The 72,089-nt window shown below is 38.3% G+C and overlaps 2 protein-coding genes and 1 long non-coding RNA gene across 3 annotated transcripts; 2 read left to right on the forward strand and 1 right to left on the reverse strand.

Annotated features, from left to right (window-relative positions):
• Positions 1-17,094: 17,094 nt before the first annotated feature.
• CTSO (cathepsin O) lies at positions 17,095-34,297 on the forward strand. Its single transcript, XM_045464728.1, has 8 exons — positions 17,095-17,323; positions 19,904-20,012; positions 20,604-20,743; positions 23,184-23,351; positions 24,828-24,949; positions 31,112-31,275; positions 32,114-32,206; positions 34,252-34,297. The coding sequence occupies exons 1-8, from the start codon at positions 17,198-17,200 to the stop codon at positions 34,284-34,286; spliced, it is 957 nt and encodes a 318-aa protein (XP_045320684.1). The 5' UTR covers positions 17,095-17,197; the 3' UTR covers positions 34,287-34,297.
• A 4,590-nt stretch (positions 34,298-38,887) lies between these two features.
• On the reverse strand, positions 38,888-57,292 carry TDO2 (tryptophan 2,3-dioxygenase). The gene is made up of 12 exons (XM_045464735.1): positions 57,163-57,292; positions 56,839-56,944; positions 54,866-54,956; positions 52,812-52,882; positions 51,128-51,255; positions 49,685-49,871; positions 48,326-48,433; positions 45,264-45,375; positions 43,694-43,751; positions 42,122-42,201; positions 41,128-41,218; positions 38,888-39,423 (listed from the first exon to the last, which is right to left on the reverse strand). The coding sequence occupies exons 1-12, from the start codon at positions 57,195-57,197 to the stop codon at positions 39,270-39,272; spliced, it is 1,221 nt and encodes a 406-aa protein (XP_045320691.1). The 5' UTR covers positions 57,198-57,292; the 3' UTR covers positions 38,888-39,269.
• On the forward strand, positions 40,921-45,197 carry LOC123591035. The gene is made up of 2 exons (XR_006709085.1): positions 40,921-41,108; positions 45,051-45,197. It is a non-coding gene; the product is annotated as an uncharacterized LOC123591035 (long non-coding RNA).
• Positions 57,293-72,089: the final 14,797 nt, after the last annotated feature.

The following is a 72,089-nucleotide window of genomic DNA, read 5'->3' on the forward strand; positions in this document are numbered from 1 at the left end:
AGGTAAGGAAACCTGGCGTCTAGTGTTAACTTGCAAACACCACTCTAAGAAGATCACAATTGCCAAGGAAGTCAGGGTGCCGTGATTTAAACTGCTTAGTAAGGATGACTCAAGTGCATCCCCAGCCTCGAAGCAGCGCAAATACTTATTCAGTCATCTCTTTCAGGCACTGATGTGGAAGTTTCCCTGGCTGAGTTTTATAGCACCCTCTCTTCCCCTTTGTTTGAGTTACTATTTCGGCCATGATTTCCCAAGCAACAGCTTTTCTTCTGGGTTTAGCTCTGGCCTCTGCCTCAGATATTCACGCTTATCGAATCCTTCATTTTTACTCCCTCAGTCTCCACCAACCTCTCACCAGAAGCATTTGGCGCTTAGAACCTGGCAACCGGGACTCCTGACAGGGTCTCTGCCTTGCAACTATCCGACTTCATGTTGAGAATGTTTATGCTCAAAATATGAAAGTTATAAATCGGTGGAAAGACAGTAAGATGTTAGACTACTTAATCAATACCGCTTAAAGAAAAATTGTGATTGCATTTTAGACATGCATGCATTCATATTTACATATTCATGTATTCATAATTAGATATTCAGTTTTATTTAACACAAAGTTCAGATATAAGCTGTGGGGCTTCCTAAGTACCAAAGAAGCCGGGAAATTTGGTAGAATAAAACAGTTTTGGCTTTTATCCTTGCCTCTGTCATCAACACGTATAGTTCCCTTTTACATGATGCATCGCCCTGTTTTTGAGCTTAGTAACCTCATTCAAATAATGACAGCATGAGTCTTAAAACTTTCATATGGGGCGCCTGGGTGGCTCAGTCGGTTAAGCCTCCGACTGCAGCTCAGGTCACGATCTCGCCGGTCTGTGAGTTCGAGCCCCGCGTCGGGCTCTGGGCTGATGGCTCAGAGCCTGGAGCCTGCTTCCGATTCTGTGTCTCCCTCTCTCTCTGCCCCTCCCCCGTTCATGCTCTGTCTCTGTCTCAAAAATAAATAAACGTGGGGCGCCTGGGTGGCTTGGTCGGTTGAGCGTCTGACTTCGGCTCAGGTCATGATCTCACGGTCCATGAGTTCAAGCCCCGCGTCCGGCTCTGGGCTGATGGCTCAGAGCCTGGAGCCTGTTTCGGATTCTGTGTCTCCCTCTCTCTCTGACCCTCCCCCGTTCATGCTCTGTCTCTCTCTGTCTCAAAAATAAAATAAAAACGTTAAAAAAAATTTTTTTTAAATAAATAAATAAACGTTAAAAATATTTTTTTTAAAAACTTTCATATAATCCAACTCAACTTGTACTAAATGTTTGAGACAAGGCCATAATATTATCTTTGTCAGTTAAAGACACATGCATCTTTTATCCAAAACGAATCCCAATGTTGCACACATACAGTCCCTCCAACTTCAAAGTTTAGAGATTCCATATAAACTTAACAAGTACCTTTAAATGATGCAACTTCTTCTTTTTTTTTTTTTTTTTTTTAGGTTTATTGATTTTGAGAGAGATAGAGAGCGCAAGTTGGGGAGGGGCAGAGAGAAGGGGGAGATGGAAGAGGCAAAGCGGGCTCTGTGCTGACAGCAAACAGCCTGAGCGGCAGGACTCAAACTCATGAACCGTGAGATCGTGACCTGATCTGAAGTCAGACGCTTAACCAACTGAGCCACCCAGGTGCCCCATACAACTTGTGATTTAGAGAGCACTTAACATTTGAAGTTTTACTTTGCCATTTATTGAATTATATTTTCCAAAGAGCATCTGATATAAAAGTCTTATTCTCATGAACTACATTTTCATACTGTGGTTTTTTTTTTTTCACTGACATGGAGTCAGTTATTCCAGAGAATATTTATGGATCATCTAGCATATATTGAGCATTGTACACTCTACAAAAATATAAGAATCAACAGTATAGACAGGCTTCTGTCATCAAGGAGATTTTAGACACGACCTGCCAGGAAGACAGAAAAAAAGAGGAAAACAACTTAAAATATATATAGATAGATAGATAGATAGATATTTGGATGGTTCAATGTTTTATGAAGCAAATAAGCAGAGAAATGGAACAGAAAATGACTCCCAGGATGCGTGCCACTTGAATTGTGGGGCTGAAATCTAAAAGAACAAAGAAATAAGCAATGTGAATCTCCAGCCATGTGGACATCTGGGAGAAGAGATGTCTGGGCTTGGAGGAAAATAACAGAAAGCCTCTCGTGTGCAAACAGAGCCTGTGGTGTCCAAGAGACAGGGGAAAGAAAAATCAGGACACTGGTGTCCAGTGAGCAAGGGAGAACATGGCCCCTGGTGGGCTCCGTATGGCGGGCAGGGTCATGTCACTGAGGAAGCTTTGACATAGATGGTAGTGGTTTCCAAGGAATAGCATATGCAAGCCAACAAAGAGAAACACTTTGCTTCTGAAGAAACAGCAAAGACCTGGTGTTTCGGGACGTTATTGATAGTAATCGCTCTCATTCACTAACTATGCAAACTTGACCGAAGGATCAAACCACTCATATGGATCTCATTTTTCTTATCTGTAAAATAGGGGAATCTATAATGTCAAGGTGCCACTATAGACATTAATAAATTAAATCAAACAAAAATCTAATGATCTAACATTGACTGTCAACTAACACTGTTATATTAAGCCTCTTTACTTTATGTTAATCATACTTGGAATCTGTTTGTCCTTCAGCCTAAAACCCTAATATGCATAGTTTCGTGGATGGGCAAGGTAGTATCCTAGCAACCAAAAAATAAGCATTTTCTTTGTACTAAGCTAATTACTTTAATTTTGCTCACACACAAATGGAAGGGAAAATGCTAGAGCTCTGATAGAAACAAAAGTTCTTTCAGAAGATAACCAATAGAATTTATGTATTCATTCAGTCAACACGTTTGTTAAATCCCCCACTAAATGCCAAGCACCTTAAGGATCATTGAGAACTTGAAGTCAGTGCCCCATGTAAAGTAGGGCTTTCATATTAATTAGACTATTTATTAAATTAATTATTTATTCAAATTAGTAAATTAATGTGCAATGATACTCTTCCTTTAATTGAAAGTAGATCGGAGACACCCAAATACATTTGCTTATTTATTTATAAAAAGATTTATTATAAGGAATTTACTCATGTGATTCAAGAGATTAGCAAGTCCCAAGATCTGCAGGGTGAGTCAGCAAGCTGGAAAACAGGGATAGTACATAAGTACAAAGTCTGAAGGCCCAAGAAGTAGAAAAGCTTGATGGTGAAGTTCCTGTTTGAAGGCTGGCAGGCTCAGGACCCAGGAAGGGCTGATGTTTCAGTTCCAGTCTAAAGCCTACCTTGAAGGCAATCACGCAGGAGGAATTCTCCATTACTCCAGACGATTAGCTATTTTATTATATTCCTTTTTGTTCACCTTCAACTGATTGGATGAGGCCCACCCACATTGTGGAATAGAGCCTACTTTACGCAGTCTACTGATTTAAATGTCAATCTCATCCGAAAACACCCTCACGGAAAGACCCAGAGCAATGTTTGATCCAATATCTGAGAATTCTGTGTCCCACTCAAGTTGACACATAAATGAATCACCATAGTGTCCAATTCTTGAGGTTGATGGAAAAATGAATATGAGTGATAACGATGCGGTAGAAAAGGAAAGAATTGCAAAATTTAAGATATTAGGAAGGTGGAGGGAAAGAGGAAGAGTGGGGTGTACAGCAAGCATATTCTATTCACTCGGATTATCCGATGCTTCTTCGTGAAGTTTGGAAAAGCAGTAGGTACGATGACTGAGGATGCAAAGTTAAAGCACCCTTCCCCCACCAAGTACCCCCACCGTGGTACTGCCACCGCTGAGTTTGTTTTTTTTTTTTTTTTTTTTCATATTTCTGGCTGTAAATGTGTAGTATTTGCATGACTATGTGGCTGGGGGTTGGGGTACGGAGAAAAATATAGGTTTAAAAAATGGGGAAACTGACAAGGCAAAACCGGTATGCCCTCCTCCTTTGCCAGCTCCTGCTTCTTACAGGCAGTGCTGCAGTTTCAAGGTAACTCACAAACACATGGTTGTGAGCAAAATATTAATGACAACCTTGAGAAGTCATACAGTTCAATCCTCTGCCTTCAAGTTCACACTTAAGTCTCCCAGAAATAGAATTCTGTCTTTTTATTTTTCCCTCTCACCAAAACGGAACATTCCTGTGGTCAATTCATTATCAGAGCTATTTGATTTCCTTTAAAATGTCGTCACCCAAGATATTAGGACATAATAAGGAGTCTCTTAGAGTAGTAAGTACGCTGATAACGCAGTTATTGTTGCTACTAATAATGCGGTAGACCAGTTCCCTGCTCCACTGTCAATAGACAGCGATTGTGTGACAGGAGATTGACTAACTGGCCTCTTTGGAACTCAATTCCTTCAATAGTAAAATGAAAGTTTGGGTTAGAGAATCATTAGAGTCTTCTAGTTTTAATTTTGGATCTATGATTTCTAAAGCTCCATTTTTTTCCCCCCTCTGTACGGGCTACATCCTGTCTTAAAAGGTACCATGCTGCCCTCATGTGGTCAGAAGTGAAATAATACACAGTCACTGAAACGTTTTGTTTTGTTTTGTTTTGCTCTGTTCTAATTAATGGCAAGGGAAATCCGATACTTGAAGTTAAAATTCATAAATGGTCAGTAACAATCACCTATCCACTAAAAGTGGGTCCACCTATCCATAGGTGATCAGGTTGAATCACCTATCCACTAAAAGTGTTAAGGTTTTACCCATTCACAGTGGTGCAACATTTTCATGTAGATAGGTGGAAAATAACACAAATACTAATATTAGTTAACATTGATGACCACTATCTCAATTTTAGGCGCTATACATATTTTACATCTCTTATTCCATTTGATTCTTCAAAGGCTCTTTTTTTAATGTGTTGTTTTCCAGATGCGGGAAGTAAAACATAATTGGATCAAGTATCAGGACAACACAATAAATAAATAGGAAGACCAGTATCAATCCAAGTTGTCTGATGCTATAGCCAAGACTTTTTCACTCCTATATTCTCATCCAACCATTTTATTTTTATGAGAGTTCATTTTTAACATTCCTTTGTTTCAGGAGACATTCCTAAGGAATTGGACAAAAAGTCCTTGAAAATGTGATGAGATAATGCATATGAAAACCAATGCCTGATAGGAAAATAAGAGCTCCAAGAATATGAACTTATTTGAATTCTGCATCCTGTTGCTAATAATGTAATGTTTCTTTTCTTTATTTTTTTTTATTTTTTTTTTAATTTTTTTTTTCAACGTTTATTTATTTTGGGGACAGAGAGAGACAGAGCATGAACGGGGGAGGGGCAGCGAGAGAGGGAGACACAGAATCGGAAACAGGCTCCAGGCTCTGAGCCATCAGCCCAGAGCCTGACGCGGGGCTCGAACTCCCGGACCGCGAGATCGTGACCTGGCTGAAGTCTGACGCTTAACCGACTGCGCCACCCAGGCGCCCCTCTTTTCTTAATAATTAATACTCACTATCAAGTGTGACGTGAATCAATAAAGAGATGATCTTACACCAACCGTTGAGGACTCATTTTCTCAACAGTTCAAATGTTATCAGGGTAAGGGCAAAAAGATTTGTTAAAATTTTTGCAATGAAAGGGGATTTGGTTTCAGGTTTATAGCTGTATTGACTGACTTCATAAGGCAGATCAGCAGTGGCTGTGTTTCACGTTGCAGAAAAGAAAAAGGAACCACTTTTAGTTTTAAAAGCAGATGGTGCTAACTCAAAGGATTGGCATAAGTCCTTAGAAGTGTGATAGTAGGACCCAGGGTACCTGGCTCACCCCTGGCTCTGCAGGCTACCTGTGGTTCTTCTTCTCATTAAACATGGTCTTATCTGCAAATTAAAGGGACTAGGCTCTAGGATTTGCATATGCTCTGCTAGCTTCTAAATTCCACTGTCTTAGTGATTCTAAAAAGTCTTAAGTCACCTTCATCCATAGCCTACTTTGTTTAACAATGTCACAATCACTTCTCATCTTTCTGGGCTAGGTTTCAGGAAGCCCACTAGGAAAAGTTTGTGTTTGGTTAGGCTTTAACTTATTCAGCTACTTCTCAAGCACTTCCTTGAGACTTGAGGTTAATGGTCTTATCTGTGCCTCTAATGACTTCTAGTACATGCCATCATCTCCTTTTAATGCATCACCCAGAGATGCTAGTGATTCAGTTTCATGTGACATTCTCTCTCCCCAAATTCCATGCAGAAATCATGCTTTGCTATCATGTTACCTCTATTTTCTAGAACCCTATTTCTTTAAATACCTCTAAATAAAGACATAGAAAAATTCTCCAAATTTGCTGAGTCAAGGAGAACATCTAAGAGGAGATTATGGCTGTCTTCATAAAACTTAAACAAGTTACAACCATTAAGAATTACCTTATTTCTCTGATAATAATAGCTGGATCTTACACTAAATGACTACGAATATAGTGTTGACATCAGTAAAGAAGATCAGTAAGATGCCAAAAAGACAAGAAAAGGCTACAATCTTCATAGATGAAATTATTTTTGTTTAAGGCCTTAACAATGAAGAGAATCAAGTCTACAAATGTACAATTTGGTTCTAAGTTTCCAAAAGGACAATATTACAGCCAAATAATTACAGCTACTGTGAATCAACTTCTCTGACCCAAGCACTCTTTATCTACTACCTCTCATCCTCATAACAAGACCAGAACTAGAAATTATTTTCCATGTATATATAACATAATCAAGGCTCAAGAAGGATAAATAATTTCTTAAGGTCACACAGGCAATACACAAACAAATATAAGAACCCATGGTTGTCCAAATCCAAGACTGTGTTTTATCCACTATATTATGTTACACCCACCTTGGCATTAGCTAAGGCCTTCTTCACCCAAGGATTACCCTGAATACTTTGTAATGTGCAAATACGGCATTAAAAATGGTGATGATCAGGAACGAGGCAAAGATGTTCCTTCTCAGCACTGCTTTTCAACATCATACTTGAAGTCCTAGCTAATACAATAAGACAAGAAAAAGAAATAAAACTATACAGATTGGGAGGGAAAAATAAACTGTCTTTGTTCAGAGATGACAGATTTGTCCATGTAGAAAATCTAAAGAATCAACCAACAAAAAACCTGGAACTAATAAGTGATCACAGCAAGGTTGCAAAATATAATGTTAATGTACTAAAGTCAATCTCTTTCCTATATACCAGCAATGACCAAGTGGAATTTGAAATTAAAAACGCAATATCATTTATATCAGCACACCCCAAAAATAAAACACTTGGTAATAAATCTAACTGTATATATATATATATACATATATATATATGTATATATATATATATATATAATCTATATGAGGAAAGCTACCAAACTCTGATGAAAGATATCAAAGAACTAAATACTAAATAAAAGAAAAGGTATTCCATGTTCATGGATGGGAAGACTTAACATTGTCAAGATGTTAGTTCTTTATAATTTAACCTGTGAATTCAGTACAATCCCAATCAAAATCCCAGCAAATAATTTTGTGGATATCAACTGTTTCCAAAGTTTGTAAGGAGAGGCAAAAAACTCAGAAAAGCCACTTTGATATTAAAGCAGAATAGCAAAGTAACAAGACTGGCACTAACCACCTTGAAGGCTTCAATAAAAGCTACAGTAATCAATATAGTGTAATATTGGTGAAATAGCTCAACAGAATGGAACAGAAACCCCAGAAATAGACCCACATAAATATAATCCACTGATATTTGGCAAAGAAGCAAAGATAATATAATCGGTCTGTGCAACCAATGGTGTTAGAACAATTAAACATCCACACACAAGAAAGTGAATCTAGACATTGATCTTATCCCTTTCACGAAAATTAATTCAAGGTACATCACAGTCCTAAACATGAGAAACAAAACTTTAAAACTCCTAGAAGGTAACACTGGAGAAAACCTAGATGACCTTGAGTATGGTGATGACTTTTAAGATACAATGCTGGGGCACCTTGGGGCTCAGTAGGTTAAGTGTCCAACTTTGGCTCAGGCCATGATCTTGCAGTCCATGAGTGCAAGCCCCGTGTCTGGCTCTGTGCTTACAGCTCGGAGTCTGGAGCCTGCTTCGGATTCTGTGTGTCCCTCTCTCTCTGCCCCTCCCCCACATAAGCTCTGTCTCTCTCGCTCTCAAAAATTAATAAACATGAAAAAATTTAAAAAAGATAAATAAATACAATGCCAAAGGCACAATCTATTAAAGAAATAAATCATAAAGTAGATTTTGTTAAAATTAAAAAGTTCTGCTCTCTGAAAGACAATACCAGGAGAATGAGAAGATAAGACACAAACTAGAAGAAAATATCTGCAAAGGACACATCTGACAAAGGACTGTTATTCCACGTATGCAAACAAACTCTTAAAACACAGCAATAAGAAAATGGGCAACCCCATTAAAAAATGGGCCAAACACCTTACCAGGCACTTCACCAAAGAAAGTGGTATACAGTTATATACAGATGGCAAGTAAGCGTATAAGAAAATGTTCAGTATCACATGTCATTAATGAATTGCAGATTAAAACAACAATGAATTACCATTACACACGTATTCAAATGGCTAAAATCCAAAACACTGACATCATCAAATGTGGTGTGCTGTGACATGATGTCCAAGGATGTGGAGCGAGACGAACTTTCTTTCACTAATGATAGTAATGCAAAATGGTGCAGCCATTTTGAAAGACAGTTTGACAATTTCTTCTAAGACTAAATATACTCTCAATATATATATATATATAGCAATTGTACTCCTTAATATGTACCCAAGTGGACTTGAAAGCTTACATTCACACAAAACTTATGCACGAATGTTTATAGAAGCTTTATAAATTGACAAAACTTGGGGGCAGGTACCTTCAGCAGGTAAGTGAATAAACAAATTGTGGTATGTCCAAACAATGAAATGTTATTCAGCCTTAAAAAAATGAGTTATTAAACCTTGAAAAGATATGGAAGGGACTTAAATGTGTATCACTAAGAGAAATTTAACCAATTTGGAAAGGCTACATATACTATAAGATTCCAAATATATGACATTCTGGAAAAGGCAGAACTATGGAGACAGTAAAAAGATTGTTAGTTGCAAGGGTCAGGAGATGGAGGGATGAATAGGAGCAAAGAAGATTTTTAGGGCAGTAGAATTATCTTGTGTGATTCTATCATGGCAGGTATGTGTCATTACACATTTGTCATAACCCACAGAATATTCAACAGCAAGAGTGAACTCCAGTGGGGAATAAGGATATGTCAATGTAGGTCATTGATTGGAATAAATGTACCGCAATGACAGGGGGTGCTGATAGTGGGGGACGTTGCTTCTGTGTGGGGACAGGAAGTATATGGGAACTCCCTGTACTTTTTGCTCAATTTTGTCCCAAACCTAAAACTGCTGTAAAAAACATAGTTTATTAATTTATTTAAAAAATAGCGATCAGTTGGTTAGGGCGACTGACTTCAGCGCAGGTCATGATCTCACATATCGTGAGTTCAAGCCCCGCGTCGGGCTCTGTGCTGACAGCTCAGAGCCTGGGACCTGCTTCGGATTCTGTGCCTCCCTCTCTATCTACCCCGCCTCTGCTCACACTCTGTGTCTCTGTGTCTCTCAATAATAAATAGACGTTGAAAAAAATTTTTTTAATAAATAAATAAATAAAAATAAAAAATAGCGGTCAATTAAAAATGATTGAAGCCATACCATGCTTCGAAGCAACAAAACTAAATCATTCTGCAACTAACAGTGTCTGCAGTTTGGATACAAGTAGCTGTCTGTTTCATATGTGGCCTGAATGACAGAGTTTTCTATAATTATTTACCATAAGGCTAGATTTACAGTCAGGATGAGTCACCCTCATTTACACAATTTTCACCTAAAGACTGGTTTTCTTTATGCTTGTCTCCTTCCTGTGAGTCTTTGTTTTTCCTTACATCTCATCTTTGGATTTTTGCATAGGCAATAGAAGCCAAAAGGTATGCATTTCTCATAGGATCCATCTTGCTTAAGGGAAATTGAGAGCTAATAAACAGAATGTACATTAGTATTAGTGACGCCCTCAGAATAAAGGATACCAGAATTACTTTCTTAGCTCATGATAATGACAAATTTCCGCTACTTAACATTATTACATGAGAACAAAAGGGAGTTTTAGGCTCCTGCAAAATATTGTCATGCAAAATGTATTTTTTTTTTTACTTGTGAATTCCAGATTTTTCCCGAAATACTTACGTCTATGGAACAGTCAGCCTATGCAGAGGGAGGTGACACTATTTTGCTGTGGGTGGTGAATCACGGTTCTAAGATAACCCATTAGCTCTGTCTCCACAGTGCCTGTATCGCAGCACAGGCAAGCATTCCTCTGTTCACATTTATTCAAATGTCAGCAGAATAGAAATGAATTGAGGTTTCTATAGAAACTGCTTGTGGTTTCAGGTGTTTCTCGGGGCATTTTGTTCTATTAACTGTTTGGAGAAAGAAGGTATGCATTATGGCTTCTCATTAATGGCGTTCCCACATTCTCCTTTGTTTTACCACATTTTTGGCAGCCCCTGTGGCAGCCTTTCCCCTCCAGCTGAGAAACTAGAATGAGCTACTTCTAAAGCCTGACAAATCCTGCCCGTTAGCGGTGGCTGTTCAGACAGCATTTCTTCTTTTTTGGCCAGAGAGGAAATGTGAAAGTCTCGTATCTGGAAATTTATGCAACACATTTTCTTACTCAGGAGTTACATAGATGACTGTATGAACCCAATCAACAGCTACAACAATAAAAGAGGCAGGTGTGTGTACGTGAGATTTCGTGGCATGAGTAAAATTTTCGCTGTAAAATCCAAGACTGAAGACAAGCAAATATTTCAATCCAATACTGGCTAATTAACTGCCTGGAGGAATGATATCCCTTTCCATAGCATAGGGAGAAAAGTTAAAAAGAAAAAAAAAAACAACCATTCAATTCAGAAGCAGTCCAATAACTCAACTGCATTATGGGATGTCATGTTTTTCTATATGTTATATTAGAACATAAGAAGTGCTCAGAGGGCACTACAAAAGGTATAATTAATAAAGAAAAGCCAACACAAAATAAAAGGAAGAAGAAGAAACAACCATAAAATACGCCTTGGAGAAACTCGGAGCAGCCTGGTGTAGCCAAAATCCACAGCAGGAGCTCTGAAATCTGACAGCTCAATTTACATCTTACTGTGGCCACTCACCACTTAGGATCTTGACTACATTGTTTAATTGGTCTACAAGTCAGTTTCCTCATTTGTGAAGTGAGGATATTAATTCCTACCTTGCACGGCTAATGTAAGTATTAGAGGTAAGGACAAACTTCCTTATCAGTGTATTCATTACCCGAAACCCTGCAGCTATGAGGTCTGCAGGGATGCAAAATTCCTCATATCATGAAAACATCCACTAAAGAACTAATCTGTTACAAAACTAATATCCATTCAAATATGTTCCCCAAAGTAATACTAATATCTTTCTCAGCTTATGTTTCAAATTAGTTGACCATCTTTAGCTGATCGTTTGAAGTTATAATATTTCACGCGATTATAGTGATAACAAATTAATAATGCATATCTGAGAAGGTGCAGGATGTCGCGAAGTACGTAAATATGATGATGAACAGGAGAGGCTGCATAGCATAGACTAGTGCCCGATGGCAGACTCAATTGCTAGATGCAGTTACTAGATGCATAACCTTGAGCAAGTACCTTAACCTTTCTGTGCCTCGGTTTCCCCATCTATAAAATAGAAATGATAATACTATCTACTGCAGATATATGTCATGAGGAACAAATAAAGGTAAAGTGCTTAGCACATGCTTGGTAAATCATAATAAACCCCTAAGTGTTTATTCAGTCAAAATAAAAGCCAACAAAATAACTCCCAAAGAAAGCCATGTAAAAATGAAGTGGAATGATTAAAAACTGGAGAAAACCCAGAAGGTTCTTGACAGGTTAGAAGCAACAATAAATAATGGTTTGAACAGCATAGAAGTTGAGAAGCATTTGTAAAAATGGATAGACTCCCAGATTGTTTTCATAGACAAAGATGACCATGTTTGACACTGGGCTGCTAAAATGAAAGATGAGGTCATGGTAGCTGGTCTTCCAGACAGCACCAACTGAGGAGGGAGCATAAGGCAAGCTGACAGGCCACATACACCCCTCACTCTCCCCACCCCCAGGTGGGATATGTGTGATATTCTTCGGGCACCGCTGGCTGCCCAAGAACAATGGAAAGGGGAAAAACAAATGGTTAACTGATAGAGATCCTAGTCCTGTAGGACCTAAGTCTCCACCACCCCTCCATAGTGATGTGGGAAACAAAGGCAGAAGGAAATGGCAGAGAGAACTAGCTTTCCTTATAACCTGCAGCCCACTGACAAATACTTGAGGCTGGCAGAATAAAACATTTCTCCAGAACTCCATACTGTCTTAATGCTCATGGTTTCCTGGAAGGAAAACAACCTTAACTTGACAACAGCTAGGCCTCCAGTCTCCTTGAGTCTTCTTTAGCATGTGAAAATCTCACTGGAAACTTCCCCTGGACTTTACCTCCTCCCAACTCCATTGTATAAAACCAGTCTCTCATGTTCCTGGGGCAGCTCTTCCTGCCCGCGGGTCCTGTCCCCGTGCTTTGATAAAATCACCTTTTTGCACCAAAGATGTCTTCAAGAATTCTTTCTTGGTCGTTGGCTCTGGACCCCACGAACCCCACTATCACCACAAAAACCTCATCACCGATGAGCCCCACCTCCCGGTATCCACACCTGGTGTAACCCCCCACTCCCACAACGCAGCAGGCTTTGTCTGTGTAACCAGGAACAGAGGGAAGGCATGCCCCTCCCAAGATTGTTATAGAACACCCTGCTGCTTCCATCGTAGTCATTCCCTTGCCAGTTCTCTAGCTCTCTAACCACTCAGCTGGAGGAAGACAGTCATCATGCTACAAAGCAGCCCTCTGAAAAGCCCAGGTGGTAAGGATCTGAAGACTTTGCCCAAAAGCCTGAGAAGAACTAAGAACTCCTGCCAACAGCCATGCGAGCTTGCAATCAAATCCTCCTTCAGATGACTATAGCCCTTCTGACTGCTTGCCCGTATCCTTCTGAGCCAGAAGATGTATCCAAGTTGTTTCCAGATTCCAGCCCCACAGATACTACGGGGGATAATAAATATTCGTGTTTTTAGGCCGTTAGGTTTGGGGACTCTTGTGATGCAGCAATAGATAACTAAATCACAGGTCAAGGAAGCTCCGTGCCATTTTGCAAATTCAATAAAAAGGTTGACACCTCTCCTACAGATGCAATTTATAGTGTTTAGAAAAAACATTAGCAGATACTTGGGACCTTCACTTTTCAAGATAAAAGATAAGCCCTCCCCACTTTTTTTTTTTTATTATTATGTGATAGGTCATTTTGATTCCCCTTTTAACTAGCCTACAATCACCTGTACAGTCTTCTGTAGATATCTTCCAAATATCTGAATGTCTCAGTTCACCCTTTTCTATCTTTGGTCAACGTCTCCTCCTCAGCGAGGCCGGTCCCAAACACCTTACTTAAAATTACAACCCCACTTCGTCCCATTCCTGACTTTCCTTATCCCACATCATTTTTCCCTAATTCTTCTACTAATGTTACTGTGTATCTCTCCCCACCGGGCGCCAGCTCTACGGGGCAGGGATTTTTGTCTTTTTAGTCATGTACGGTTCTGACGTATCCTCATTTCCTAGAACAATGCCTGGCACTTAAAAGGTGCTCAATAAATGTGGATGTGAGCTTTGGAAGCTAATTTCGTTCAAACAGCTCTTTTATTGTACCGACTGGCCTGTGTTAAGGATCACTGCTATACTTAAATTTTCTGACTCAGTAGGTTGTTAATAAACAGTAGCAATGATCTAAAAGCAAACCTCCATTTAAAAATAAAAATTGTTAGCTTGAGTGACTCACAAGAAAGGACAGAAGAGCCAGAGGCTGAGATGGGCATTGATCTGTGGACTTACTACCTAAATTAAATCCTTATCATTACACATTCTAATAGAAATACGTGTCATCATATGTGCCTATAAAACGATTTCATGTCTTTCCTCTTCACACTCAAAACAGATGTACGTAATTTTTTATTACCAATTTTGCAGGAAAGAATAGTATTATTCACTTTACCTAGACAAAAACTAAATACATAAATCAGATGGTGGTTCTAAAAAGTTTAAGAGGGCTCTGACATAATTCTGAAGACTTCTGGAAGCCTTGCCTAGAAAAGAGTCTCATATAAAGGCCCATCAGAGCTGCTTTTATGGATGTGTGGCCTGTGCAGTCACACAGGACCTCATACTTAGAAGGGCCCATTACTCGGCTTAGTGCTCTGCTGATGCTGTCTTGGAATGCTTAATCATTTATGAATAAGGGCCTTTCATTTTCATTTTTCCCTGGACACTGCAAATCGCATATGGCTGGTCCTGAGGCCCAGAGAAGACAGTATTACTCAGTTATCACTCACTGCCCACGGACGTAAACAGAGGTGGAATGACAAGAAGAGCATAAAGTTCCAAGCGAGACACCCCCAACCTCCCCCCTCCTCACCCGCCGTGAGAACTGGAGAAATAGCAATAGCGGTTTAGTGCTTGCTACTCAAAGTGCGGCCTGTGCCATCAGCACCAGCAGCAGCAGCAACAGGCCCTAAGAGCTTGTTAGAAAAGCACTCCAAACCTACTGGCCCAGAATTTATATTTCTTGTGCACTTTAAACTTGAGAAACAGGGGCGCCTGGGTGCCGCAGTCGGTTAAGCGTTCGACTTCAGCCAGGTCACGATTTCTCGGTCCGTGAGTTCGAGCCCCGCGTCAGGCTCTGGGCTGATGGCTCAGAGCCTGGAGCTTGTTTCCGATTCTGTGTCTCCCTCTCTCTCTGCCCCTCCCCCGTTCATGCTCTGTCTCTCTCTGTCCCAAAAATAAATAAACATTGAAAAAAAAAATTTAAACTTGAGAAACAGAGCTGGGCTGTTCCAAGAGTAATCCAGGACACCTGCGACAACGGACGTTTGAAAGGGATCCTTTGGGGCGCCTGGGTGGCTCAGTGGGTAAAGGGGCTGACTCTTGGTTTGGGCTCAGGTCTCACAGGCTTGTGAGACTGGGCACGACACTGGCAGTGTGGAGCTTGCTTGGCATTCTCCCGCTCTCCTTCTCTTTCTCTCCCTCTGTCTCTGCCCCTCCACCACTTGGCTCTCTCTCTCATAATAAGTAAATAAACTGAAAGAAAGAAAAAGAGAAAGAAAGAAAGAAAGAAAGAAAGAAAGAAAGAAAGAAAGAAAGAAAGAGAAAGAGGAAGGAAGGAAGGAAGGAAGGAAGGAAGGAAGGAAGGAAAGAAGGAAGAAAGGAGGGAGGGAAGGAAGGAGGGATCCTTCAACGGGATCCTGCAAGGGTTCTTCCACCAGAAAAATCCTTTTCCCCTTCTACCAAAAAATTCCTTTCCTGAGATGCTGCCAGATTGGGATGCTAACTGATTTGTACATTACTTGTGTTCCTTCCGAAGTCCATTCTCCAGGATTGGGTTAATATGAAATGATGTTGATGAGGGTGCGTGGGGCAGGCTGAGGGCAAAATACAAACTAGCATACTAACACCCTCCCCCCCCCCCCACCTCGCCCCCAACATGGGATATGTGCGATACTCTTCAGGCACTCCTGGCTGCCCAAGGACAAAGAGGAAAGCAAACAAATGGCTGATAGAGATCACAGTCATTCAGGACGGGAGTCTCCATCAGTTTACAATGGTCTTGGTAAATTAAAAGATAAAGGTACTCTTATCAATAGCCTAATCTCCAAAAACCTATAGACTCCGTTTCCTGGAGCCCCAAACATCACCCCTCAATAATGATACGGGGAACAAAGGCAAGAAGGAAAAGGCAGGTAAAATTAAATTTCCTCATAACCTGCAGCCCATTGACAAACACTTGAGGCAAATACAGAGTGTGAATGACATTTCTCTAGGAACCCCCCACCGTGCTAGTGGTAATGCCTTACTGGAGGGAAAACAACCTTTGCTTGACAATAGCAAGGCCTCAGGTATCTTAGGAGTCCTCTTCAGCATATCAAAGTCCCTCTGGAGGTCTCCCTTTTGACTTTATCTCCCCAACTTCATTGTGTAAAACCAGTCACTTTTCACAACCCCAGTGCAGCTCTTTCCGCCCTCGGGTCCTGTCCCGTGCTTTAATATAATCACCTTTTTGCACCATACACATCTTCAAGAATTCTTTCTTGGCTGTGGGCTCTGGACCACCCCACAATCACCCCAAAACCTCATCAATGTGGCTTGAAAAAAATAAGAAGCATGAAGAATGGGCTTTTGGGAACTAAGCTGAGAAAGTGGAAAACAATTACAATAGAAGTGGGGGTGGGGGGAAGCTACCTTACCATAGAATAAATAGCTAAGACCAAACAATTAAAATACGCAAGGCATCTTACAAAATGTTTTAGGGGGATTACTATATTTAAATTTCACCACAAACTGCAGAAAGGCGTACTACCTCTACCTTTCTTTGCAAATGGAGAAACAGGCTTGAGAGTTTTGAAATGGCCGTAATCTCCAGATAAAGAAATTGTGCATTTTCACAACTGTAAATTTTTGTTAACGTATTCACAAACATCTGCTCCACGAATGAGTGCCTTTGTGTAGATTCGCTAACGTTTTAGAATTAGGTCCTGAACGTTAGAGACCCTCGTAGAAGGAATCACAGGCATCAAACCAAGTTAACTTCAAATACTGCCTGAATCAGTCTGAGATAAAAGGAAGAAAAATGAAGAACTTCATTCCGGAAGCGAAGGTGACACAGTCGTCCACATTGTCGCATACGGCACATGGACACTCAGGCTTTGCTGTCACGGCTGGGAGACGACACCAGAAAGCACGTGGCCAAGTGCCTAACGCTTCCGAAAAAAAAACCCAGCGAGCACCGCAACGGTTTGCGGCTAACCGGATTCCCACCTACAGAGCAATGGGGACGAAAGCGGCGTCGGCGTCTCCAGCCCCCGGCGCCCCGCTCCGCCGCTCCCGCCCTGCAAACCCGGGAGGGGGAGGAGCCGAGGAATCGAAAGAGAAAGCAGGCGGCGGGAGCTGGCGGCCGCATGCCTCCGGGAGCGGGGCGCGGGGATGGAGCTGCGGGCGCTCTGGCTGCTTTGCTGCTGCTTCTGCTGCTGCGGCCGCGCTGCGGACCCCCGCGCCACCTTCACGGCGACGGAGCCGCGGAGCCGCGAGCGACAGGCAGCCGCCTTCCGGGTACCGAGCGCGCGCCGCCCTGTGTCTGTTTCCTGGTCGCCCCTTCAGGTCCCGGGTCGGGGCTGGGGCAGGGGACCAGTGAGAGCCGCCACTCCTGGTGGTCATCCGGCCCGCAGCTCAGTGATGGGTTTGGGGTTTCTGACAAGTTCGCAAGTCAACCTCTCCCTCCGTTCCCCATGTGCCAGCTCTCCCTTGCCTGGGCTGACCAAAAGATTTGATTTTCCGGGGAAGATTCGTCGCGGTAGATTTATATGATACGCCCAAAGAAATCAATGGATATGTTCAAAGTATTCTCGATTGGAAGAAGCACCCCTTTTAGCAGTCCCCTGGACTGCCCTCACTGCCTTCCAAAGCCGTTCCTTTACAGTGAAAAGAACCAGCTAAAGGCGGAAGAAACCCGTCAGTTTTCCTTCCGCAGGGGGGCGCTGGTGACCTCCTGTAACACAATGTTCTAAACAAAGAACCTGCATTTAGAGAGGTCACAGAATCCTTCCCATTTATGATTTGCGTGAACGGGGCCTCCTTCAATTGGTGTAGCGACCTTAAAAATTCTTCTTCACTTGGTGGAAATAGATTTTGAAAAGGAGGAAGCATTTAATTTCCTTTTCACATTATTTTCGGAAGTCTTCATAATAATGCTTAGATTTTTACCCCAGCATTCAAACTCTAGAATGGACCGAATTAGCTGAATATAAATAGGTTTTTACTGAGATCAAGAGATTCGGATTTAGAACTTGCCTCAGTATGTTCTCTGTATCTGATACCATTTAACAATTTTTTTAATCATGAAAGATGTCATTTCATTGTAAAAGAAAATTGATTTGTTCTAAATAAAAGTAAGTACGAATTTAGTAATACGGCTTTTTGGAATTATATATATATATATATATATACATATATTTTTTTTTTTTTTTCTGATATACTGTTGGGATTTCTCCTGGAATTCTATAGCTGTACTCTTTTCTGCTCCTCCTTGCTCCCCTAGAAAATTCCATTGTTTAGGAAGCCCTAACCTTGCCTGATTCTGTCCATTCTTGTGTTTTGCCGAAACGAAGATGTGTTTTATTGCTCTTGAGTTACATTCTAGCTTTTAAAACCAGAAGCACCGGTACAATTGTTTGAGAACAAACTTCCTGTCCTATATTCTACCCCTGCCCTGAACTTGGTTGTGTACTGTGGTGACCCACACCCTTTAGGGAGAATGTAGTTCATCTCATCTATACTGATAATGGCATTCCTTGGCTGAATAAATAAACGCACTGCCTTACTCCTCAAGAAAATCATTTTGGAGGATTGTAGGCACAAGGAGGCCAGAGTAATAAATATATTTTTTAACTTATATAATTTATAAGGATATGTATTTACTTATATAGTTATTCATGTTGGTCCTGTCAAGAGGCCATACCCAGGAGACGATTGTCTACAAAATGCAACTCTTCTCAGAGGCACCTGGGAGGTTCAGTCCATTGGGCGTCCTACTCTCCATTTCAGCTCAGGTCATGATCTCAAGATCCTGATTCATGGGGCTCCATGCTGGGCGTTAATTATTTCATTAATAATCCTTCCAGGACAGCTCAGTAAGGAGAAAATAAGATTACGATTAGTTTCAGTAATAATTTGCTTAAAAATAAACAGCCTAAAGCTATTAAGAGCATGAATGCAAAATGTCCTTTGTGTATTTATTCAACAACAAATAGTAATTAAACATCTATTGTGTGCCAGCCAAGTGCTCAGTGCAGGAAATGCGGTGATGAGTAAGACAGGCAGTTCTTGCCCTCATTTTGCTTATAGGTTTAAGACACAGGCACACAATAAACACATAAATCCATAAACAAATACATAAGAGCTAGAGTTGGAAACTTATCAAATGGTAGTCCCCTGAAGTTTTATTGCTCCTGCATGGTTGGTTAGCGTTAGGAAATGGAAGCATTTTCTCATAGGTTAAGATAAGTTACAACATTCAGAGCCGAGGAATCTGTAAATAATGGCCACATTTTCCCTCCCGATCGACAAGCCAATGTATCTTCCTGGGACATTTCCAGGATTGCCTCTTTTTCATAAAGACTTGTTACCCTTAATGAGATAGACATCTCTATACAGCTCAAAAAGAATCAGATTTATTTATTATTTACTTATCTCTTTTGTCATGCTTTGTTACTTAGTGCTGGGAAATACAAAGATAAAGACACACTTTCCAAATTCAAAATTTAATTAATCTAATGAGTTTCAGTTGGTGATAATTTTCACGAGCATCTAGTGTTTATTTGCAATTCATTTTATTTTTTCCAGTGTGTTAAACAAACATATTTAGTGCTTTTAACATGCTTAGGGAAGAGGAATTATAAATGGATAAGAGATACCTTTCCCGGCCTCAAAACTGTACCTGAAATCAGATGGTAGTTTTCATACAAATGTCTATAAATCTGATCTGGGCCTCTTATGCAGTCTTTCATTGTGATCTTCAGGAAAGAAATCAAGCTTTGACTTTTAATACCTGAAAAATATGCCCAATTTAGTTACACATAAATTGCTCTGCAAAGTTAACATAGGTCATGTAAATTAACTTTTTTCTTCTTTTAGGAAAGTCTTCATAGACATCGATACTTGAATTCTGTATTCCCTGGTGAAAACTCCAGTGCCGTCTATGGAATAAATCAATTTTCTCATTTGTTTCCTGAAGAGTTTAAAGGTATGGTGTGATTGTGCCATTGGTTGTTTGGTTTCCGGATTTTTATTTGTTCCCGTAATTTTTGACGAATTGTGTAATTGTGAATCTGGTGACGTGAGTCATAGTTAACATTTATTACATACTGAACGTCAAGCACGTGCCAGGTGCGGACAGAAAAATTAATTCATGGTCCTTCTCTTGTAATTATTGCCTAAGATCTAAATGTTTAATTGTAGACGTTTCCATGTGGCTGTAAGGGCCAATGTTTCATCCTTTGTGCAGTTTTTTAGTGCTATTTCTATTCAAGACATCCACAGTTCTGTGGGTTAGGATAAAACCAGTGATGTCAAGAAGACTCATTTTTATTATTGACCAAGTTCTAAAAGACAAGTCATTTTCTGTGGCAACTCCTAGTACTATTGTAGGAATTCCTATCTTGGTAGCTTTCAGTGAGTGCATTTCACGTTATGAGAAAGCATAAAGGAAAATCTCAAATGGCAGGTTCTACCAGAAAGCTACTGTTTCTGTTTGAAAAGTTCCTGCAAAAAGAATCCCAGGGGGCCTCCCTATAATATAATGTTGGCTGCCTTTTCCTCCCATGTTTCAATTCAGCTATTTACTTAAGAAGCAAACCTTCCAGATTGCCCAGATACCGAGCAGAAGTGCAAACATCCATACCCAATGTGTCTTTACCATTAAGATTCGACTGGCGGGACAAGCGTGTTGTAACACAAGTGAGAAACCAGCAGACCGTGAGTTTCAGGAGTTGTTGTTGTTGTTGTTGTTGCTGCTGCTGCTTTTCTCTTTTTAAATACTCTTAGTGTGGGAAGTCACCTTCGAGGTCCAGTTCAGTCAAACTTGTGATAGAAGCCATCATTTCTCTGGGTAAAATCACAGAGATGATCTCCAGTCATCCAGAAATGACAACTAAGGGAGAATCTCTGGTGAAATGAGAGACAGAGGCCAAAGCCTGACTTGAAGATAAGCCTGTCCCTCTGAACCCCCACCATTGGCATAGGCAATGTCAGCTGACCAGGGAAAGTCGATCCCCTAACCACAGGGATACAGTCTCAGTTTATCTGCAGTGGAAACCTCACCAGGTCTTTTAGCTTCCTGGTGTGTAGTGTCTTAGAGCAGTCACTATCTAGTTAGGGTGATCCTTTTTTATTTCTCAGGTTATACATCCATTGTTATAAATTCTACCACCAAATCATTTACTTGCTTTATTATTGAATCCAGAGTGAAGTATTAATTAGTCAGAAACTGAATCCTTCCAGGAAGTGTCTGTATTGTATTAAAGGAATACAATTGAATTAATCTTTTTTTTTTTTAAACTTAAACAGAAGAGGGGAGTGCTTTCTTTCTTTTTTTTTTTAATGTTTACTTATTTTTGAGAGAGAGAGAAGAGTGGGGGAGGTGCAGAGAGGAAGGCACAGTATTCAAAGCAGGCTCCAGGCTCTGAGCTGTCAGCACAGAGCCCGATGTGGGGCTTGAACCCACAAAGTGTGGGATCATAACCTGGGACGAAGTTGGCCGCCCAGCCGACTGAGCCACCCAGGCACCCCAGAATTAGTAATATTTAAGCAAAGTAATATACTGTACAGGTGTCTGAGTGGCTCCGTCGATTAAGCATCCAGCTCAGGTCATGATCTCATGGTTTGTGGGTCTGAGCCCCACGTCGGGCTCTGTGTTGACAGCTCAGAATCTGGAGCCTGCTTTGGATTCTGTGTCTCCCATTCTCTCTGACCCTCCCCACTCATGCTTTGTCTCTCTCCCTCTCTCTCTCTCCCTTTCTCCCTCTCTCTCTCCCTCTCTCTCAAAAACAAACATTAAAATATTTTTTTCTAATTAAAAAAAAAGAAAACAAAGAAATATACTGGAGAGATATTTTTGAACAGAAACTGCCCTCCTGGGGCAGCTATGGAAAGGTAAACTAAAGCTAGCTCTTGGTATGGTGCCCTGCAATCTGTATTTGCTTTTCTCAAGGTGTGGAAACCCACAAGTAGAGTTTGTCACTGCATATTTTCCTATGCCATAGGCGCTGGAGATATAGATATAGTAAGACACCTAAAGCAATAAAGTTGCTCGACAAAGACGACCAATTGTTCTTCTTCCTTTCTTTGCCCACCTGTGCAGCCCATGTCCTATGATTATGGCAGCAGTGCCCAATTTCAAATCTTACTCTTACCTGTGCCTTTTCTATGGGTCCTTCTTCCTTGTGCATGATCCTTGATTTCATTTCCTCCATCTTTCCCCTTTTTTTCAGGACCAACACTTTTATTCTTTTGTTCCAGTTTGTTCAATAAGATCCAGTTAATAGATCCAGAATCAGGAAGAGTGTCAGGCAATATTTGAGTAAGGAATGACCAGTATGGGTTTTTATCATTATGACATTTTATGGGCATACGTGATATGCCCATGCTGGCTCCTTGACAGCCTAAAAAAGTAAATCATTCAGTTCCCATGTCCATCAAGTCATAAGTACAACGTATATGACATATCCTCACCCCATGTCACCTCATTGGAGATGGTGGATGTCATAGCAGCAGAGTGTCCGGGGAGAAACAAGAAGGAAGTTGGTACACTTCCTAAAAGCAGAAGTCCCGTTCAGTGCACTGGTTAGTCTTTTTTTTTTTTTTTTTAATTTTTTTTTCAACGTTTATTTATTTTTGGGACAGAGAGAGACACAGCATGAACGGGGGAGGGGCAGAGAGAGAGGGAGACACAGAATCGGAAACAGGCTCCAGGCTCTGAGCCATCAGCCCAGAGCCCGATGCGGGGCTCGAACTCACGGACCGCGAGATCGTGACCTGGCTGAAGTCGGACGCTTAACCGACTGCGCCACCCAGGCGCCCCGAGGGTTAGTCTTTTAAAAGACCATCAGTTCGTCCAAGTGCTTTCTCAGTTTCTAAAATTTGCTTTTTTCTTGCATTGTCTACTGTGCAATAGCAATACTACCAATTTATCTTTTCTTATGATTACATTTTGATGCTTGAAAGAGAATTTTGGTTTTCCTTTCTTTTGGCAGTTGGAAAATCTACAGGATGGGCAGTATTTTGCAGCCCCCCCCCCTCTCCCCCAGAGTCTTCTCATGTTAATTGACTTGTTACCTTGTGATATGTAGAGATGTTGGAAAACTTGGTTTGGACATCATTTGAGGATAAACACTATGCTATCTCTCTTTTTAAACAGTGTGGAGGTTGCTGGGCCTTCAGTGTGGTGGGTGCCGTGGAATCTGCATATGCGATAAAAGGGAAGCCTTTGGAAGACCTAAGTGTTCAGCAGGTCATTGATTGTTCATATAATAATTACGGCTGCAATGGAGGGTCTACTCTCAATGCTTTGAACTGGCTGAATAAGGTGATTTCTCGGCCTTTCGAACTCTTCGTTTCTGCTTTTGTTTACTTACGCTGCATTTAGAATGGAAACAGTTTACTCTTGTATACCAAAGAATGTTTTTAAGTTCAGAAATTTAAACGACCGAAGCTTGAATTAATCAGATTTCAAAATGAATTGCTTTCAGGCAAGTCGGCTGTTGAGAAATCAAAGCGTGAAAAATCTTACCTGAGATCTGTTTTCAGAAAAACATGTATGTTTATTTCTTAGCACTTCTTAATAGGTCAGTGCTCTTTTACATAGATACATCCGCATCATGTCCCAGAAGGATGAGAACACACGATTATTGATTTCCATAGAATTTTTGAATACTGAGATTATAAGGGATGTTAGAAATCAGCAAATGTAGGAACTCTTTACGTGGATGAAGAAATGAGCCCTGAGAGGTGAGATCATGTTGCCAAATTAGCAGCTGAGCCAGGACTGTGTCTTAAGTCTTCTGTTTCCACTGAAGGGCTTTATCCCATATGCCACAGTGTCTCTCGGTGTTCTTAGGACACTCTCTGACATTGTCCTGTATCCAGTATCCACTGCATGAAGCCAGACAGTGAGGCTGTTGCTATGTTTTGTAAAAGTGGTCAAGCTGGAACTTCCCAAATTTGAATATCCTTTCCTTGTTCATTTTCTGTATTTTGAGTCACTGCATACCAGAAGCTGCTCGGTACACATCAGGGGCAACCAAGAATGGTGTGGTCCCTGGCTTCTGTAACGCAGAATCAGGAAAGTAAGATTGCGTCTCGACAACTAAAAAATAAATGACATATGCCAGTCGAATGGCACAAAGATGTGGATAGAAAGAATGCTTGACCTGACCATTGCCTGTGCATAAAACACTGTGCTGAGTGAGTCTCAGAGACTTGCTGACAGAACTTATGGCTTTGAGGGGCGCCTGGGTGGCGCAGTCGGTTAAGCGTCCGACTTCAGCCAGGTCACGATCTCGCGGTCCGTGAGTTCGAGCCCCGCGTCGGGCTCTGGGCTGATGGCTCAGAGCCTGGAGCCTGTTTCTGATTCTGTGTCTCCCTCTCTCTCTGCCCCTCCCCCGTTCATGCTGTGTCTCTCTGTCCCAAAAATAAATAAACGTTGAAAAAAAATTAAAAAAAAAAAAAAAGAACTTATGGCTTTGGAAGGAAAACGGCTCACCTTATTTTAACCTCAGGAGAAAAAGGATAAGACTTCATTATCCAGTGGAAGAAGGTTCTAAGGAAGGAAGATATAGGGAAACAATAGTAAGAGAGAAAGATAATTGAGTTTAATTACTTAGTATGTCCCTACCAAACACCTAAAGATTTAATCTAAAGTCTTAATAACGTAAGGAATATCCGCGTGATGAGGGTGTGGCCAAGTTGAATCTTATTTTGACACATTGCAGTAAGTTCCATTTGATTTCTAAAACAATTGCATTTTAAATAAAGAACATTCTGGATGTTTGTTTTCTCTTAGACGCATGTAAAACTGGTGAGAGATTCAGAGTACCCATTCAAAGCGCAAAATGGCCTGTGCCGTTACTTTTCTGATTCACATTCTGGATTTTCAATCAAAGGTTATTCTGCATATGACTTCAGGTAATTGTCTTATCCTAGTGTGTCTTTCCCTCTATTTCTTAATTTCTGATCCGTTGGCTATTCAGAATTAATAACTTGATTGAAGGCATAAGTGCCTACTTATTTTAAGACCTGCTTTTTCCTAGAGAGACCAATGGAGTGCTATGGTTGTTACAACAACCAATGGATGTTGTTCCTTATGCATGATCAGCTTATTTTTCCATTTGTCATTAGAATAGAATTAACACATTTAAATCCAGCTTAAGGTGTAATTTATTCTGACCACCTTCCTCTTAACAAATTGAGTTGTCATAATTGCCATTAGTATATTTCAACCTTACTGTTGAATCCATCCAAAATTGCTTTGTGTTACTCTCCAGCTAATAGCAAGCAATCTACATAACCAAGAAGCATTTTTTGAACACCCTTGGATTTTTTAAAGCATTAACTTTAAGAAAAGCATAAACTGAAACTTAGAAGCAAGTAGGAGTATATTACTGGAGGTAGATTATGCGGCACACGCTATAAGCACGAGGGAAGCACAGGGGTGGATAAAGATAGGCCGAGGAAGGGCCTTGGAAGTGTTGGAAGTTGAAGGGCAAGATGACTTTGGGTAGGTTCAGAGGGAAACAGTCGTTAAAAAGGGCTTTAAAAATGCATGAAAACCTGAAAGCCAGCTAGAAAACCATTGTGACCATTCAATACAGTGCAAGATAGGTGTTCAGGGATAATAGGACAAAGGAAGACACAAACAACTCCTTTTTGCGTTTAAAAAAATGTAGAGGAAACTTCACACAGTCTTTTGAAACAGAGAAAGCAGAAAGTAAATTATATTCAGCTGAGGTGGCAGACTACCCTAAAACATACTGATACTGAATATAAAAGAGTCTCTTGATCCAGATGGTGCCAACCCATGAGATCTGAAGGAAATCAAGGGTGAAATTAGATCATTGAAGAAAATGGAACCCCTCTGAATAAGCACGAATGTACCAGAGGGCTGGCACATTGCCGGCACAGCTCCTGTCCACAGCAAGGACTCTCGGGGTGACCCTAGGAACCAAACACCAGAGAACTGCGATCCCACAGAAGGAGGCTCCTCAGAATCAATCACTAAATGTGCAAAGTCATTGAGTGCATCATTCCACATCTTTTTGAAGGAAATGCGCTTTCAGAAATGAGAAAGTGTGCTTCTATCAGCTACCAGTTCCTTGGGAGTAAAAGGAAGGCGTGTGCACGAGAAAGAACTCGATTTTCAAAATGTCACTTAAAAATTTCAGGGAATGCCCCATCATGAGTAGCAAAGTGAAAAAAAAAAAAAAATTAGGAAGAAACCAGAGAAGAATAGGCATTAGCTTGAATTAGAGAGAGAGAGAGAGAGAATGTAAGTCACTGGCATTGGACCTGAAGTATGATCCATGTAATTCTTTGGCTAAGAAGAACAGAGGTCCCACTAAAAAGAATCTCTATGTTTACACTGAATATAAACATTCTGATAATACAGTGCTAAGCTAATTGTGTTAGACTCCCCCAAGAAGATCTCTCTTTGATTTACTCATTCCTTCTCAAATACTTACTGAACTTTGTTTCAGGTTCTGGGGGCTCAGCAGTGAACAAAACAGACAAAAAACTGATTGTATTTTAGTGATAGAGACAGGCAATAAGGAAAACAAAAATATGTACAGCATGTTAGGTGTAATCATTTCTAAAAAAAAAAAACTAAGTACAATGGTGGGAGGAAGAGGAAACATCAGGTTGAAGGAAGGGGAGTATACGGGCCAGGACGGAGCTTTTTGAAAAGATGTCATTTGAGCAAAGACCTGGAGAAGCATGGGAATATAGCCATGTAGACATCTAGGGAAATACTGTTCCCAGCAGGAGCTGTAAGGGTGAAGGCCCTGAGACAGAAACATCTTTGGCATATTTAAAGAACAATGATGCCCACTGGGACTGTAATGGAGAGAAGATGGACAAGACTACTAGGAGATAAGGTAATCTGGAAAGAAAGAAAGAAAGAAAGAAAGAAAGAAAGAAAGAAAGAAAGAAAGAAAGAAAGAAAGAGAAAGAAAGAAAGAGAAAGAAAGAAAGAAAGAAAGAAAGAAAGAAAGAAAGAAAGAAAAAGAAAGAAAGAAAGAAAAAGAAAGAAAGAAAAGGTTACCTAGTCATAATCTCGGAGCAGCGTTAGAAGAATGGTCTTAGATATGAGACATAATAGGTTAATACTCCTCATAGAAAGTAAAGCCCCCCAGAGAATATTGAGGGATTTTTATGTAAAGAATGAGAGAGGAGAGAGTCAAGGAGGAGAACAGGCTTTTTGGCCTGAACAGCTGAAAGGATGGAATTAACTGTCACTAGAGATATGAAAGTCTAAGGCAGGAACGGATTCAGCAAGCAACATCATGTTCCAGCAGTAATCCCGAGAAACTCTGGAAGGGAAATGGAGAAATGAGACAGAACAGGAAAGGAAGGGTTTTTGTATTAAGCAAAATAGAACTAAGGGTACTGGTCCTACCGGGGAGCTATTGGGGCCAAGGTAAACTATGCATTTCAATGTTATCCCATCCAAATTGATGATCACTGCATTCCGTGTCAGTTGAGGGTGCTGCCAGGGTAGAGGTGGGGGGGCGAGCTGGATTTCCTGGCTCTTTAAGAGAAGAGCCTCAGGCAAAAAACTACAGCGGGCCCCATGTTTGAAGCCAGGCTGATTGTGCCCCTGTTACCGACTCCAACACCAGCACCACCACCGCAGTGGCAAGGGCCAGAGGACTTGGGAAGATTTTCCACAGCAACGCTGTAACCAGGCACTCGACTAGGCCCCTAACACTTAAATACCGTCACTTCCATTGAGGTTTCTGAGACTCAGGGAGGGTCACAGAGCTCGTGAACTAACTATAGGGCCACATTAGAATTCATATTTGTCGAGTTCTGAAACTCATACTTTTTCCCTCCCTCTATTTCTCAGGTCATGAGCTCTTTAATTTTTCAGTAGTTTCAGACAGTGTGAGCCCACACACAGCTATCGGCCAAAAACTCCAAAAAATCTCATGCAGAGCCTGAAAAGATCTAAAACTAAGCCAACCAGCAACCAACCAAACAAGCAAAACCTCACTGAATCGTAAGAACATAGTCTAGTCGCAAAGGAAAATTACCATTTATATCCAGGCTTCTTCATGCATTTTTGTTTATCAGGCCCCACGAAAGACCTTTCAGAACTCAAAATAAATATGAGAGTGACTATGTCAAGAAAAAGAGGGGCGCCTGGGTGGCGCAGTCGGTTAAGCGTCCGACTTCAGCCAGGTCACGATCTCGCGGTCCATTAGTTCGAGCCCCGCGTCGGGCTCTGGGCTGATGGCTCAGAGCCTGGAGCCTGCTTCAGATTCTGTGTCTCCCTCTCTCTCTGACCCTCCCCCGTTCATGCTCTGTCTCTCTCTGTCTCAAAAATAAATAAAAACATTAAAAAAAAAAAAAAAGAAAAAGAGAAGGAACCCCATATTAACAATGGACTGAAAAACTAGGGCACAGTATTAACACACTGAATTCTAGGAATGAGAAAATGGAAATCTACATACTCATGTAGAGTCTAGAACAGAAAAGACCTGCCTTAGTCACTAAATCTTGATGACAGTAAACTTGAGAATTCTTTTACAGATTGTAGGATTTGTATCTTACTGATCCATAAAGTGAATAGTAAGCATATGGGAAAAGATTGGATAACGTGTCCATTATCAGCAGCGTATATTTTGATAGTACACTTGACCCTCAAACAACACAGGCTTGAACTGCATGTTCCACTAATATGTGGGGTTTTTTCCAGTAAATACAATATGGTACTGTATTTTCTTTTCCTTATGATTTTACGAAAACTTTTTTCCCTAACTTTATTGCAGGAATACAGTAATTGAGTACATAAAAATGTACAAAAAAATGGGTTAATCCACTGCTTATGTTATCAGCAAGTCTTCCAGTCAACAGTAGACTATTAAGGTTTTGGGGAGTCAAAAGCTGTATGTGGACTTTCGACTATGTGGAGGTTCGACACCCCTATCCCTGGGTTCACGGTCAATTGAAATTCTATATTGGGCTAATAATGGAAAAAAGATGCTGTTTGGAGTATATTTTGACTTGATAAAAGCCAACGTCTTTCTGAAACACAGATGGTAACAATGCTAGTCGGTTCTGGGGCTAAACGGAACTTTTGCCTGCTGGTCTTGACTGGCATGTCTTCCTATTTCGTATTTTCCAACATCTTTGATATCTTTTCTTTAGTGCTGCCTCCAAGCAGAGACTATTACTCAATTGGTTTTTGATCGTACAATGTTAATTACCCTTTGCATTCTAAAAACTATTTCTTCTTCTTGATGTTTCTCTTTCCATCATGCTGTCCTTGACACTGGATCTTTGATGTCATATATTTACGGTATAGCTTTTGTTTTCTTCAAAAGGTAGAGACAGCTGTATCACTGTTTTACAGAGATAATCCTATTTGTCATATTTGGATAGCAAAATAGTCAAAATTTTTACTATAAAATATTCAAAAATTTGAATACAATAAAATACACATTATACACTACAATCTATGCTGAGCAAAATTGGTTTATTAGATAACTTAGAAATAAGAAAAGGAAGCAATATTTATTTTAAATGTAGAGTATAATTTATGTGTAGGCATGCTATAAAATGTATACCTACAATTTTATCCTTATACTGATTTGCGACGTAGATGACTTCAGTCACCTGCTGGAGTCACTGGACTCCAGTGTGACTGAAATGACTCCAGTCTGTAGCTGGAATTTGAACCTAGCTATGTGGAACTTCCCGGATGATACCCTACCTGTCCCAAGCTAATATTAATGAATACAAGTTATTATTACGGTAGCAAAAATTAGGATTGACTGCTTATAGATCTCCAAGAAAAAGATCTTCGTGTTAACAGGTAATATGGATAAATGTTTAGAATGAATGTGTAGTTTCTGTCTCAATAAATTCGCTTATGCACTCGATTTTTTCCCCACCTGTGGACAAAATATGCCCTTGATAGAAACTGATCTCCGGCTGGATATGACGATGGATTATTTACTCTTTCAAGCTACAAATCCAACCATAACTTGCTGTAGCAATACACTCCCAAATGCTATCTAAATGGCTTGAAATATGAGTGACTTGGTTTCAGTGTCCACACACAAAGCTGACCTTTAAAAGTGTAAACAATGGTTTAATCACATACTTCCAAGATTGATGACGGCTGAGTGTTGTGTAACATTAGGCTTTATCAGTACACGTCCATGTGTGAGAGCAATAACTATGTCTTTCGCAGTCTTTGCAATCTAGTACTGGTTCTCCTGGCACCTTGGCATCTCTTCTGTTGCATAATGACAGTCGCCACTTTGAGATAACCCTCCCCTATGATTTCTGCATTTGGCATTCCGTTAACAGAAGTTGGTCAGTTTCTTGATTCTCACATGGTGTGGCGGAGATATGTCTCCGTGCATTCAGTCTTCTCACTTTCCTTATTAGAAGAATCCCCTTAGAACTAGATGCTCTAGCTAGCTACAAAACTCCACTTCCCATCTTCCCTGAAGCTAAACTTAGTTAACCCGTAACTGAGTACTAGCCTATACATATACATATAGGCATATGCACAATGTGCACGTTACTTTTCGGAAGTCTTTTTGACAGGAATGTAGCCCTTCTTTCTCCTTTTTGCTGTTTAAAAGATGTGTTAAATGGCTAGAGCTCCAGCAGCCACCTTGGACCACGAATTGACCTTGGCAATGGGAACCTCACATGGCAGAACAAGAATCTAGAAAGATCCTGGCTTCCAATATCTTGGAGCCTCATAGCAGTCCTGGGCTGTCGATCTCCCAGACTTCTTCTAGTTTCCGTTCTTTACATCTTCTGTAATTGCAACCAAATCTCCTAACCATGCACAGATTAAATAGATTATAAAATATCTTTACCTCAAAAACTAACCTCCTTAGGGCGCCTGGGTGGCTCAGTCGGTTAAGTGTCCGACTCTTGATTTCGGCTCAGGTCATGATCTCACGGTTTGTGGATTCAAACCCTGCATGGGGCTCTGGGCTGATGGTATGGAGCCTGCTTGAGATTCTCAGTCTCCCTCTCTTTCTGCTCCTCCCTGCTTGTGTTCTCTCTCTCACCTCCTTGACTGTATATTTCCTCTTTTGGTAGTGACCAAGAAGATGAAATGGCGAAAGCACTTGTCACCTTTGGCCCATTGGTCGTGGTAGTAGATGCAGTGAGCTGGCAAGACTATTTAGGAGGCATAATACAGCACCATTGCTCTAGTGGAGAAGCAAATCACGCAGTTCTCATAACCGGGTTTGATAAAATAGGTAAGTGCTGAACAGACTTGATTGGTTACTTTCCAGCCTGAACTCTGATTAACAAATGATCGCCATTATTTTCAAAATGCTGAAATTTCGGGGCGCCTGGATGGCTCAGTCGGTTAAGCATCCGACTTCAGCTCAAGTCATGATATCACGGTTTGTGGGTTTGAGCCCCGCATCGGGCTCTGTGCTGACAGCTCAGAGCCTGGAACCTGCTTTGGATTCTGTGTCTCCCTCTCTCTCTGCCCACCCCTCACTAGTACTCTATCTCTCTCTCTCTCTCTCTCTCAAAAATAAATAAAAACATTTAAAAGTCAATCAGTCATTCAATCAACCAAGCTGAAATTTGGTCGTTCTATGTCTAAGTCCTCCTAAGACCTTTACAGCTTTTCAGTAGACTTCCAGGTGCAAATGCCCTGTCATGTCCCCCCCCCCCCCCCCGATCAATTAATACCTTGTTAAAACGATGATAATTCTTGATTTAAATAATGTGCATTCTCCACCTGGAATGTTTACAATACTTGTTGGGAAAAAAGACCTGCTTATTATTTTATCATACATATCTAACAGTTCTTCCCCCCCCGCCCCCCTTTTCCTAATTCCCTGGAATTGCATGTATGTTTTCATTTCATGCTATCCAAATTCAAGCGTGTATTTTTCCATTATTCGAGTGTGACACTAACTACAGCTCCTCTTTACTTGGCTAGTATATATTAGCATAACATTACATTTTTAATCTGTTGCTCAGAGCTACTATACTTATCCAGAACTAGCCTTTAAATAAACATGCATTCACAAAAAAATCTGAGTTTTTCAGAACTTGTTGCCATTTTATATCTTGTAGGAAATACTCCATATTGGATTGTGCGGAACTCATGGGGAAGTTCATGGGGAGTAGATGGCTATGCCCATGTTAAAATGGGAGGCAATATTTGTGGTGAGTCATGAATTGATGTTTAAAACTTCAGGCTAAATGCACAGGAAGATACTTTGACTATATTAAAATTATATATCTGTCCAGTCCATAGTATACTTTTATAGTAATAATTTTCATTCTTTAGCCAACTGTTACAAATAAAATAGTGTTGGGGCACCTGGGTGGCTCAGTCAGTTAAGCATCTGACTCAATTTCAGCTCAGGTCATGATCTCGTGGTCATGAGATCGAGCCCCATGTGGGGCTCCTTGCTGGGCCTGGAGCCTGCTTAAGATTCTCTCTCTCTCTCTCTCTCTCTCTCTCTCTCTCTCTCTCCCTCCCTCCCTCTGCCCCTCCCTCTGCCCCTCCCCTGTTCATGCGCATGCACACCCATTGCTTGCTCTCTCTCAAAAATAAATTTATTAATTAACCTAATTAAATAGAGTTCTTAAAAGAGACACTATTGCATATGTTCATATTTTGAAAAGGAGTAGAGAATTCCCTGAAAACAAACATAATGAGCAAAATATGATAAAATGGTGTAATAATTTACTGAAGTTAACTTCAAACACCATATAAATAATCAACTTAGGAGTCCAAAATTCTCCAAAAACATCACCTAGTTCTAATTTATTTTATATAACTGTATGAATTTTCCTCAATTTGTGCATTATCATATTCGCTCAAGGATTATCAAGAATCACTTTTTCTTTGTATCAAAATGCATGAAAATATGAGCATTAGGATGGTCTCTGATTTAATATGTCCCTTGTCACACCTATAGATTCAAGCAAAACAAGAACTGGGATTGAGAGGCTAAAGCAAATACCAAATATACTTATCTTACTGAATAAAAATTTTTTTTTGGTAATTAACTACAAGCAAAATTAAAACAGCTAGTTTAGTATTTTATGTCGTATTCTAAAAACCTATATTTAAACCTATATTCTAAGGTTTTTGATCTAGAAAATCAGCATAGTTATGAATCAAGTTTGAGCCAAACTATATTACATACGAAAGTGATCATTTAATTTCTCATTACAATGATTCCTAACATGCATACAGGTTTTTAAAAGTTGTAGAACCCTCCAGATAGACTGAGAAAAGAGAGTACAGAAAAGTTTGACAGTTTATATTTTGATTCAATCTATGAAGGAGAGTGATCCTCACAGAAATCTTCCAGCCAGAGCACTAGTGACCCAATCAGGCCTCCACTTTTTAGCATCGTCAGGGGCTTTCACATTTTTGGAACTTGCAGGTAAATTACTGCTGCCATTCATTGAACTTCTGCTGCTAAACATAAATGATCTCTGTCAAAGCGGTGGTGCTTGGATCTAGGCTGCTTCAGAGCTCTGGCAGGAGAGTTGCAAGAACATGATTCAACATTGGTTCATAATTGCCTCATTATGACTCTGTATCCCTCCCCCCACACACACCTCTTCTTCATCCCCCATCTACTGAGGGTGAGTTCAAATAATTTCTCCTGTCTACCTGTTTTCCAATTTGATTTTCCAAAGCTTGCCTGGTTAGTAATTATGTAGGGATCCAAATCCTTCCTGAAAATGAGTATTTCCTGAAAGTTCCATACCTGGTGATGATCACATTCCTCTTATGAATGATGTTATGACACAGACAGCATCCCATGGCCCCAAGAGATTTTAAATACATAGCTAATTACACTGAAATCCAGTCTTCAAATGGACTGTTTATTGCTTTCGCCATGATATTGAGATGTATGGTCTTGTGTGCCAAGAAAGCATAGCACATTTGTGATTTATTTAAATTTTGTGCAAGTTCCAAGTTTGAATTTTCAAATTGTATTTAAAACAGTCCTATAAATAATTGTATTACCTGTAAGCAATATATATGAGTGCAATAAAGATTTCAGATATATTCATCTATTCAGGTAATAAGTCTTTGGGGGGTTTTTGTAGTTTCTTGAAACAAAAATATTAGTCATGTCTTCTAATATCTTCTTTTGAAGTTGCCATATTTATCCTAACAGCTATAATCATTGCATTATTTTTTGGAGGAAATAGACTAGCACTGATGATTTCTTTTTTTCTAGGTATTGCAGATTCTGTTTCTGCTGTATTTGTGTGATTTGTTGGGCAGATCAAGGGACAACTACGAAATGAAGGTTCATAATGGAATGGAGCATAGAGTTCATTCTCAGTGTTATTTGCCTGTAGGCCATCAGCTCAGTGGCCTGGAAGTAATCTGTGGAAGAGTTGCCTACTTTAGGATGAAGGTCAAGTTAAGAATTTCTTCAATTTGAAGACACTTACCTGGTTTGATTATTGTTTTTGTTTGCTTGTTTTAATGATATACTTCTAGTAAGATTAAAGAAGGGATAGGAGGGGCGCCTGGGTGGCGCAGTCGGTTAAGCGTCCGACTTCAGCCAGGTCACGATCTCGCGGTCCGTGAGTTCGAGCCCCGCGTCGGGCTCTGGGCTGATGGCTCAGAGCCTGGAGCCTGTTTCCGATTCTGTGTCTCCCTCTCTCTCTGCCCCTCCCCCGTTCATGCTCTGTCTCTCTCTGTCCCAAAAATAAATAAACGTTGAAAAAAAAAAAATTAAAAAAAAAAAAATTCTTAAAGAAGGGATAGGAATTGCTTTTCCTTTGTAGAATATAATCACTAGCCTTAGCTTACACTTATATAGAAGAAAGCCAGCCTAAAACGGGGTGTGCTTCTCACAATTCACAGCCCACCGAGATGGAATTTCTTAAGGATTTTGAAATGCCAATTGCTTTACCTCCACAAAAGGGGCATACCCCTTGAACTGTAGAAAGGTCATGTAGAAAGAAGCAAAAGGAGAAAGGCACTTTTTAAGAGAAATAGATTGAAATTGAAGGACCGATATGGCAGCTATATGGTAGGAAAAACTCAAGTAGCATTGTCTGAGCTACTATTGTTAGGAAACTTTGTCAATAGGATTCCAATAGGTCTTTTTTCTTAGTTTGTTCTCCCTGTGTTGAGGAGCAATGCATTTTCCCACTCTCTTTCTCTTACTCTTTACTGTGCCACTCCTAAATTTTCCTAGTGGCTTGACTTCCCTGACTAAAGAAGCCTCCTATTTTTACTATTTTATAAACCTTTTATTTGGCTCCATTTGTTTCTAAGCCTTTATCAAACCAGGATCTCACCTTTCGGTTCCTCCCACCATTCCTAGGCACCACCCCTTTCAAAGCCTAATCCCATCAGTCTGAGGTCTCAGCCAAACTGAATTTCCCAGGCTCTCTGGTTTCCCACTCTTCTGCTTATTTTTTCCAGGTTCCCATTAGAACCACATTTTTGTGCATCTCTGCCTTCCTCCTGGTTCCTGGTTCTTGATGCTGGTGTTCTCTCTTACAAAAGTCATTATGTGTGGGTGTGTGGGAGTGTAAGAGCCTCAGGGCATAAGAGCTGATCTACTCATTGAACAGAAGCACAATACATAGTATTAAATGGATTAATATAAGAAAATCATATCCAATATTGCATATGCAAACTTTTCTGAAATTTACGGTTGCTTTCTAAGGTGGAATACCTTAACAAAAACAGAATATTAGACGTAACAGCAACCTCTAAAAAAATTGAAGGGGTGCCTGGGTGGCTCAGTCGGTTAAGCATCCGATTGATTTCGGCTAAGATCGCAATCTTGCAGTTCGTGAGTTTGAGCCCCACATCTGGGCCTGTGCTGACAATGAGGAGCCTGCTTGGGGTCCTTCCTTTCTTCCCCTCTGTCTCTGTGCCTACCCTGCTCACATGTGCTCTCTCTCTCTCTCTCTTTCGAAATAAATAAGCGTTAAAAAAAATGACGCCTCATTTTCCTCTTACTTTTGATCTTTATTTATCCATCCCCTTTCTTAGAAAAAGAAAAAAGCAAAACAAAACACTGTATTTCTTTGTTTTACACCAAACCAGAAGCAATCTCAAAATAATATGTGTTGACCCAGGTTTAGAAACGTTCCAGGAGGAAAAATATTGATAATTCTGATTAACATTTTCATTAGCCAAGTAGGTCAGAAAGGAACCATGTCCTGGTTCGTCTAGCTTGTATTTATTTACTGACTTCTGTATAAGTGCTCTTCTGATCATCTTTTTTCAAATATTAAATGATTTTTAATTATAAAATGAATAATACCTCTCAGCTGTTCTGGATTTTGATGGCATTTATAATAAAACAACCTATATTTGACTTCAGGTGAAAAAGACTCTTTTGATAAGCGTAAGGCCTACATTTTGTGAACACAGTGTTGATGTGCTTTACATTCACATGTTTTCTCGGCTCCAAACCTATATATTCAATTTTTTGGTTTTCTCCGTAGACACCTTAACCTCAATGTGTCCAAAATTATTCCCCTTTCCCTCCTTCAAAGAACAAACAAAACAAAACACAACGAAATGAAACAAAAATATGTCTGCACCTCCTAGAGTCTCTATTTGGTTAACATCATCAACATTATGTAATCACCCAATCAAACATAGTGAGGGAAATTTTAGATACTTAATCAGGTCAGCTACACTTTAGTAACCCATCGCTTAACCACCTACCTCCTCTCCATTTCTACCATCCTTTCCTAGATGCATGTTCTTTAGAAATGTCTTATCTCCACTAGTCAGTAGTCTACTTACCAGACCCCATGTCCCTTAATACATAGGTTCTCAAAGTATAGTCCCCAGACCAGAAGCCGCTTGAGGACTTATGAAACACTTTGTTTTAATTAGTGCTCCAGGTGATTCTGATGGATGTTATTACCATCGATTTCCCGTGTGTTCCCTGGATTTGCATTTCTGTGAGACATCATTATCGTGTTATTCCCCTGCTTTAAACAGTCGGGGAGCTCTGTAATGCCTAAAAGATAACATGCCAACTCTTGGGGCACCTGGGTGGCTCAGTCGGTTAAGCATCCGACTTTGGCTCAGGTCATGATCTCGCGGTCCGTGAGTTCGAGCCCCGCGTCAGGCTCTGTGCTGACAGCTCAGAGCCTGGAGCCTGTTTCAGATTCTGTGTCTCCCTCTCTCTCTGCCCCTCCCCCGTTCATGTTCTGTCTCTCTCTGTCTCAAACGTTAAAAAAAAAAAAAAAAAGATAACATGCCAACTCTTTTAAATACTTTTTACAAAGAAGCCCCTTTTCTACCTTCTTCACCTCAGTCTCTGCTGTTTTACATGGACCTATGCCATGCTCCAGCCCTAACTAGCTACTTGAAGTTCACCCAGTGAGACTAAAAGAAAAGCAATGAAATTTTCACATAATAATTGGGAGTCACAATGAAAATCATCGAGATGTTCCTGGGTGTGATTTCACAAAGGGAAATACTAAAGATCTCAAAGTGAATACTAAATTACACAACTTTATACAAACTCTGCATCCCCTTTAAAAATTTTAATTTGAAGTGGATCCTTATCATTAACACTAGAAACAAGTTTGAATGGGAGCCCAGGTAGAAACTGGCATTATAAATTGTTTTGACTTTACATTAAGAATTACTAATATATCCATTGGAAAAAAAAAAAAAAAGACTCTTACAACTCTATAGTCTAATCACACCAAGAAGTAAAAATAAAAAGAGCTAAGTCAAATCATTTAGTCTGTTAAAAGAATAAACCTTTACAAATAGCATTCATTCTAAGATTCCAAGGCATCTTGGTGACAGAGCGTCTGTTAATGTATTTTTTTTTTCATTACTGCATGAGAAAAGCAAAAATTGAGGTAAGTATTTCTATCTCTGTCGTATGGATAGTCAACTGGGGCTTAAACTGGAATTTGTACCAGAGCAGATAGTTAATAAATGGCAGTGCCGGAATTTGCTCCCAAGCTCCCAAGCCATTGCTTTTAGCCACCATTTTACTTGTCTCTATAATTTTCAGCTTAGCCACAATCAGGTACTAGGTACAAGTGCACATGTACACACACACACATACACACATACACGCACACACACACAAACATGCTAGGGCCTTGTAAGTAAAAGCAATTCTATGTAATTGTCCAGAGGCAAACTAGACGTGATCCTTATAAGAAAAAACTTGTAACTGAGACCAAAGAAAAGTTCAATTTCATCAAGAATTTGCGGCTTGCTTATAGATAACCACCCTAGGTCAAGGCTGATAGGCATTTAAATTCCTTTGATAATATTTTGCACTCCCTTCATAAAAGAAATTTAACTAAGTATTGCCAATATCCGGGCCAATATAGAAAAAGAATAAAGCTCCTATCTGATCTAAACTCTTGGTCTAATACTTACTAGAAGTGAACTGAATCACTGTTTAGTCTATTTTCTCCTCCCTTCTTCTGGAAAGTTCAGGGAACTATCACTCATGTCCACTTCAATCCTGTGTTGACTATACCTCCCAGACCATGAGCACTGGAACTGGGAAAAGCACCTTTGCCTTTCTGGTCTAGAGGTGCTGGAAGCAGGAACCTCGCCCGAGGAAGGAGCTGGCCTACAACAGGGAAGAATAAAGCCAACACCTACAGAAAAGAAGAGATGAGACACAGAGGATCCTCAGAAGTTCCAGGAATATGGTACTCCAGGAACTGGATGCATCCCCAGGCTCCTCTCAATCCTTTGAGCTAGTGGAGTAATTGCCAAGTCCCCTCTGGGCAAGCTTCAGATAGATTTCTGTCATTGGTCATCAAGAGTCCTAATAAATACGAGCAATGTTTCCAAAACAATATATGGCAAAATCTCTCTTAAACTTTTTGATTGTACAACTCTTTGTGTAGAATGACACATTTTATTGCACAAAGTATTTGAAATTGCTGAAGTTTCAAACTTATTAAAGTACAAAATGAGATAATGATTATTATGTTAAATGGTTTACCTTAAGGTGTAATTATTAGGGGACATTGAGGTTTTAACAGGAAAACCTTCTACGTACAATGTTACAATTCAGCTGAATTAATTTCTTTAATTCATTATTACAAAAATGAGTTAATAAAATTATTTACAGAATTGAATCAGAGCACCACAATGCTTACCTATATATATATATATACATATATTACATTAGGACTCTTGGTGTATCATGGCAACTCATAGAAAATTTTAAAAAACACACGCTGAGAAATCGATGTCTTCATAGATTTGGAGATGAGTTTAATCTGATTCATCACTGCTGAAGTAAGAGCTGTCACAATATTCAGCCGTGTAAAGGAATTTATGAATAATTGGGTTCATCTTCGGTATCCAGTGTCGGGGAACCAGATATGTTGAAAGATTAAATAAATCTACAAATACCTTGTACCTGTCACTGGAAAAACACAAATATACAGATGTAGATTCATTGACATGAAATATTTAAAGTTTTTCAACAAAAAAAATTTCATGATTTTTTTGCCATAATTAGTATTTAATATTATGTTTATATATTATAAATTACATTTTATGTATTATATATAATATATACATATATATAATTAAGGAGTATAATCATTAAGATGGCCTTAATTTCATTCCATATCCAAAGTTCATGCCATAAAACAGTATTACATGTTTCGTTGATCCTGGCCAAGTTGGTTCAGATTAAAACCTAGAATCTTATGATTGTCATGCTACCTTCATAAAGATAAGGGTGTGTTCTTGTGTCTGACTTTTAAAGGAGGGTGTGCAAAATTTTAAAAAATGAAAACACACAAAATTCTTAGTTGTTCATCAGAAAATATTTTCCACCTGCCAAATAGCTGTCAAGTAACTGACATGAATGGATTTATAAATTGAAGTACCATCTTAGATTCATAATAAATGTCTATAAATGTGGTTTTAACATTTACAATAGCTCTTGTGTGTGTCAAACGTTTTACCTGTTGCAGTTTTATAGCAGAAGAGCATTTGCCTTTGAGGTCAAATTAGAGTTCAAGTTCTGCTCTGTCACTTGCAACTCGTGTGATCTTGGACAAGTTGTCTAAACCTCAGTGTCTTGTCTTGGTCCCTAACTCTGTAAAATAAAAACTGCAATCCCTTCCTCTGACTGGGCTTTTGTAAAGACATAATGAGATCATGACACGCTAGAAATGCTAGCTGTGTTAATTATTCCCACCACCCACGGATGTAGGGGTTCATGTCCTACAGGCAATCATGTTCTGTTTCATGCTTAGAGAATGTATCCCCAGGGAAAGAGAAGGTATTGTAAGGACTGTGAAAATTCAAACCTATGAATCTTATAAATCTTTTAGTCTAGAGTTTATTCCTAGGGAAAGTGAAAATTTATAAAAATGATGAAAAATTGAACATGCATGTTTTATAACTTGTCAATCTGAAATTGGGATAGGGATGAATAGGGATGAAAGCCATGTACAATATAAAGAATTTTGGGGACTAAATGTGAATATCTATTTATTCTGGAGCTGATTCTCCTTTCCCAAAGAGCTTTGCAAGTTTCCCTGTTTTCATATATGTCTATCTCTATATCCATCTATAATATTGTGAACATTAAGTGAGTTAAGAACACAGATGTCCTAGAAATCTCTCTAGCATGTTTTAAGTGCTAAATAAATATTGACCCCTTTCTTGTAAATACTCTCTGGGCACTCTCTGGAGTAGATGGAAATCGTTTTTAGAAAATAGTCATACCAGAGAACAAACTATTTTTTCACTATGTCATTCACCTGGGCACGAAGACATTAGTGGAATGAATGATAAGTGTTTGAGTCTAGTCCAAACTTGGGCCAGAATGAGTTGAAAACATTCCTATGTGGATGAACTCCCTCATATCTTCACAGGTCATGCAGCCACTGGTACCTTGCCCCATCTCATCTCAGGATGAACTTCCAGGACTAAGGATTTTTACAACGACCTCTCTAATAGGAATACCTTAATCTAGCCAGCATGAATGTGTTGTCAGCGGTTCAGATGGGAGCAAGTATGAATCACATTTCCTAGGTAATGCACATGTATGCGGAGAAACAAAAAATCAGTGACTTCCACCAAGAAAAGCAGGTGAATTTCCCCATCTTACCTGACTGTTGAGCGCAGATACTGATAACCAGAGGACCCACCAGTGCCAGCTTTGCTGCCCAGCATTCTGTGCACCATGCACACGTGGTTATCTAGGCAAACACACAAATTAACTCCATGGATATTTTTCTGCCTTTAGTTCCACAATGGTCTAAAAACAAGGGGTTGGTAATGATTACTGCTTCTGAGAAAAGGTTCACACCTTATCATCACTTAGCCATATGGAAGGTTTACGTGTGAGAGCCAGATGAAACCTGTAGGTTGCCTGGCACCCCACTTGGTTCAGGTTACATGCATATGACTCCATCCATCATTATGTTTAGCCTGCGAACACAACAGGGAAGCTGAGGGCCACATTATGACTTTCAGGAGCCCTTGCCACTTTTGTCTTCACGCATGGGTCCCTTCTTCCATGAAACACACACACACACACACACACACACACACATATATATACATGTGTATATATATATACACACACACATACACAATATGTACATATGTACATATATACGTATATATACACACATGCATATATGTCTATATATATGAACATATACATATGTATATATGTGCATGTGTATAAAATTATATTTTAAAATTGTGTTGGCTTAAAGCTGAATAAGTTGTGGTTATATATTAAGATACTTTTTTTAACCTATAGTTAACTTTTTCTTCTGATTATTAAATAATACATTTTCATGGGCCCCTAAAGGTACTCTGGGCCCTAGGTGTTGTGCCTGCTCTGTATACCAGGTAAATGGCCCTGGAAGAGAGTAATTGGGCTGATTTGAAAAATAAATAAATAAATAAATAAATAAATAAATAAATAACTCGGGCTGATGTAAAGAAAAAAAACAACAAACCTCATTCCCACACCAAGGAGGAAAGAAAAGATGGAACAGGAGCAGACAGAGAAAAGGAGTAAAGAAACAGGATGGGGAAAAGGATTATCTAGGCTGGGTGGTAGTGTTGGGAGGTGTGGGCAGACTTACATCTCCATTTGGTCATGAGTGCGTCTATGTCCATGAGAGAAGTCAGCAACTGAAAAGGGACCTGGAATCTAGGCTCTTCCCTAAAGGAGAAATAATAAGTCTATTGAAGCAAATCCAGGGTGTTCAGAGGAGCAGGAGTTTTCTAATCTGTTGGCCCCAGAAACAAATGTGAACTTTGCCTCTTAAGAGCTGTAGCAGCTCTGGATTACTGTCTCAGTCTTAGTTTCTTCATCTCAAAAATGAAGATACTACTGCTCATCTTACAGCATTTGTGTAAAGAGTCTAGAATATTCCATATACTGTACATGAAGTAACCAGTCAGAGTCACAGCTAACATTGATTCTTATTAAACGGTAAATATACACTATCTCAGATTCACCAGCTAATACCACTCAAAAACTTCTTCTGGGCAAAGATATTAAAACATAAAAACAAAAACTGCCCTTTATTTCCTCTAATCTATATGTTTTGTCCTTTCTTCTAATCATTCAACAAAGCTCAGTACATTTTCTGCTTCCAAGGCGTGAACTTGAATGGCACAGATTTCGTAGGAATTTAGGAAAAGAGTCAAAAGATTTTATTGATATTTCTGAAGAAATGAATTTAAGAAGATTAAAAAAATCAAATAAATACAAGTAAGAGGCCCAGTAAACAGAGATTTTACTTTTGTTGCTGTTTTTAATGTTTGCTAGTGTGCTCTCCATTGTTCTGACGCATTTAAGTTATGACACATGAAGATGAGGCCTTCTTACACATGTTATGGGAGTAGGTGGACATTTAAGGGAAACCTCAAACACTTCAGACAGTGAAGACAATTTTACTTGAAATTGCAGGATAAAGAGAACAACTTATAAAGGTGTTTTCACTTTACCCACTTGTTTTTTTTAATTTCATAAAATAGGAATAACTCTACAACCTTGTGTAATGATGGGACACATTTTATGACCGAGTTTCTGAGGTTGATTACACTTTGGTTTTTTAGGACACTTAACGTCGTATGATGTATTGTAGAATTTAATTACAAAGATGTTTAATTAACTAGTGTGTGTATATATGTATATTTCTGCCCACTATAGGGATAAAATTATACTCATACTATCTAAAAGAAAAAACTAATGAACTTTCACAATTATTTTCTAAGTTTTACCCCAAACTAAATGACTTTTTAAAACTATGATTGCAATTTATAGGCTCTATGCTTTAATGTTTATTTATTTTTGAGAGAGGGAAAGAGACAGAGTGTGAGTGGGGGAGGGACAGAGAGAGAGGGAGACACAGAATCTGAAGCAGGCTTAAGACTTGAACTTACGAACCATAGATCATGACCTGAGCCGAAGTCAGATGCTTAACCAACTGAGCCACCCAGGCTCCTAAGCTTTATACTTTTTTTTTATGCTCTAAATATTTATTAACAACATTTACAATAAAAAACATACAGAGCATGTGAAGAAAATAGAAATAAATGGCATAGCTACATATTGAATTGACTGCTGAAAAAATAAGCTTTATACTTTTTGTGTTATCTGTATCCACTCCTCAATTTCTGCTTCTACTCTTCTAATTTGCTTTTACCTGTAAAAATATATCATCAAGGCCCCCTGAAGTGCTCTGTACGACAGTCTTCTTTCACCTGTAAGATATATAGCAAGTTTTAATTTAATGAGAAATTTAGGTCAGTCATATTAATTTTGGTCATCACCTTAAATAATTAAGTTTTAAATGTAAAGTTTTATTTAAATTTTTTATTCCTTAGATTTTAAAAAGCAAACATATATATACATACTTTAAATACATATGTAATACACATTTACATATACACACTTTAAATATATATGTAATATATATGCACTTTAAATTTTCAAAAGCTTTAAATATCATATTAGGAAAACTTGATATAGAAAACACTTAACTTCCATGATAAAACAAATATATTTTTCAAGTCAAACCGTAAAATGACTTACTTTTAAAAAAGTTAAATAAGATTCATTCTGAGGTTCATTTGAAAGTAATTTTCTGATTCACTTAAAATCACTTAGATTACTTAAAATCACTCAGCTTCAAGGAGTACAACCCTTATATAAAATCTCATAGGGGTGCCTGGGTGGCTCAGTTGGTTAAGCATCTGACTTCAGCTCAGTCATGATCTCGCTGCTGGTGAGTTTCAGTCCTACATCTGGCTCTGTGCTGACAGCTCAGACCCTGAAGCCTGCTTCGGATTCTGTGTCTCCCTCTCTCTCTCTCTGCCCCTCCCTCGTTCCTACTCTGTCTTTCTCTCTCTCTCTCTCTTTCTCTCTCTCTCTCAAAAGTAAAGTAAAACATTAAAACAAAATCTTATATGTGTGCTCTAATAAAAGGCTTTGCTCTATCGGCAGAAAAACGAAATTTTGCTATTCTTTACAGAGGTTTTATAGAAAACTGGGCCTAACAACATTTAAGTTTGCAGAATTTCATACTAATTTCATATACTGCTATGCCTTATACTAATGTTATAAAAATTAATATTTACTTCTATTCTGCCTATATATACATATATATATATATATATATATATATATATATATCACTTATATAAGTTTATAACTTGTAAGGCTTATAAGTACTTTATAATAAAAGGTCCAAATACAAATGAACACAAAAATTTTAAACATATAAAAGAGTTATATAATGAAAGTATTGATTATACTGGTCAATTGGTTTCAGAAAATAATAGCCCAATGTTAATTATGCCAGAGGGGCTAAATATGTGCTTTCCCTGGTCTGCTTGGGAAACTTCTTTCCTCTGGCAAGCCACCCCAGCCCTCACAATAGTTATTCTTTTGGTCTCCTGCTGCTACTGTACTGTTTACAATTACACCGATTGTCTTCATTTCCATCCCTATTAGCCTGTGAACTAATTGCAAACTCATATTCAATTTCTCTTGGTATCCAGCGCGGCTGATGCATATTACGAAAGCTTCTGACTAAAGTCTTTAAGATGAACTGAGCATGTGAACTTCTTCATAAGGTTGTAACAGATAAAATGAACCCAGTTCTTGTTTCTGTAAGTGGAATATAAATTTTCATTTTATTTCCCCCACGTGAGGTTTGATATTTTGAGCTCACAGGCATACATTCCGGGAAAAGGATCCTTAGAATAAAATACCTTTACTGAGGAGATGTTCGTGACGTTTCTCATCAAATAAGGAGAGTAACACCTCTTTTTGTTTCCGAAATTCAGCCATTTGTTCCTCCTTTTCCTCCGATTCTTCCTTAGCCTTTAGGAGAAATATTGCATTAATATTCCCAAGAGAGATCATAGATTCTTATTTCGGAAAACATCTTTTGTGAGAAATAGACTCACCAGGAGCAGAAAGGGTATACTTGGAAAACTTACCGTAACATCTAATACCACAACAAATTATGACATGGGTCTTCTTGACACTCACCGGTTCTATCCTTTTATTTAAGTTTACGTGATATGTTAACCTCATGAGAGTTTTCATCAATATCATGAGAAATGGACTCAGATTGGGCAAAACCGGAAGTAACTACGAGTAGTCGGTAATGATCTAATTTTAGACAACAGTTTTTTATCACAGGAAAGGAAATAAAGGAAAAGTTAAGAATTTCCAGTCAGAAAAACTATTAACTCTATTAATATTCTATACTCAGTATTTTATAAATATAATTTCTTAGATACTTTTCACCTTCAGATATTTGTTCATTTGATACCTATTAATTCATTTCAGGAAATTCTTAGTCTTCTGCCTCCAACAAATGCTTTACTTACAACTCAATTAATTGAGCTGACACAAAAATTAGTTAACTCAATTATTTTCCATTTGTCTGAATGATGGCTCGTGTGGTAAGAGCTTGTAGGCACATAATTGTCAGTTAATTATTCATTTATTTAGTAAATGTCATGCTAAGGTGATAGAGATAAGGTGAGTAAAAATTGAGTTCCTTGGGCGCTTGGGTGGCTCAGTTGGTTAAGTGTCTGACTCTTGGCTTTGGTTCAGGTCATGATATTACAATAGTGCATTTGAGCCCTGCATTGGGCTCTGTGCTGACAGTGAGGAGTCTGCTTGGGATTCTCTTTCTCTCCCTCTCTCTCTTTGCCCCTCACCTTCTCTCTCTCTCTCTCTCTCTCTCTCTCTCTTTCTCTCTCTCTCTCAAAATAAATAAATACACTTAAAAAAATCGAGTTCCCTGATCTCATGCGCATATTATCTGATGGGAATAAGACACACAAATAATCACCTGGGCATTACATTGCAAACATTGATAGTAGCATATAGGAGAAGCATAATGCCATGATAAATTATAGTAATGAGGAGGTCAGGGGAGATCTTTCTGATGGAGTTTTCCTTGAGCCACAACCTGCAGAATGGGAAGGAGCCACCTGCGGAAGAATATTCCAAGCCCAGAGAAAAACATATAAAAAGACTGTGAAATGGTGGTAAATTCAAAGAACTAAATTCAACTTAAGGAAATTCAGTATGGTTGGACAACATGAGACCAGAAAACACCTTGAAGACTATGTTAAAGACGTTTATCTTCATTTTAAAAACAATAGGGAGACATAGGTTTCACGCAAAAGCAAAATGTGATCAGTTCTGCCCTTTGAGAAGATTGTTTCAACTGCAGTATGGAGAATAGATTGGGATGGAGTCATATTGGAGAGAAGTGTAGAATAGTTGAGAGAATAATATAAGTCCAGGTGAAAAGTAATAGCAGTTTGCACTTGATTGGTGGTGGTACATTCCATGGAGATATCTGAGAGCTATTTAGAAGGTAAAATTGGTAGGATTTGGTGATAACTTGAAGAAGTGATTGAGCAAGAGGGAGGTACCAAAGATCAATTGTACATTTCAGACTGGACAAACAAGATGGCTTATAAGAGAAAAACTTCAACTTGTAGATGACTAAGTTGACATGAGAGAGGAAGGAAGAGAAAATTGTTTTTAAGTTTGGTTTTATCATTATGTTTTTGAGAGGACTAGGAGGAAATTATAAAGTAAGGTGTCAAATATGTAATTTGAAATGAAAGGAGATATCAATGCTGGAGATAAATGTTTGGGAGTTATTGGCATAGTAGTAACTATTGAAACAGTGGGTATAAATGAGTTCATCTAGGGAAAGATTAGAGAGAGAATACTGGGGTCTAAGCCAATGCATTGTGAAATCCCACCACCCACAGGTCTGAGAAAGAAAAATGAGCCAATAAAGGAAACAAATCAAGACAATAGGGCCATAGAATTAAAGGAAGACCGAATGTTATGTAGCAAATCCAAGGGGGAAAAAATATTCAAGTAAGAATAAGTAGTCATTATTATTGAATGCCACTAGGAGATCAAGTAAATTAAAAATGGCCATTGAATTTACTTATCTAGAGGCCATCTGTGAATGATGGGACAAGAAGATAGACTAGTCTGGGTTGAGGATTAGACGAAAGAAAAAGAAATAATTATGCTAACTACTGTTCTAAATACGTTACCAATATTAATCTAATTAAATGCTCATAATAACTCTACAAGGTAGATACTCTTATTTTCTGTTTTACTAGGTACATACTCTTATTTTCTGTTTTACCATTAGTGAAAGTGAAGCAAAGGGAGGTTAAGTAACAGAAGAAGTTCAATATTACAGTTATTAAGAGGTGAAGGTGGGACTTGAACCCATACAATGAGATTTCAACGTCCCTGCTGTAAGCACTACCTGATATAGCTTCTCCAGATACAGCCTCTCCAGACATAGAATTGAAATAATTCTTTTAAGAAATTTAGAAATGAAGAGAGGACGGTGGCGGAGGGGCTGTAGCTTGAGGGAAATGAGGAATCAACAGTATCTTTCTCAAATGAAAGAAATTTGTAACTGACAGCAGTTAAGAAGGACCCAGGATATCTTTGGTTGACTGGTCTTTTGTGAGCCTACTTCTGTCTAGAATTGGTCATGATATGAAATTGTTGATAGAAATAAAAAAGGTCTATTAATCTTATATATTTATCAAACACAAAATCTTGCCCAGAATGAACTTATTACTTTAATTTCTATTGTACATAAATAAAATAAAATCAACCATGTAATATATTTTGTGTAGATGCATTTGTGAAAGAAAAAGAATATAAGAAAAATGAACGTTTAAAAGAAAATTAGGGATTTGTTAAATAAAATTTTCAATACTTCATCTGTAGTAAATATATTTACTTATGGCATCATAAGTACCTGAATTCTTGTGAATTCTTCTTCCAGGCCCTTGAGAATGTTGTTTTCAAGCTTTCCCCAGAAGTTAAATCCATGTGGCTCTAAACCTGGTGTTCTTTCCAGCCACGCCTGAAGTATTATTTTTTTTTAAGTAAATATATTATAAAATTTCAAATATATAAAATACATTGTACTTAACATCTATGAACTTGAAATAGGAAATATGTCATAAGTCTTTTTGTATATAAATATTTCTCTTTCCCTTAAATTTATTCATTTAATGAATAGCAATTTATTACATTTCATTTCTTAATCTTTAAAGCAATCATATTAATAATATTTACTCTGTATTTATTAAGAAATGTGTTATTACAGAAATTCCAATTTTGTTCTATAAGTCTATGAACATATCTAAATGTTGTTTTAATGAAGTCTTCTGGTTTATTCTCAAAATACCTTATGTCTTAGGATATGAAGGAATTATGACATGCATATCATATGATCTCTTCTAAATGTAGGAGCATGGTATCTAGGCAACTTTGAAATCTGAAATCAACTAAACACTCAGTTATTTTAAGAGTCCACAAACCTTTTTTTTTTTTTTTTACATATACAAGACTTTTTAATGTAGAAATGAAACAAAATTTGTGCACCTATGGATTCTCATCTGACCTATTTTCGGTTTTGAAATTAACTTTGTGACTCTTTCCCTCCGTATCTTTATGAGCTATTATTTGGAGTTAAATATACTATATTAACCTAAGTCCACATTTACAATACCCAGGGGATCAGTGTGCCAAGTATAAGTCACTAAAAGAAATTTTTAATTTGCAAAGGAAAAACCCTTGTGAAGGAAATCAAGACCATATAATCTTTATTTAATAATTTACTTGTGAAAAAACAGTAATCCCTCAAGACCTTTTATAGACCCATGGGGAATTAAGATATGAAAGGAACAAATTCTGAAGATTATACTCTTAGTAATTTAGTTTAATTGAGAAAAACACACAACTTGTGGAACTTTTCAATAATGGAATATCTTAGAGAATAAAGCTCACTGAATAATTAACTACACTCGGTGTTAAAATCAGCTAGTTAAATGTTGTTTAGCAGGGTTGTTTAAAGGAATTGTTTTATAAGATAAGAAGGTGATTAAATATTAACATAGAGTTGTTATATAAATATTTCTGAAATTCTCAAGGGAGTTCTTAATAGTTTAAATATTTCAATTACTTGAGTTGAAGCATTCCTTTAAAGTCTTTCTGTTCTTATTTACCATGAATGTGACAAAACCTTTGAGTTTTAAAACTTCGATGTAGCAGAAGCACAATTAACAAGATGTGGGGAGTGAGACTTTAGAGACAGTATTTGAGCATGTACCTCCACTAGTTGAAGTAGTGTTTTTTCCTGCTCGGATTTAAGTAGCAGTTCATTATCTTCTCCTCTGAAGTTATCACGATAATGTCTTCTGTTGTAAGGGACCCTCAAACTCTGAAGAACACCTATCTTGTTTTCTAACAGTCGGAATTGCAAACTCTGGAAGCCTGAGGCTGGAGATAAGTACTCTCTTTGAGAATAAAAGGAGGAAGGGAAGAGAAAAGAAAGATGACAGGAGTTGACATTGTAAATCACTGTAATGCTTTCTTCTGTTGTGAAAGATCATTAGTTTTACTCTCTTGGACATCACCGAGAACACATAACTGCCTAGAGTTGGACCTGGGGTTTGATCTTCCCAAAGAAAGAAAACTGAGCTACCTAAACATCACTGTTGCTGTCAGTTAATCAATTTAAAGACAGCATGTTTATATCGTTTGGGAAATGGCATATATGTGTGTGTACACACACGTATAGATACATATATGTTTATGTGTTTGTGTACCAATTTGTTTCCTAAGGTAAAGACAGGTGTACATTGAACAATATTTTTATTCTATAGTGCTGAAAGATTCTTTATAAATATTATTTAATCCCTCTTAAAATTTATATTCTTGGATGTTATTATTGATCTCACTACCTAGTATTAAGTATACCAACAAGATCCTACGAGTAAAACAAATGAGATATTGCCTCACACAAAACAGGCAATCAAAAAAATGTTCTTACTCCCACCCCACAACCACCCAAACTCTTCTATCCTTCTAAGCTTCCTTCATCTAATTGGTTGTAAGACTTCAAATTTTTAAATCCACCACAAGGGATTTTTAAACCCCTGACTGTCACACATGTTGGAGACAGCCTATTACATCATTAAATTCACCTGGTACTCTTAAAGAAAATCTCTTCTCAAATTTTGGCATGAAAAAAGCCTTTTAAAAAGTATAAATATGGCTTTGCCCGCCTGGAAATGCACAGCTAAAATTTATAGTTCAATTCATAACTTAAACTGACAGTTTTGCTGACAGGCATCCCATCAACTCTTGTTTCTCTTTTATTTTTAGTTTTTAATTTATTTTTAATTTAGTTGTATGTATCGTATCAGCCACGTTAGCCATTTTGGTAAGTTGTCTAAAATTCATTGCAGTGGCTTCTTGGCCTTTTGGCTAAGATCAAGTGTAACATTCTTTTGAGATAAAAACAGGGCACAAAAAATGAATTGAAATTAAGCGATCATAATATTATGTCCATATGTAAAAGTGAGTGATGAATTATTTTTAATAACTTCTTAAATGCTTTGAGATTAAGATCTCTGCATGTTTATAGTGACACAGGGTCAGGAGGACAGGCTCCTTACTCACACAGCACATGGCACACATGTTCTCTTCTTACCCCACTGGATTGGAAAGGTAAACCGCGCTGCATTATTATAAAGCCACATGTACACACCTGAAATCATTGAAGTCCAAGGCTGTCATCGTTTCCAGAACAGAAAATTGCTGCACCAGTAGCTTAAGGATCACTGCCACTCGGTGCATTCGAGTAACAACCTTAAGCATGTTCCTTTCATCCCTAACCTGAGAGTTAAGAAATAAAACATTGAGTAATCAGTTCTGATTTCTAGAAGATACCAGATAGACTACAAACCACAGTGCATTCCTATTAACTTTCTCTCCATTTTAAAGAGGAACACTGGAATTAACATTTGCCATCCATATATATTGAATATGAATAGCAACTATAAGTTGTGTGCAAAGATTGTGTGCAAAATTGGAATCGGTAGTCTTTTTTTTTCAACGTTTATTTATTTTTGAGACACAGAGAGAGACAGACTGTGAGTGTGGGAGGTGAAAAGAGAGATGGAGACACAGATTCCTAAGCAGACTCCAGGCTCTGAGCTGTCAGCACAGAGCTCAACGTGGTGCTTGAACCCACAAACCATGAGATCGTGACCTGAGCAGAAGTCGGACGGTCAACCGACTGAGCCACCCAGGCACTCCCATTAGTCTTTCTTTAAAATAGAAAATTATACGGAAGCAAGTGAGAAGTCAATTTTGGAACCCAATGTCCACTGATTTCAAAGTAAATTTCTCTCTTAGTTTGTTTCTAGAAATACAGGTCAAAGAAACATGGAAACTTCTGTGTTAGGGTTAAGCAACACCTTGACAAATCTGCTCTTTACTGAGGGCCCAGAAGTTGCCATTAACATAAATGGGAATTGTATACATATGTGTAGGAAGAGTACTGTCTGTGCAGAGTTCTCTAGGAGCAGGGGCTCAAAGGCAAGGACCTCAGGCTGTGTGCTGCTTGGGGAAGGTGTGTGGGAGCAAGAGGCAGGCTGGGAGGTGGGGAAGTGCCCTTCAGCTCTGCTCTGCTCTCCTCCCACTCTTGAGCCTCTCCAGGCTTTCCCTCTGTATTCCCTTCTTCCTCTTCTCTTTTCTCTTTTTCTTTCTTCTACTACTCTCTTCCTGCCTCTTCCTTTCTTACTGTTTCACTTCCTCATCATTGTTCCTATCTTCCTACAGCAAATATTCATTACAAATACAATCCTGAGGGGCACCTGGGTGGCTCAGTCAGTTAAGCGTCTGACTTTGGCTCAGGTCATGATCTCACAGTTTGTGAGTTCAGGCCCCACATCGCTGTCTGTGCTGACAGCTCAGAGAGCCTAGAGTCTACTTTGGATTCTGTGTCTCCCTCTCTCTCTGCCCTCCTTCCCTTGCTCATGCTTTCTCTCTCTCTCTCCCTCTGTCTCTCTCTCTCTCTCAAAAATAAACATTAAAAAAAAAAGAAAAGAAATACAATCCTGATACCTTTTAACTAAAGGATCTATATTAGCTATATTGGCAATCTACCATCATACATAACAACTTTCTTCAAGGGGGAAAAAAAATCAAGTTCTAAACAAGGGGCCTGAAACTGAAATTTGAAAGGACCCTTGGAGCCATGCGTAGCTGGAAGGCAGCAATGGCATGGGGAAAGTATCACTACATTCGTGTCCACTCAGAAAAGTTTTTTAAATGCTTCTACTAAGTAATAATGCCCTCGTTAGTATTCAGTTTTTCTAATTAACAGTATTTTTCTACATTCTCCAAATATATATATATAAATCCAACATTGTGATATAATAACTCACATGGCCGTTCTGAAAGATCTCTCGGACAGAATCTAATTCCCAGAGGATTTGTTTAAACCAGAGTTCATAAGCTGCAACGAGAAAAATCATTGTCAATTGAAAAGTTATGGGACACTTCTTGACCAGAATCGCATGAAAGATATGGCTAACACATTGAAAAAGAAATAAAATGTCATTTAAAAATAATAAATGCCAATACAGCCTTATTTTATGCTAAAAATGCGTATCAGTCATAATGTTATCATAGCCTTCTTTTTTCGATGTTTTAATATGCCAGTCACTTTATCTGCAAGCTTCATATTCATTATTATTATTTTGATTTCTCTCAACAAATATGTTGTCTAGGTCTTTTAACATATAACACACAATCTAATTCTAACCTCCTGTTCGGATCCTGAAGGTGTGTGGAAAAGCAGTGATACTCAGCTCCATCTATAAACTGAGACATTAATGGCCACTAACCTAATGAATATGACAAAATTTTGGTTTCTAGAGGCTTAGAATATTATGGGAGGACAAGCTCATGAATGGTCTAAAACTTCATTATACTCTTCTGCTCCCCTCAGTACCTAGGACAGGGCTTGGCATAAGATAAACCATGGCTAATTATTTTATGAATAAATGAATTAAATAACCAGTGTAGTTGTTACATGAGTATAAAATATCAATAATCCTAGAGATTCCTAGTGCATTCTATTTGGTGCTATTGTTTGGGTAAAGGGCATGTTTCTGTACTAATTACAGGAATCAAATTATAATTTTAAATTATATTTAAGGAGATCTTCAGGGATTTAATTTTCATATTTGGACAAAGAACAAATCAAATATTTATTAATTGGTTTCTGTATCTTTTTTTCAAGTTTTATTTTGTGTGGCTTGTTCTGTGACCCGCTGAAGGATGGAAGGAAAGTCTCCCTATCAAATAATGATACTTCCATTTTTTGAATGCTTATTATGTGCCATACCTTGGGCTAAGGGCTCAAGGCACATTAACTCATTTTGTCTTCACAAGAACTCTATGAACAAGAAGATAAAGTCATTCTCTCCATTTTATAGACAGAGAAGTAGAATCATTGGTCAAGACACCTGACCAAAGTCACACAATTTATAATGGTAGAGGTGGGATTCTAAACAATTTTCTGTCCCCAAATTTGTGCTACCCTGCCACAATTCCTCTTCTACTGATTTTGTCTTGGCCTAAGTCACCAATAAAAATGTAAACGTGAAAACAGGAGAAGTAACAACATATCAAGCCACTTATTTTCCATCTTTATTTTTTCACTCTGAGGACTTGCTCATTTTAACAGCCAGTTAAACAACCATTTGAGGAAAAGATACAAAGAACTGGTAGGAAAAAGAAGCATGGTTAGAAATGGGGCACCGGCTACCATGAGTCGTTGGTCATGGTCAGACATTCGACAATATTATGACACCAACAATCTTAGAGTAAATTTTAATATTCTGGGGTCATGGACCTCTTTAAGATACATATTCATGAAATTTTGAACACAATTTTAAGAGTTCAGGGACTTTCTAAACTCCCAAAGTCATGGATTCCTATGTTAAAAGCCACTGCCCAGAGGTAAGAAGTCTGGAGAGAATAAACATACATTTTAGGCAAATTTAACATTTACGTTTAGTACCAGATTTATATACGATTATGTAAAGTCACAATACATTTGAGTGATCTATTTCTTGAAAATAGTTTTTTAAAGTTCCAAGTTGAAAAATAGTAACTTTTTAGCTTGCAATTTTTTTTGTGAATTACAAGAGACAGAAAGTTTCCTTGGATTTAGGAAAAAGAGAAAGTCCTCCCTGATCCAAATAACAGTAAAAAAAAAAAAAAAAAAAAAAAAACCATAAAGAAGACGGTTATAAACCCTAGAAGGATGCCTTATGAGAATTTACCTGGCAGTAAAATATTCTCAAGGATTTCTAACAGAAGTGATTTTTTAGTCTTTGGCCATCTTATAGTTAAAAGAATTGTAGGTTTCCTCATTATTGTTGGGAAATGCCTGTGGAATAGTTACTGTCCAACCTTTTGTTCAACTTACCTTGATGAGTTATGATAAAAAGATGTTCGTCATGAATTTTATTTCCTTTTATTTCACTTTGAAGTTCTTGTGCATTCAAAACCTTTTCCAACTTTAAACAAAAAATAGAAAGACCAATTTTGTATAAACTTCCATAAGATGGATAAATCATGGGGATCTAATATATAGCATGGGGATTATAGTTAATAAACTGTTGCTAAGAGAGTAGGTCCTAAATGTCCTCACCACAAAGAGAAATGGTAATTATGTGACGCCATGCAGATGTTAGCTAGTGTTATGATGGTAATCATTTTGCAATATATGTGTGTCAAATTAACATGTTATATAATTCAAATTTACACAATGTTATACATCAGTTATATTTCAATAAGGCTAAAAAAAGATTTTAAAAAAGGATTAATTTTGAAATTGTAAAACTTGGTGTTTTTTATTAATTTTAATAAGGAGTAGAAAACAAGGGGCTCCTGGGTGGCTCAGTCAGTTGAGCATCCAACTTTGGCTCTGGTCATGATCTCGTGGGTTCATGAGTTCAAGCCCCACATTGTGCTTGCTGCACTGAAACTACTGTCAGGATGAGTCCTTCAAATCCTCTGTCCTCCTCTTTCTGCCCCTCCCCCACTTGCGTTCTCTCTTTCTCTTTCACTCTCTCTCTCAAAATTAAGTAAACATTAAAAAAAAAAAAGTAGAATACGATACTGAAAAAAAATTCCCCCGTTCCCAAATTCTCAGGAAGCAATCTATTTTTTCAACAGTGCATGAGTCTTATAAAGAATGAGTTAAATTTATGATTTTTATTCTCTTCAGAAGAAACTATATTTGGTAGGATTCTATCATAAAAAATACCATTACACTCACTGAGAAATCATATCCCTCTGCCTCTTGAAATGAGTATGATAAAAATTTGGTCACTTGCTGAGCTCACTGTTCGTCTTCCGCTCTTTTGTTCCTTAAAGAGCGTATTCTAAGAAGATCTTAACATTCTTTATCAGCTCATCCTCAGCAACCCATCAATGAAAGCATCAAAGGGTCTAAATATTTCACTTCTTAAAAAATATGGAGGGAAAAGTGGGTGATGGGCATTGAGGAGGGCACTTGTTGGGATGAGCACTGGGTATGTATGGAAACCAATCTGTCAATAAAGTCTATTTAAAAAAAAAAAAAAAAAAAAAAATATATATATATATATATATATATATATATATATATATATATATATGACAAACACGCTGTAAATTGACCCCAGACTTATTGCCAAAGACCTCATTTGTTGGGGCGCCTGGGTGGCGCAGTCGGTTGAGCGTCCGACTTCAGCCAGGTCACGATCTCGCGGTCCGTGAGTTCGAGCCCCGTGTCGGGCTCTGGGCTGATGGCTCAGAGCCTGGAGCCTGTTTCCGATTCTGTGTCTCCCTCTCTCTCTGCCCCTCCCCCGTTCATGCTCTGTCTCTCTCTGTCCCAAAAATAAATAAACATTGAAAAAAAATTAAAAAAAAAAAAAAAAAAACAAAGACCTCATTTGTAATATCCCTCTTTCATTTACTAACGATTTCAAGAAAACATGTACCTTCAACATTTCTACTTTATGATAAAGGATTTAATAAATAAATTTTTCTGGATACATTCGCAATTACCTAGGCTGGGATTTAGTGACTATGTCTTATTTACACAAGTTGTGAAATGCCTGCCAGTTATCTACACTTTAGCTTATCATTTACACTCTTCTGCTCAAGATAATGTCCTTTGCTTCTATTGTATCTCTGCCAGAGAGGTGAATTTTCACATATGAGTCTCTTGAATTATTCTTTAAAAAGCTGAAAAGGCATACATTCCGTGAAAAGGGATATTATTAGGTTCAGAAAACTTTTTGGTGACTGAGAGAAAAAAACCACAAAAAATCCCAAAACATGAAAATGTCACTTTGTGGAATTTAGCACCTAACAATGGAGACTGAACACTGTAAGGGCTCTCCCACTTACATGCAGGTAGTTTCCGTAGATAAGTCCTCCTTTGCTGGCTCTATTCACACCGGTTTGTGATTTGTCATCTTCACTGCCTTCTATGGACAATTTTTTAAAAGCACATCTACAGATTAAATAAGTGAGGAGAAAACAGCAGATCTTGAGACAGCGTGATAACTAACAATAGGAGTAGTCAAAATTCTCCTACTGTTTTTAAAGTTGATTTTCTAACAAGAGAATATGGGCGACAATTTTCAATGCATTTGAAATTCAGAAATTGAAGCGTTCTTACTTGGCATTTCTAAGTGCCTAACCATACTTAAAATAGAGGTAAATACTCACCCAAAGTTGTTTCCTAAAAATGGGCACCCACTCATGGTGAAAATGTACCGTCTGAGAAGCTCCAAGGTTTGACTCTGAACAGGTGATATCACTGACCTTCCCAGATGTTCCACAGAGGCCTTTTATATATCCTCCTCGCTCCGCACCAGCCAATCAGTTCTCTCTGTGCTCTTAGGTAGGCTCTAGTTTCAACTGGTACAGAAGCTGAACTCTGTAAACTTTAGTGTGGATCTGTGTGGGGGCCAGTTTGTTTGCTAAAAAAAAGTGAGTATTCTGCCAAACCAGGTCATTTGACTAGCTAAGTTCTGCTTTTATATCCAAAATAACAAACATTAAATAAAGCAATGGAGGCTATTTTTTTAAAGACATTTAATTATTCCAATAAAACATTTGGCATAACATTTTAGGATATATAATATAATGAGCTTGTAAAAAACAAGTTATTTATTCTCCCAGTCTCATATTTCTATATTCTTACAAGTGCTAAGCCAAAAGCTGAACTTGGGTATCTCTGGGAGACGAAATTCATTATATGACAAAGGCAGGGCACATGCTCAAACCTCATTTCTGTCTCGTGTTCCCTGGGCTTCTGGCCTGAATCTCATCTGAAAGTTACCAGCAGTTGGGTCGTTTGTTGTATTGTATTGGAACTTAAACGAACATTGTTAATTTACTGCTTACCTGTAGCATAGCATTTGTAGGACACTGGGAGTCATCCACACTAGGGTACTTTATAGATCATGTAAAAACAGTAATAAAGTGCCCACAATTTGAGACAATGTCGGTGATAAAATATTTTTCCCAGAAAACATTATTTATTTGTCCAAGTTCTAAACTATGGCTTTAAAAACTATTGAGCCAGGGTAGAAACTCCATCACCCTGTTCTTGGTACACCACTGCTACATGTTAAGAACTACATATACAGCCAGCATTTCCCATGTATTTAACCCTCAGAATGGTCATCTGATGTCAAATTCACCAAAATAATTAGACGTCAGATATTTCATTTTTAGTCTTGGCTCTGCCACTGATGAATTGTGTGCCATGGGAAAAAGTGATTTAACTTCCATACATGATCAGCTACCAAATGGAAGTGGTTCAATACTCATCAGAATTCTGAAGGTCCCAATCCACCCTGAAATCTTGATTTTTATGACTATAATAAATTATAATGTTTAATGCAGCCTTACAGAAAGAGAAACAGCGTGAACATGCCATGCCATAAAGAGAACTGGGAAATCGGCGAAACCATACCCTAAACCCCTCCTATTCCCTTTGGGTTTTTTACAGGTGACTCTGGCATTGCTCACACAGTGGGGAGGGGTTGTCTGCAAAAGAGGCAGAGCGCCCTTTCTTAGTGCCCTGCCCATGGTGTCCGGAAGCAGAAAATATTTAATAACTTCCCTTTCAACACATGGTTGTACGACTCGGTATGTGTTTACAAAGAATATAGGTAAATTATTTATTCGACTCTTTTAAGTCTCTTGGGTTGAGAAGCGTTCTTCCCTTAAAGGTGAACATACTAGTGAAAGAAATAAGATGTTCTTTTCACTACAAATTAGAAAAAAGTAGATATTTTTGAAGCAACACCATTTTCTTTTTTTCTTTTTTCTTTTTTAAATAGGATTCCACTTGGGTTTTCTAAGTAGTGTCAATTCAATGGTTAACCTTAGCAACCCAAGTACCAATTACTCAAGGATTTGAATTTAGTGCATCAGGGAAATTATAAATTAATCTAAGAAAAGCTTGTTTCCTTCAGCCAGGAAAGGAACCGATAATGCCTCAAATACATATATTCCCTTTAATTTTTGCAATCAAAGCTGTTATAAAATATATGACTGGTTGTATACATATATATATATATATATATATATATATATATATATATATATAAAATGTTGCCACTTGGAAACCAATTTATCAATGTGATGTTTACCTCAGATTGAGAAATCTTTCTTCATGATCAGATGTAAAACCTCTATAACCAATATAGTCTTTGCTGCCCCAAGATATTTTATGTACAGATATTTTACACAGATCTCCCAGAAATACACTTTAACTCAAAGAATCAAATTTGGCGATGACATCCTCAGGCATTATAGCAGGTAACTACAGAACCTACTGGTACAAGGCAAGGATTTGTAGTAACTTCTAATCTCATTATACACCCATATGCATATAATTCTGTTGTACACATTAATTACAGAAGGGATACGTTAAAGGTAATATTGACTGATAAGCATGCTTAGAAGACATGAGTCATGACCAATTCTGGGCCTAAAACAGACTCTAGAAACCATCTAACCTGTTTTAGGAGTAAAAATACCTAAAACTTGAGAGATAAGATGACTTTTTTCCTCACATATGTGAGGAAAATATTAAAAATATTAAAGCAATTAACACTACTAAAACCAAAACCTATATCTCTCGTTCTTCCCTTGTGATTTTAAAGGATAGGATATAGAGAAGTGAGCTTGTGAGATGAAACAGAGGCAAGAATTAGCAGGATCTGGCGTTGGGCGAAATTTAGAAAGTGAATAGGAATTTTCTTATTTCTTCAGTCATCACCGTTTTGGTTTCCAAATAAAAGGCTATATGAACCTGTTAACCCATTATAGAATGTTCCATTTTATTCTTTCCCATAATCCTCATAGCTTAGAACTAGCCCTGCCCTGTACCCAACTGTTCACATTTTTCTTTGTCAACAGTTAAAGATTGTGGTAGACATAGAAACACTAAACCAAGAAGGGAGTTCTCGTGGATAAATGCTCCAGCATCTCATTTTGCAGAAGATAATTCTGAAGGCACTCTGCACCCTTCTCCAACTATCCTGGAGGAATCCCAGTTATTTAGGGCATTGACCTCACAAATGAATCCTTTGGCTTTTCTTCTTTCCCTTCCTGTCTCACACTCCTGCTCTGTCATTATTATTCACGGGAATGTCTCCCAAATAAGTTCCCTCTGCTCAAGTCCCTGTCTCAGGCTCTGCTTTGGAGAAAGCCTAATTAATATATATAGATCCCCTAACTCATCATGAGATCTAATACATTTAAGAACTGAACAGTTACTTTTTGGTTTTTCAAAATATTTTTCCTTGCTAAGCACAGAAGGTTCTGTGAACATAGCAGCCATTCAAGAAGTCTTTCATTTGGTCAGACAGAATGAATTTCCTTTTATCGTATCATGTAGTCAATTGTTGTTGATGTTGCTTTGTTGTTGTTGTTAATGCTTGGATTGATTCTCATAGTTGGCAGTCTGAGGAAAATTAAAACTCCTTAGCCAGCATTTATCTTAGTTATACAATAGAAGCTTTTCAAAGTCAATCTCATAAAACTCAGGAACAGCCATCCATAACTAATATTTGCTTATTATGACAGACCCAAGGAAAGGCAGACAAGAAACTACTAGGACACCTATTTCAAGGGAAGGGGTACTTGTGATGTTAATTAAGGATCAATTAAGAGATTATTTCTTCCCCTGTGTGGATTTAGGATGACTACTTTCCAAGGAGAAAAAAATATATATTGGGAGATATATTTATGTAAGGTGACTCTAAGCCCTTTTGTAGGTAAGAAAACTGTTGAGTCTCACACAGCAAAAAAGGATCAGAAAGGAGCCAGGCACCAGGTGACATTTTTGTTTTCCTGGTCTATGGAATGTGATCTTTGTGGAGAAATGCTTACAGATAAATTCATATTGTACTTCCATATTTTCCTTATTTTTTGACAGCTCAGAGCCTGGAGCTGTTTCAGATTCTGTGTCTCCCTCTCTCTCTGACCCTCCCCCGTTCATGCTCTGTCTCTCTCTGTCTCAAAAATAAAAGTTAAAGATTTTTTTTAAAAAAAGAACACATTTTATAACTAACCAAATAAAGTCAATGAAATGATGAAAAATCTTCATATAGCCTGATATACAGTTTGGATCATCCGAAATTTTTATTTTGGTAAGTCCAAATGGCTAAAAACCAGCAATTTCATATGGTTCATCTTATTATTACTAAAGTAATACTTAAAACCATCTTTAAAAATACTATTAAAGGGGGTTTCGAGTCAGGAAATTTTGCAAAATGCTCAAATAGACAAGTCTGTTCTTTGAAAAGGAAGAGGGAAGAAAATTCTGATGCTACTAGAATAAACATATATTAAAGACATTTTTTTCTACATTTATTTATTTTTGAGAGGCAGAGTGAGACAGAGTGTATGCAGGGGAGGGGCAGAGAGAGAAGGAGACACAGAATCCAAAACAGGCTCCAGGCTTTGGGCTGTCAGCACAGAGCCTGACACGCAAAGGGCTTGAACTCATGAACCGTGAGATCATGACCTGAACTGAAGTTGGTCGCTTATCCAACTGAACCACCCAGGAGCCCCTGGAATAAACTTATATCTTTAAACATTCAACAGAATTGACATAATGCCCTAATTTATTAGGAGAGAACCGAAGACTTCACACTCTTAGATTATGTAATTTTCAGATTTCATTCCCTCTCACTTTCCACCCAAACATTTTATAATAAATCCAAAGCATAGACACTAATTTCTGAGAATCTTCTAACTTCTCGTTGCTTAGAGTAATCTCCCTGTCCCTCCACCTACTGAACTCTTACTCAGTCTTTAAAACACATTTCAGGGGCTCCTGGGTGGCTCAGTCGGTTAAGCATCTGACTTCAGCTCAGGTCATGATTTCACGGTCCGCAAGTTCGAGCCCCACATCAGGCTGTGTGCTGACAGCTCAGAGCCTGGAGCCTGCCTTGGATTCTGTGTCTCCCTCTCACTCTGACCCTCCCCCATTCATTCTCTGTCTCTCTCTGTCTCAAAAACAGATAAATGTTAAAAAAAAATTTTTTTTTAATAAAATAAAATAAAAAAACATTTCAAATAGCACTTCCCTCTATGATACCCTAGGTAACAGTAATTACTTCCTTTCCAGTGTTTCAACAACAAATTTTTATATTTAAATTCTTAGCATTTATCACATGTAATTATTATCCCTGGGTTTTCTGCCTGACTTGCTCACTAGGCTTTATTGCCTCTAGACAAAGAGTACTGTGTGTTCCTCCCCCTTGAATCTTTTGTATGAAGCCAGGTAAACAGAGACACAACAACTTCTTGACGAAAGTGAATGTCATCTTTTCATCACCCTTCTTTCAGCAGAGTCAAAGATGAATTTAAAAGTTCAGGTATCAAACAGAAGAGTGGCTTATTGACAATATTGAGAAACATGAGAAGGAAAAAATCTGGATAACCGATGAAGGCAGTCAATAAGCTTTGGTTTAAAAATTCTGAAGCTTCAGGGTGCCTGGGTGGCTCAGCTGGTTAAGTGTCTGACACTTGGTTTCAACTTAGGTGATGATCTCACGATTCACGGGTTCAAGCCCCATGTTGGGCTCTGCACTGACAGTGGGGAGCCTGCTTGGGATTCTCTCTTTCTCCCTCTCTCTCTCTGCCCCTCCCACATTCTCTTTCTCTCTCTCCCATTCTCTCTTTCAAAAATAATAAACTTTAACAAATCTTTAAAAATTTTCTTAAAAATAATAAAATAAAATTGTGAAGCTGCAGGTACTATGTGTTGCATATTTCTACTTAATCTTTGCATACAGGCAGGTCAGTAAGTCAACAGTTTGCTAAGCAAACTCAGTAAAAGTTGTTCAGGTGCAGCTAACTATCTTCTGTGCCTTTTGAATTCTCATGAGGTCGAGATTAAATCGATCATTCCCCAATAATTGGCCAGTTTTTGTGAAATTCTTTGCACAAATGGATGGAGAAAATTTAATAAAGGATAAGAGAAAAGAACTATGTTTTTGTAACATCTACTATATGCCAGGCCTTATGCTAGAGTTGTTCTATAGGTTCATGGATTTAGTCATCTCAGAACTATGACCACAGATGCTGGTAACTGACAGAGCCAGAATATAAATGGAGGTTGCTCTCTCTGAAGTCTTTTCTCTTTCTCCCACAGAAGCTGCCTTGTAACTCTCAACTGTTAGACTTCAATAACACATTGTGACAATAAGAGAAAATACATATTGGCCCTTGCCCCCGGTTCCCGGCACAGAGTTTTTGAAAACCTTGTAATTTCCTAAGTGATAAGAGCACTAGGAACATTTCTGGTTCTTATATTTGGTCTTTGACCCTCGTTTCTGATACCACTCTTAAAAACTTTGTAATTTCCTGTGTGAGAAGGAAGTCTTTCGTTCTATTGAGGCCACTCTGGGTGAGGTTTTGGATGGTTCCCGGATGAGCGATGGTCACCAGAAAGAACAAGTTATGATTAGAAGCTTGGGATTTTCAGTCCTGCCCCCCATTCTTCTGTGAAGGGAGAAAGGCTGAAAATGGAGTTAATGATTGATCATGTCTATGTGAGAGTTTCCATAAAAATCCTAGTAGTATGAGGTTAAGAGAGGTTCCGAGTTGGTGAACTGGTGGAAATGTGGGGAGAGTAGCACACTCAGAGAGGGCACAGAAGCTCGGCACCCTTCCCCAAATATCTTACCCCATGTACCTTTTCATCTGGCTTCTCATCTATACCCTTTATCATGTTCTTTAATAAAAGGCCAACCTTAGTAAACATTTCCCTGACTTCTTTGAGCCACTGTATAGTAAATGAACTGAAGGCAAGGAGAAGGTCGCGGGGACCTCCTATTTGTAGCCAAATTGGACAAAAGTTGTGGGGAACCTGGGGGACCTCCTACTTGTGATTGACATCTGAAGTGGAGTGAAGGCAGTCTTGTGAGACTGAGCCCCTAACCTGTTGGATCTGACACTATCTCCAGGTAGATAGTGTTGAATTGAGTCAAACTGTAGGAGACCCAGCTGGTGTCCAGCTTTCTTTTTCCTTCCTTGGAAGTGCCTTTTCTTCTTGTCCCTCCCATGTTTTTTAGCTGGGAGCTCATGGTGGCCTCTGTACCCTGTTACTCTAGGGCAGAGACCCTGCCTGTGAGGGCCACTTATCTTTTCTGTAGCCAATGCCTGGTGAAAACATGAGTAACCACAGTCTGCTCACCAGCCTCCTATCTGTTTGATCTGCGGTTTAATTTTCTGCCCACCCTTTGTCCTGTTCTCACCTGATGTCCAGGTGGGATTTTAAAGTCTTCAGTGGTTGCAATAACTAGGGGCAGAGAGAGAGAGAGAGAGAGAGAGAGAGAGAGAGAGATTGCTTGAAGGGGGAAAACCTCCATGCACTTGGTGACCAAAAGTAATCTGAGTTTTTCCTTTCTGTATGCTTTTACTGATTCTCCTCTTAATCAAAGATTAAGTTCCATGTTCTGCATTACTGTAAATCTAAGAATACCTTTGATTATCTTATGCAATAAAGAAGTCATTTTTTCACGGTAATGATTTGTTTATTTGACTTTGATTTAAACTTTTATTTAATGATGTGATAAAATCACAATATCCAGAATCTGATCTTTATGACAGATTTACTAGTTGCTCCAGGAAGTAAGGCATTGGTGAAAGAACAAGTCTAGTTCCAAATTTGCCTCAAGGCTTGGGTCTATTTAAACGGCCAAATTGAAAGAAATATATCCAAAGTTAATAAGATAAACTATCAATAGGATACCCAAAGACTCATATCTCTGATGTAGAAACAAGTGCTTAGTATTTTTTACATTTTATTTCATAATGTCCTAGGTATGATAAATATAACCTAAGGTTTAGAAGTTAAAAGTTACCTATTCTCCTCATCTGTCCAATAACAGAGATTCCTTTGAAATAGTGTACCAAAATATAAACAATCTTGAGTGATGATTTAAATTACATTTATTATAAGGTTATTTAAGTTTGTACTAAAAGTATTCATTCACTCAGAATATTGAGTCTGATGACTATGATAGGCAGTGTCCTAAGCCTTAGGATTAAAATGATGAACAGGACAGAAAATATCCATTCTTTCATGAAGCTAATACCTATAATGAGAGGGAAATGACAATAAAAATTAAGACAAAGTAAGAAATACAATGATAATTTTAGATCACGATAAGGGTTATGAATAAAAGAAAATAGAGTCATGAGACAGAGAATAATGGAGTGGGAAGGCTTGATTGATAAGGAAAGGCCCCTATGAAAGGGTGACACTAACTAGGTCCAAATGGCAAAAAAGAGTAGGCCAGACTCATATCTAGGTGAACATAATATCAGCTATAAGGATGTTTACATCTTGCATAGAATTTAAACTTCAGGGAAATTTTATAAAAGCATACAAATAAAACTGTATATCCAATAAATTCAAATTCATAAATCCAACTTAATGTTCTGTTACAACTGTGTGACCAGCCAGAGTGTGACTGCACTTGTTTCAATGCAGGTCTTTCTGAGTTTTGCTTGCCTCTAATGACAGGGACATGTGACGCTCAATTCTGCCAGCACTTTTGTCTATTCATACAATTGTGACACATCTGTTCCAACAGAACACGGCGATCATATCTGGGTTTTGCTTAGTATTAAATGTCATCTATCTTTTTTTTTTTTTTTCAACGTTTATTTATTTTTGGGACAGAGAGAGACAGAGCATGAACGGGGGAGGGGCAGAGAGAGAGGGAGACACAGAATCGGAAACAGGCTCCAGGCTCTGAGCCATCAGCCCATAGCCTGATGCGGGGCTCGAACTCACGGACCACGAGATCATGACCTGGCTGAAGTCGGACGCTTAACCGACTGCGCCACCCAGGTGCCCCAATGTCATCTATCTTTTAAGCTCGCCTGTATTCTACTCTCATTTGCCTGAGAGAGTTACAAATGTACTGGGTAATGGGTGATGACTTGAATACAGACATGAATGCATAGCTTCTTTTCTTGTGGGTGAAATATAACCAGAGTTTTCTCCTGACTACATAGAAAGCATCCTCAAGGCAACACAGACTTCTCATTAGCCCTGACCTTTTGCAGTTGAACATTCTTGCCACAAGTGTGACAAAATGTCAGCTAAAATTCTGAAACTAAATAATGCAAAAATATTCTGTTTAGTGGAAATGAATAACTTATTTTCAATATATAATTGCTCAGGATTGTGGTATGCTATTTTCGAATTTAAAAGATAAAAGATCATGATGATGCCATTTGTTGACGTTTTTTCAAATTATCTGTTCCAGTACAGATATTGGAGGAGAATTATTGTGTGAATCTGTTTTTAAAAGTAATCCTGATTAAATCAAAGTGTGTTCTTTACAAACAAACAAAAACAACAAATGAAAGCAGATCCATAAGACATATTTATTTAAATGGCAAAAAAAAATTTAGCCTACTCTAGCTACCCACATATCTTAGACCAGCCCTGTTTCTATCCCACATCTGACAGAAGTTAACCCCATGTCATTCTACCTTTTTCTACAGCAGGAACAGGAGTTCTATTGTACCTTCCAGCCCAAAGCACTTGGCTTGAAGTCTTTAACCTAGGCTATCTATTTCTAACCAACTGAGAAAAGGAAAGTCCAGAGAATTTCAAAATATTAACTAACTGCGCAACAACTAGTAAAGACAGAATTGAGACAAAGCCATCTGTCCTGGCTCCAAGGATGCGATGATCGTTCTCCTATATTACACTGCTTCTCTAAAAGGAGACTGAGTTGATGAAACAAAACGTATGCAAGTAGTTGGTAAAATATAGTTATATATTTGTTTATACTTCCCTTGTTCCAAAAGGAAAAAAAAAGACTAAGGAAATTTACAATATACATTCAATGAACATGAAAAAAAAATGCACCTACAACTAGGCAGATAAAGAGAAATGGTCTAGAGGAAAATGAATGTAAGAAAATAGGATTCAGCCAGAAATGAGATTATTATAATGCAAGCTGGAAGAATCCAGGCAGTTTTTAGAGATGGGCCAAAATTTGGCTGTTCTAGTAGCCAATATGAAGAAGGAGATTACATAAGTACTTGACTCACAGTCTTATTAAAATAAAGATAAATCAGTTATTGGGGAAATCTACAAACAGTTCTGATAATGAGACAAAGACAAGTTTCCTTTATTCTATTATAAGGGGATTACCTAGAATATGGATGAAGGTGATGATGGATGGCACTAATCTCAATCAATAGATATTCTATTGAGGATCATGATGTGCCTAAATTGCCAATGAAGGTTTGTTTATTTGCACACTTCAGTTGTAACTCATCACTTTGGTGGGGGATGGCCTGGAATAAAACTTCTCATTGATTTCATAGGAATAATGGAAATAAAGATTTCTATCATCAACTGCTACCTGTACACAAGCAGGAGTAGGCCCTGCAAATCCTCTTAAAACCTTTAAAATTCCCACAATAAATTTCATATAATAAAAAAAATAAAAAATAAATAAAATAAAATTCCCAAAGTGCATGGTAAATCACAAATCTAGGTGATTCTTCTTTTAAAATCCACAGAAATTTATCAAAGAACTAGTATTATATAGAATAAAATTTGGAAAATCCTGTACTGAAAATCCTAAATATAGTGTCCCTCTCATCAAAATCTTGACATTTCAGCTGGTGACTTGACGTTGTTTTGTGTCCAACGTGGTAAAAATAAATGAAATACAAGGAGAAGCACTGTGATTATATAACCAGTGATTGGTGACCGAGTGTGCTAATTTTCATCCAGGAGGCAGGGGTGAGAAGCGGAGCTGGAGTTTTCCCTGGAGAAGTAAGAGTCTCTCATGTTAGTGGAAGAGGGAAACCGAGTTCTTTGTGTGCCGTCTCCCCTGCTGCAGTATGTAATAAACACAACCTTACAAAATGTTTTCATGGGGTGCAAAATTAAATGAATAATCTCCTGATGCTTTCCTTAATTCTTGGAAGATTTGTTTGAAATCCTTCCTTTATCAGATTATCTCAGAGCACCATCTACCCACAGTGAGATCAAATTCCTCTGATTTCAGAAAGTCTATTATTTATGAAAACACATCTGACAAATGTTTGCTTTGTCTCTGCCTTTAAAGAACAGGTTTAAGGGTGCCTGTGTAGCTCAGTCGATTAAGCACCTGACTCTTACTTTCAGCTCAGGTCATGATCTCACCGTTTGTGAGTTCGAACCCAAGTCTGGTTCTGTGCTGACAGCCTGCTTGAGATTCTCTCTCTCTCCCTCTCTGACACTCCCCAGCTCATGTGCGTACATGTGTGCTCTCTCTCTCTCTCAAAATAAATAAATGAACTTAAAAATAAGGAAAGAAAGAATAGGCTTTATATCCTCCAGAGAACACAATAACTTTTCTTACTCATGGTAGACACTACAAAGTTATATGAATTTGGTTTAATGACATTACATGATTGATTTGATTATACAGAATGATACTACAAGACAAATAAAAGACTATAGACTGCACATGCCTTTGAAGACTGAAATAAGTGTGATATTTTTCCTATGTAAAAATTAGGAATGTATGCTTGAAATTAAAATTATTGTCAATCTTTCAACCAAAAAAACTTGTCCAAGTCATTCCTAACTGACAATATGGGCTAAACCAGAACAATGATTGCTAACATGTGTTGAGTTTACCCTGTAGCAGACATGTTATCTCATGTAATTCTTTGTGAGATGATACTATACTGATTATACAGATGCAGAAAAGTTACCTTGGAGAATTCGAGTGACCTCTCATGGCTACACAGACAACAAATAGCAGAGTTCACATTACAAATCTCAAATCCGATGTCAAACACTACCTTAGTCCACTTGTGCTTCTGTAACAAAAATATCATAAACTGGGTAGCTTGTAAGTAATAAATATTTATTTCTCATAATTCTGAAGGCTAAGAATTCTAGGGTCATTGACTTGGCAGATCCAGTGTCTGGAGAGAGCCTGTTTCCTCACTGGTCCTTACATGACTGAAAGGACTAGGGAGCTTTGTCAGATCTCCTTAATAAAGCACTAATCCCATTCTACCCATTCTGGAAGGCTCCTCTAACCTCATCGCCTCCCAAAGGCCCAACTCCTACCAGCATCACTTTGAGGGTTAGGATTTCAACATATGATTTTGGGGGAGACACAGTCAGACCACTGCTCTTTCTATTTTTATGCTGCCTTCCGATAATCAAGTAATTCTGTCACCTAAATGAGTTTATTATCTGGATATTTGTCCAAACTGGTTGACAAAGTATAAACAACCTGATGAACCAAAAAAAAAAAAAAAAAAAAAAAAAGCAAATAGGATAATCACAACATGTAAGAGGAAGAAATTCTATAAAAACAAAAATAATGGTAACTTTAAACTTTTTTTTTTTTTTTTAAAGTCATCATTCTGACTTGAGTGGATTGTGGCTTATTTTCAGCAAAACTTTTTGGTCACCTCAGTCTAAAAAGACAATTGTAAAGAAGCCACGGGCTCTGAAAACCATAGCTGCTGCCACCAACCAAGGGACAGATGTTACTTAACAGAAGATAAAGAACCAGTGCTCCGTCATTGATTGTTCAATCCATTTCACACATCGGTGGCAATTTCTCAGCAGTTCTGCAAATACATTTATGTCAATAGATGTCATTCCAGCTTTCTTTTAGCTGTCTGACTTGGTGTCTTTTCTGAGAAACATGTGTGTCCTGCTGAAGGTTGGGATTTGCTTCGTATACAGGGGACACATGAATTGTCATAGTAAGGGAGGACAAAGTTTCCCTCAACCCTCTTAGGGTCCCTGGCTGTGTCTGAAAATTAAACTGACAAAGACAGATTCACGAGAAGAAAAGATACACATTTATTGAATTTGTTCAAGTACATGTACATTCATAAGAGAATGAAGACCCAAAGTGATCAGAACAGGAAGCTTTTATACCTTTTGGACAATAAGTAAATAAATAAATATATAACAGGACCAAGGGGTTTGGACAAAAGGGTGTGGTGAAGAAGTAACTAGAAAGATAAAGGTTAGGTTAATAAGGTTTGTTTGCAAATTACTCTGGGCTGATAAAAGTCCATTTCCAGTAAAACGAGAATTCATTTCCTGCCTTTAAGCAGAAAGGTGGGGGGGGGGGGGGGAGTCTTTTCTGCATGTACTGCCTCTTAATTGCCTTCAGCTTAAAATCACTTTCAAGTCAAAGAAGTATATTTTGGGGTGACATATTCTGGTTTCCTTCCTTATTGACTCTTGATCATTTGGTTGTTCTTTGTATTTTTATCTAACGAGGTACTTAACATACACTCACATCCACACCCCAATCTTATTAACTTAGCTATTCTTTTCAAAACCCTTTTTTTTTTTTTCAGGAAAGAGGTTACATCAAATTAAAGGACCTCACGGAGAGAATAGGTCTTTGATTATTTTGATTCAAACAAAAATATACATGTTGTAACAACATGTTAATACAAAAAGGGACCAAGTCAAAAACGAAAGTTCCTAGAGGTCCACCTCCCGGAAATAACCAATCATTAACTTGAGTTTTATACTCCCTGAATTCTCCCCTGTCCAGAAAATTCATTGTTTTTAATATTATAAATTTAGGCAAAGCTTTCTTACCTCTGTTGAAAAATGTAAGTATGTATACAAAAATGCCCATTACACAATTCCTCACCGTCAGCAATGACACATTCATATCCTAACAGCTGTAAGCAAACCAGTGTTTCTTGCTTAACCTATTATTTTCACTCACCTGAAAACCTCCTATAAAGATACTGACTCCCAAAGAAGATCTCATTCTCATGGCTCTAAATACAATCCATTTGCCATATGCTATTTCTTCTCCCTCCAGCCCTTGGACCATGGGAAGGGACAGAAATTCTACTTACTTGTTTTCAGACTATTCTTTCCCTAAAAACTCCATTACTCTTCACTGTTGCTACTACCTGCTGCCTCTTGCATCCTCCTCCTTGTTTCTCATTGACTTTTCCTACCTGGTTATTGTCTGTCATTCTCCTCAAAAGTTCCCCTTTGTTAGCTTTTTGAAATTTTCAATATATGTATAGATGATCCTGCCAACAGCTTCGCCATTTAGTTCCCTGAACTCTCCTCCTCCCCTGAGGACCTTGAACTCCACTGTCTCTTGGCCAGTCACTCTGCAGTGATCACCCAGACCCACACCACCAGTGCAGGAGCCATTTGCCACATGTGGCTATTGGACCCTTAAAATGTGGTTGGTCCAAATATATATGTGAGTGTAATGTATACATCATATTTCAAAGACCAAACACTAAGAATGGAAAATGTTTCCTTAGTAATTTTTATGTTGGTTACAGGTCAAAATAATACTTTAATTTACTGTTAAATGAGATATATTACTAAAATTAATTTCACCTGTTTCTACCTTTTTACATCCACAAGAAAATGTTGTACTTGTCCAGTACAAGTGCCACACTATTGAATTCACGTAATCATAACCATGACCCTCAAGTGGGCTTTTTACATTGCCAGGAAGTGATTTGATACATCCCCAGACCATTCATCCTATTAATTTTCACACCTTCTCCACTCTCCTCTATCCCTATCTCTACTCTCAGTTGAAGATTCTGATTTCATTTTCATTGAAACAGTGGAAACAATCAGAAGAGAATTTCCATTTTGACTCTTCCATCGCTTCCTACCATCAACCCCTACGTACTCTGTGCTCCTGCCCTTTACCATAAATGAACTATCCACACCAAACTTTTCACTTGTGTATTACATCATGGCACCTCAAGAGCTTTGCTCCATCAATTATGGATTCTTTCTTCTACATGGTTGCACTTTGACTCTTAAGTGTATCATATCTATAAGAATGTAAACATGCTGTTGTTTTTGAAACTCATGAAAACTTTCGTTGACCACATTTTGCGTGTCAGAACTGTTTTTAATTTTTCCATTTAGTACTAACAATCCTCAAGAGAGTTGTTCATATGCACTGTCTCAAACTTTTCTTCTTGGATTCTCTTTTTGGCCACTGGAATATTCATACTACCCCTTCTCTAACTCTGTCACAGTGTTTAGCTCAATGTCAAATTTCAGGTCTCATCTTGCTTGAATCATTAGGAGAATTTAACACCATTGACCA

Source organism: Leopardus geoffroyi, chromosome B1 (assembly GCF_018350155.1).
Source record: "Leopardus geoffroyi isolate Oge1 chromosome B1, O.geoffroyi_Oge1_pat1.0, whole genome shotgun sequence".
NCBI lineage: Eukaryota > Metazoa > Chordata > Mammalia > Carnivora > Felidae > Leopardus > Leopardus geoffroyi.

What these genes read in the sequence shown, in the direction of transcription:
- TDO2 (XM_045464735.1), bottom strand. Translation starts at nt 57,197, where the DNA reads ATGAGTGGGTGCCCATTTTTAGGAAACAACTTTGG. An exon ending in CACTACTTCAACTAGTGGAG is followed by an intron (nt 48,434 to 49,684) that starts GTACATGCTCAA and finishes ATAATACTTCAG; the next exon opens with GCGTGGCTGGAAAGAACACC. An exon ending in TATCTGCGCTCAACAGTCAG is followed by an intron (nt 39,424 to 41,127) that starts GTAAGATGGGGA and finishes GTGTTTTTCCAG; the next exon opens with TGACAGGTACAAGGTATTTG.
- CTSO (XM_045464728.1), top strand. Translation starts at nt 17,198, where the DNA reads ATGGAGCTGCGGGCGCTCTGGCTGCTTTGCTGCTGCTTCTGCTGCTGC. An exon ending in TATTCTGCATATGACTTCAG is followed by an intron (nt 24,950 to 31,111) that starts GTAATTGTCTTA and finishes CTCTTTTGGTAG; the next exon opens with TGACCAAGAAGATGAAATGG. An exon ending in AATGGGAGGCAATATTTGTG is followed by an intron (nt 32,207 to 34,251) that starts GTGAGTCATGAA and finishes CTTTTTTTCTAG; the next exon opens with GTATTGCAGATTCTGTTTCT.